We start from the raw sequence: 72,089 nt of genomic DNA, 5'->3' as shown, positions 1-72,089 counted from the left end.
ATAGTTTTGCTGAAGTATTTTTCAAAAAATATCTTCATAATAAAGAATGGCTTTTTGGGAAGAGGAAGGGAACAAAGATATATTGGGAAATGTAAGTGATTTAAAAAAAAGAAAATCTAATGTATCAATAAAAATTTTGTTTTAATATTTTTGTACATTTTATTTTTGGTTTTGTATTTTTTTAACATAGCAAAATAACAAAAATGAAAGTCCAGGCAACAGAAGATAAGATCATTTTTCAATCATTCAACAAACAATTATTACTCATCTGCTATATGCAGCACACTGTGGAAAGCAGAACATTTAGAAAACACAGTCTTTGCTCTCATGTGTCTTACTGAGGGATAGGTACAGGGGTGTGTTGGTAAATATTTAACATCCAACTCTCCCTCCCCCCAAAAAAAGTACACAGGACACACTTTGAACTTTAATCTGCATTGTTAACATTTTCTCTATCATTTTCTTAAGTTTAGACAGTCAACAAAATAGTGCATCAAATCTTAATTTATAGCATTTTCTGATTTCAGAAACGCAAATGTTCACAAAGAAAATTTAACAATCCTCTCATGAGCCAGTTGAAGCTGGCTGCAGCACATCCCTGGATGAGTACCAACATACACAGATAATTATAATAAACACTACATTATTTCATGATAAATGCCTTGGGAGATAAGTGGGGTACAAAGGAAAGTGTACTGGATTAGATGTTGTAACACCAGGATTTGAATCCTGGGTCTTCCACTTACTATATTCCTAATGTTGGACAAGTCACTTAACCCATGTGGGTCTGTTTCCTCATCAGTATAAGGGGAATGGGGGCTGGGTGTGGGTAGGGCTAAATGACATCTTAGATCCCTTCCTTGAATAAATTAATAATCCTCATAAAGGTGCAAAACAAAATACTACATGAAGCCAGAAGGAGACATACATTCTTAAAGAAATCTTTCTGCCCTCTTCTCACAGTGATCACAGCAGTTTGAGAAATATCATTGAAAAAAAAAGAATTGCATTTTCCAAATACAAGACTGAAATGACCTACCTGAGAATCCTGGGGGATGGTAGGAAGCGAAGGTGGGCAGATAGGTGGCCCCAGATCCTGTACGTCCTCAGAGTTGCTCAACTCCCTTCCCATCCAACTGTTGTCTTCAGCCCCCTGGAGATTCTGGGGGGCAGACGTATTGTTTCCAACGTCTGGACTGCCTCCTGGAACCTGCTGGCTCATTTTCAGCTGGTCTGCCTCCACACTGCTTAGCTATGCCCCGCTAGAAATGAGACTAAGCAAGACCTAGGAAATGTCCTGGGCACACAGGACCAAATCTCCAGGACACTACCCTTCCTCAATAATAAAACAGTCGATTACCTTCACGGACGGGCATTTGGGAAGAATAAAAAGACAGCTTCAAGGGAACTTTGCTAGAATAAGAAAGTGACACCACCAAGATTCTTCCTGAAGATAAATCTGATTAATTATTAAAAGAGAAAGAAACCAAAGTCAGACTGAAGGAAAAGAACTAAGCTACAATTTGTATTTTAAATTCCTTTTGCTGCTTATTAACTGAGTGACCTTGAGCAAATCACAACCAATCTGGGCCTCAGTTTCCTCATCAATAAAAGAATCTGAACCTTTTATCCTGGAGAGAAAGTTCTTTTAGCACCTTGAAGGAGGCCAGAGGAAGCTAGACTGAACCTGCCACCACCCCTACTCTAGGTATTCCTTGGTCACACAGTCCTACGGGTTAGAGCTCTATTTCCAGGCCCAGATAATTCAGGACAACTGAAGGCCAGGAGCACTGACAGAAAACATTAGGTCATGTTTCCATCCTGATGCCCACAGAGCTCAGCAGTAGCTGTTCTTCAGTCAGAAGCTATTTTTAAAAAGTATGAAACCCCAGACTCAGGAAACATCATCATGGGATGTGTCAGGAAAGGGAGCCCGCAATACATTAGAAACGTTTGGGCATATTGCAAGGAAACAAGATTATTGGACACAACCATTTCTCTTTAATAACTAAAACTGCATGAATTTAGGCTGTATTTGCCTAGCTGGACACTGACTGATCTTCCTCCCGAAGGCTCGTATTTGGGGCTTCAAATACGTCTTGGGAATAGATAAATGGATGAAAGAAAACGTGTCCTAGTAAATGGAGACGGGTCTCAAAGTCAGTAAGTCCAGGATTCAAATCCTGCCTCTGATGCATACTCGCTGTCTGACTTTGGATAAATCACCTCAGTTGGTCAACAAGTATTTATTAAGCACCTGCTACGATCCAGGCACTGTAGTAGGGGGAATATAAGTACAGCAAAACATTCCCTCCAGGCTAGGTACTTAAACTCTGCCACAGGGATGGCTCCAAGACTAAAAATTGCAGAGAAGAAATTGATCTGCAGTGGTAGAGAAAGTTTTCTCACAGAGATGTCCCTGTACCAATGAAATCACAGGATTGGTGCAAGAAAGGGTTGGGGAAGAGAGGAATAAAATAGCCCTTGTGTTCCGAGCTAAAAAGAAACCAGGCTGGTCTTGAGAGCAAGGGGCCCAAAAGAAACTAAGTAATCAACACCAGTGGTATCCTATTGCCTCCAGGATCAAATATAAAATTCTTTGTTTGGCTTTTAAATCCTTCATAACCTCCAGTCCCTTCCTACCTTTCCAGTCTTTTACACTTTACTCCCCCCCTCCCCTATATTCTCAGAGATCCAGTGATGCTGGCCTCCTTGCAGCTCCTCATACAAACACACCATCTCCCAACTCCAGGCATTTTCACTTGCTGTCCCCCACACCTGGAACACCTCCCTCCTCATCTTTAAGCCCTGACTTCCTTCATATTCTCAGCTGAAGCCCACCTTCTACCACATGCCTTTCCCAATCTCCTTTTTCAATCTATTTTCCCTTTGAGATTATCTCAGACTTACCCAGGATACATCTTATTTCTATCTAGTTGTTTGCATGTCTTCTCCATTAGACTGGAAGATTACTGAGAGCAGGGAGTACCTTTTGCCTTCTTCTGTATCCTTAGTGTTGAGCAGAGTGCCCACTACATAGTAGGAGTTAATGCTTGCTGAGTATGACTTTTCTTTTAAGCCCAGCTTCAGTTGGACTTGTGAAGCTAAATGTAGTCAGTATATTGGGGGCTGTAGGTTTCAAACAATGTGGGTATATCCCAAGGATTAAGTCAGGAAATGTCATTCTGAAAAGAAATTCAATTTAATTCATCAAAATATATTAAGCAAAAAGAGCAAAGGGAACAGAACCAATGGAAAATTGTATACAGTGACAGCAATATTGCTTTAAGAATGACTTAGAGTGGGCAGCTACATAGTGCAGTGAATAGAGCACCAGACCTGGAGTCTGGAGGACCTGAGTTCAAATCCGGCCTTTGACACACAACACTTACTAACTGTGTGACTCTGGGCAAGTCACTTAACCCCCATTGTCTCAGCAAAAAAAAAAAAAAAAAAAAGGAATGACTTTGAGCAACTAAGTCACTTTGACTATTATAAATCCACAAATTAAAAATAAAGGTTATATGAAGAGAGACACTATCTGCATCCAGAGAAAGAACTGATAAATAGAAGTATGTGTAGAATAATTTTACACATATATATCTATATATGTACATATGTAGATAGATATTTGTGTCTAATGGTAGCCATCTCTTGGGCAGGGGATGGGGAGAGGGAAGAAAAAAAGGAAAAAAAATTTACATGATAACTTTATTATATGTAGATTTGCCTTTTCACATGCAATTATCTTTTTTAATTATACTATATTAGGGAAATGCTTGTTTTATTCCATAAATTAAAAATAAAATAATTTAAAAAGCAAGCTATATATATTAAAGATTCATTATTTTCACATATTAAAAAAAAATAAGTGTATTAAGCAGAGTAGTACAGAGGAAAGAGCCCCAGACATGGAGCCAGACAACATGGGCTCCAATACTCCCTCTGCAGTTAATTCTTGCATAACTGTGCAGAAGTCACCAAACATCTTCTGGCCATCAGTTTCCTCATTTGTAAAGTAAGTAGAGTAGGCTATATGGCCATTAAGGACTCTTTCAACTTGAAATCTGTGATCCTAAGCACCTACTATGTTCAAAACATTCTTTGTATAGGTATACGTACATGTATTTGTATATATGTATTTCCACCAATTACATATTAAAACAATTTTTAAACTTTTTTTTAGTTTTTGAGTTCCAAATTCTATCTTTCCCTCCCCCATCCCCGAGACAGTAGGCAATCAGATATAGGTTTTACATATGCAATCATATAAAATATTTCCATATTAGTCAATCTGTATTCAGATAATATCAGCTCTTTCTCTGGAGGAGGATAGTATGCTTCATCATGAATCCTTTGGGATGGGGTGGAGGGAGGGGGGAGGAGTGGGAGGAGGAGAGGCGGGGGTTGGGAGAACACTAAGACCTGCAGTAACTCTATTTGCCACCAGATGGCAGTAATTTGTGAGACATCCACTACTGTGGGTTAGGGCTAATGGACAAACCCCACTTGAAGGGGATTAAATAGAAAGTGTCTGGAAGAGATGGTATTAATATTTTAAGCCAAGTCTAACTGAGTAATGGGACTTACCTGCAGACTGTAACTTACCTTACATTTAGTTTGTGCCAAAGATTAACATCCACTGTTGTTCAGCTGTGTTCAACTCTTCTTGACCCCATTTGTGGTTTTCTTGGCAAAGATACTGAAGTGGTTTGCCATTTCCTTTTCCATCTCCCTTTACAGATGAGGAAACTGAGGCAAATAGGGTTAAGTGACTTGCCCAGGGTCACACAGCTAGTAAGTGTCTGAGGCCAGATTTGAACTCATTGAGGATGAGTCTTCCCTACTCCAAGCCCAGCACTCTGTGCACGACGGCGCCACCTAGCTGCCCTACCATTCACCGTAGTAAAAATAATTTGGACATTGGGAATGTCTTTTGTGCTGTGTGCTTCAATGAAAAGAGAGCAGAGAGGACTGGGAATACCAGGAACAAGGAATTTGAACAGAGGTGTAGCTGGGATTTGTTTTCACCTGAGATGAAAACAGCAGCCATGCAAAGGGCACTCTGGGGGACAGTGGTGGGGGAAAGGGGAGGAAGGGAAATGGCACAGAGGATATTCTGCAGATGGACAGGGTGGCCTGTTCTCATCCACTCCTTCCCCCATCTTCCACTGGCCCAGTCTCTCCTCCTCTCTCTCTCCTGGGTCCCACCTTTCCCTCTAACCTCAGCATGTGAGGGGTGGAGAGTGGACTGTCAGAGAACCTCAGAGTTCAGGAATGGCAGTTTCTGGACCACTATGGGGAAGAACTCATCATCCTCACCCCAGATGTAAGCACCTGGGACAGCACCCTGTTACCTGGCTCGTTACAGCTCTCCCCACTCCCTGGATAGTAGAAGCAGAGATAGAATTGGTTGGTGACGCTTCAAGAAGAGTTTCTTCTCAAAAGGAGGCCTTGGGAAAGTATTCTGAGGTTAATATTTTATCCTCTCTTTTTTTATTTTATTCTTTCCATGAAGAAATTTTTTTCAAACACCAGCATAGAGCTAGAAGGGACCATCAAGGCTACTTTATGGGATCTCTTAGCCGTCAGTTTCTCTGCTTCCCCCTGCCCCCCCACCTTATTTTGTAGATAAGGAAACGGAAGTTTAAAGGGACCAAATGACATGCCCAAGGTATTATAGGTCATGGGAAGGATTTGAACCTAGGTCCTTTAGCTACAAGCCCAGGGCCCTTTCCACTAACCCCTATGAATTCTGACTAAGTCAAGTATTGAGCAAATGGGGGCAAACAGATCCTTTGAACTAATTGTCTCCCATAGAAATGGACAGTCCACCAGTTTTTCCTAAAAATTATCAAGAGCAACAATTGATGCAACAATTTGCTTGGTCCTTCAAGGTCTTCTTAAATTCCAGTCATTCTATTAAAGAACCACTGTGGGGGCAGCTGGATGGCACAGTGGATAGAGTACTGGCTCTGGAGTCAGGAGTACCTGAGTTCAAATCCAGCCTCAGACACATAACACTCACTAGCTGTGTGACTCTGGGCAAGTCACTTAAACCCAATTGCCTCAGCAAAAAAAAAAAAAAGAAAGAAAAAAAAGAACCACTGTGTCATTGCATTTGACTGGTATGTGGAAGGAGCTGACATCTCAGGAAGTGGGTTATAAAAGTCATCCTTTGGAGAATGGCTAAACAAGTTGCAGTATATGAATGTAATGGAATACTACTGTGCTGTAAGAAATGATGAGCAGGCAGACTTCAGAAAAACCTGGAAAGACGTGTATGGACTGATGCTGAGTGAAGTGAGCAGAACCAGGAGAACGTTGTACACAGTAACAGCAACATCGTGTGATGACTAACATTGATAGACTCAGCCTTTCTCAGCAATGCAAGGATCTAAGACATCTCCAAAGGTCTCATGATGGAAAATGCTATCCACGTCCAAAGAAAGAACTATGGAGTTTGAATGCAGATCAAAGCATACTATTTGCTATTTTTTCTTCTGTTTTGTTTTGTTTTCTACTCCTTGTGGTTCCTCCTATTGGCTCTAATTCTTTCTTACAACATCATTAATGTGAAAGTATGTTTAGTAGGAATTTATATATATAGCCTATATCAGATTTCGAGCTGTCTTGGGGAGGAAGGGGGGGAGGGAGGCAGGAAGGGAGGGGGAGAAAAATTTAAAACTCTAAAGCTTATGGAAGTGATTGTTGATAAATCAAAATAAATTAATTAAAAAAATTAAAAAAATAAAAGTCATCCTTGGGGCAGGGTTTGAAAAAGTAGAAAAAAAGATAAACTCCAAGATGGATATGGGCCTGATGGCAAACGGACATTTAGGAGACAAAGTGCAGCCTACCCATGTTACTAAGAACCTCAGCTCCTTCTCTTTTTTCCTCATTTGTCTGCTTCTGACATTGTCTACCTTTGTTTGGTAAAGACTATTTTAGCCCCTTTCCCTGTATACTACCACTGAAATGTTGCCCTATTCACTTTGTGTTCCTACAAGACTTCTAGGATCTAGAGTTTCCTTGAGGGAGCAAAATTATTCCATTCCTCAACAAATTCTCACAAAAATTTGCCATAAGGTCAGGTACAACTCAAAGGGGAGACACTAGAGAAAGATCAAGCTGGGGCCTGGGCTTTTAAAGGACATGCCAGCACAATGAAATCTATATTTATTCTGAGCCAAGTCTAAACACTTAACCATGCCAACACCCCTGATAAGAAGGGAACACCACTACCCTCCCATTTGGAAAGCTGTCTGCTAAGACACAGACATTAAAAACAAACAAGCAAACAAACAAAAAAGCATTGTTGAAGAGACTTCTCCTGCGTTTTTATTTTCATAAATTGAGTTGATTGATTCAGTAATGAATCTGTATGCTATATTTTGAACTCTTGTTTTCTGTAGCTGGGACTAGTCATGTTATATTTGAGGCTCTGCAATAAGAGACAGTGTCCATAATGAATGAAGTGCTGGAGTTGGAGTCAACAAGACCCAAGTTTGAATTATGTTTCAAATACTAGCTGTGGAACCCTGAGCAAGTCATTTCATCTTGCTGAGTCTATTTCTATAAAACGCAGATTCAAGTCAATAAATATTTATTAAGTATCTACTAAGTGCCAGGCACTGTGCTAAGTGCTAGGGATACAAAAAGAGGCAAAAGACAGCCCCTGCCCTCAAAGAGTTCATAATCTAATCAGGGAGACAACATGCAAAAAATATATGCAAATAGGATAAAGAGGAAATAATTAACCAAGGGAAAGCACTGGAATTAGGAGGGGTTGGGGAAGGCTTCCTGCAGCAGATGGGATTTTAGTTGGGGCTTAAAGGAAGCCAGGGATGTTAGTAGTCAAAGCATAAGAAGGAGAGCATTCCAGGCATGGGAATAGACAGCCAAAGAGAATGCCCAGAGCCAAGAGACAAAGTGTCTTACTCATGAAACAGCCAGGAGGCCAGTGTCACCACATGGAAGAGTACGTATAGGGGAGTAAGGTGTAAGAAGACTGAAAAGTTAGGAGGGAGCTAGTTATGAAGGACTTTTGATGAATTATAGACCCTACATTTGAAGTGATCAAATGAGATATTCAATAGAGCAACTGGCAAGCCTATGGAGTTACATATCAGGACCTAAATCTGGTTTTGATTATTCAAGCTTTTCCGACTCTTCATGACCACATTTGAGGTTTTCTTGGCACAGATATACTAGAGTGGTTTGCCATTTTCTTCTCCAGTTCATTTTACAGATGAGGAAACTGAGGCAAACAGGGTTAAGGGACTTGCCCAGGGTCACACAGCTAGTGTCTGAGGCTGGATTTGAACTCATGAAGGTGAGTCTTTCTTTTCTGATTCCTAGCCCAGTGCTCTATCCACTGCACCACCTAACTTCCCCTAAGTCTGGCTCATCAAAAGGCATGGTCAAAAATTACCTGCTGACTCACAGTTTATTTTGCTAAAGAGATCAGTCATCTTGTTCCATTTTGTTGGGTTGGGAGCTTAAGATTCTTGATGTTGACAGCTTCATGTGGGGCATCTTCATTGGCCAAACCCCATGCCTCCTGACCTCCATGGCTTCCTTGGCTTCTTTCAAGTCCCAGCTAAAATCCCACTTTCTACAAGCAGCCTCTCCTGGCCCTTAATTAATGCTAGTGCCTTCCCTCTGAGATTATCTCCAATTTATCCAATGTCTGTATTATTTGTAGATCATCATGCACATGTCTCTGCCATTAGACTGGGAGCTCCTTGAGAACAGGGATTGGTTTTTTTCTTTTCTTTGTATCTCCAGTGTCTAACAAAGTACCTGGCACATAGTAGGAGTTTAACTTAATACATGCTAGTTGATTGACTGATTGACTTCTATTAAATTGGGAGCTCCTTAAGAAAAGAGACTGTTGGTTTTGTTTGTTTGTTTGTTTGTTTGTTTTGCTTTTCTTTGTGCCTCCAGTGTCTAACAAAGTGCCTGGCCCATACCAGGCACTTAACTCAACAGATATTTGTTGACTGACTGAGTGATTCCCATTAGACTGTGAGCTCCTTGAGAGCAAGGACTGTTTTTTGTGTTTCTTTATATTTCCAGCACTTACTACAACACCTGGCACAGAATAGGTCCTTATTAAATGCTTATTAACTGATTGTGACCATTTGGAAAGCCCAGTCATTGTGGGCACTGGGCTGAGTCCAGGTGAATGGCTTAACACATTGTTTGCAGAAGATACAGTTCTGCTAATAAAGCACTATGGGGGTGGGGATATTTTTGGCCTTATCTGTAGTAATTAGTCAGAGGAGGACAAAAAAGGATGTTCCTAATGGTCATGAGCGAGCCCTAGCCAGGATTAGAGCCAGCATTTTGTGGGAATCTCCGATGCCTAAGGAGCGGGACTCAAACATTTACAAAGGCCCTCTGTAGAACGAGTCAGCCTGGGAGCTCAGCCAGTAAGACCATTTTTCTTGCTCTCCTTTGAGGGGTTATTTTGTTGCCCAACCCCTCAGGAGCCGGGGAGCCACAGGTTTCTACCCTCTCTGCTTCTTGAGGCACCAAAGAGATGGGAAACATGGGGCTGAGTAACCACTGGAGTAACCTTGTCGGGGCAAATGGAGCAGAACAGTTTATACAAGGCATTGTGGGACTGAGGAAGTTTTACAGGCACAGCTCAGTCAACACTTTGTGACTTGCGCTCTCTTTCTACACAAGGCAAGGGTTCTTAATCTTGTTTCATGGCACAGATTCCTTTGTGAGTCTGGGGAACTCCATGGGCCCCTTCCCAGAATAATATTTTTAAATTCAAAAAATAAAATATACAGGATTACAAAGGGAACCGATGATGCTGAAATAAAGTTACCAAAACAGTTTTCATCAGTATAGAAAAGTTTTCATAACAAGTTCACAAATCTCAGGTTAGGAGCCCTTGATCTAAGGAGATATGAACAGTTAGGTGGAGATCCACATCTCTACCAGGTTCCACTTGACTCTCAGAAACTTCAGGTGGTTGAAGCAGGTGGCAGTTGTCAATGGAGCATCACTCTGACTCGGCAAAGCAGGAATGAACTGCCCTCTTGCCCTCTCTGGCTTAAACAGTCCCTAAACTCGCTGTGGCTGCCAGAGTACAGGAGGGTTGTTGTTACTGTTATTGTTCAGTCCTCTCAGTCACATTCAACTCTATGTGAGGCCATTTGGGGTTTTCTTGGCAGAGATACTGGAGTGATTTGCCATTTTCTTCTCCAGTTCGTTTTACAGATGAGGAACCTGAGATAAACAGGGTTAAGTGACTTGCCCAGGGTCACACAGCTAGCAAGTATCTGAGGCTGGATTTGAACTCAGGAAGATGAGTCTTCCTGACTTCAGACCTGGTACTCTATGCCAGGTAGCAGCCTGCACAGGAGGGAAGAGGGGGGAAATCCTCTAAGTCATATATCCCCCTGAGCAAGATATAGACCCGGCTTCTGCAATAATTACAGACTCACAGATATGACATTGGAAGGGATCTCAGGAGTCATCTACCCATACCCCATCATTCTACAGACAAGTACACTGAGTCCCAGGAAGGTTAAATAACATCATAGGATCATAGATTGAGCTGGAAGGGACCTTAGAGGCCATTGAGGTCCTCCTCCCCTATCTTACTGATGAGGAAACTGATTCTGAGAAAGGTTAGGTGAGTTGTCCAGGATTACATAGGTAGTGTCTAAAGCAGGAATCAAACTCAGGTTTTCCTGATGTTAACCCCACTGCTCCATTCACTGCACCATCTAGCTGACAAGATTACACCTGGAGTATTAAAAGTGGGATTTGAGGCCAGATCCTCTGACTTTAGGGGTAGCTAGGTGGCGCCATAGTGCACAGAGTGCCAGGCCTCCAGTCAGGAAAACTCATCTTCCTGAGTTCAAATCTAGCCTCAGATATCTACTAACTGTGTGACCCAGAGCAAGTCACTTCACCTTGTTTGCCTCAGTCTCCTCATCTGTAAAATGAGCTGGAAAAGGAAATGACAAACCTCCAATATCTTTGCCAAGAAAACCTCAAATGGGGTCTTGATGAGTCAGACCTGACTGAAAATAACTGAAAACAAACAACCTCTGACTTGGGAACCAATACTCTTTCTGCTCTAAGTTTCAAAACTTCATGGTCAATTTTTGCATCTGGTGCCATGTCCTATGTAGCCTCTGAGTTCTCTTCTAACTCTGAGATTCTGTGAAACCTGTAAAGAATGTATTCTTCTTAGCCCTGGTAAGGAAAGCCAGCATTTGATTAAGCAGAGATACATTAACAGCTGAAGTTTAGTGTGAGGAGGTACTTGCTAAGTGTTTATATTTTCTGGGGTGGAGGAAGGTCTGACCCTCTACTCTGATGTTCATCTTTGGTAAAATTGGGTTCCCTAATATACACTGTCACCATTCAGAATAAAAAGTAGGGGAGGGAGAAATAGAGGGAAGCATTTTTCCTTCTGAGGGTCCCGGCTTCTCCCCACTTCTTGGTAAACCTTATAAGACTATATAAATCTATACTGTTAGTAGGTTGTAAATTCTATGAAAGCAAAGATCATTTCTTTCCTGCGCTTTGGACAGTATTCTTCAACATTCATGTGTTTAACTATCTCAACTTCAAGCATTCCCATGATTTTATTCATAACTTCATTTTCTCTTTCTGTTGGCACCCAGGTGCCTTCATGGCTATGTGCATTAGAGAAAAAAATGAAAGGTGCAATGCATACAAGTTTGTAGAGCGGCTAATATCTTACTAGGATGTATTATTTCAAGCTGGTGCATCCTTCATGATCTCCAGTGCCATCCACCAGCCATGAAGGACAGAATGTCAGAGGAAATGTCAAGTCATGGTGCCTTCTGACAGTAGCAACTAAAGTTCCAGCAACTTCTCCCTTAGCTTTCAGAGGGTGACCAAGGTAGAGAGGTTTACAACAGTATAGTATACAGTACTACACCCTCACACTGCCATCTGACACAGTGGAAGGTCAGATTCAGGTTAAAAAAATTTTAGTTTTAAGACTTTTATTTGCTGTACAGTATTTACAGTATTATAGATTTCATGTTATGAAAAGTGAATATTGTCTGAAATCATTGGGGTTTTTTTTAATCAAGATGTTAGCACAAAAGGTCACAGAATTCTAGGGAATTTCTAGTGAGAAAAATGTTCTGCATGTTACCAATTTTATTTTGTGTACTGCATTTTATGGGTTATTTCATGGTAACTGTGTTAGGAAAAGTGCATATTTTCAGAATTGATATTTTTCTATAAAGAATTATATGCAGAAAAATGTATTTTCAGCAATCTCTAGTGAAACATTATAGTTTTCTGTGGTTGCAAGAACCTAACCATTTCCCATAGGTTCAATGTATCAACATTCACATTTTTTACTTTTGTGCCATTTTCTAGGAATGTTACCCCACACACACAAAAGTTGAGGAATGACTGTATCTCCTCCCAGTACCCAGCACAGTACATAACATGCAGAGAGTGCTGAATAAACTTTTTCAGCTGAACGATGTTTAACTACAATGCTCCCAGGAGGTGCTGAGAGTTGGAAGGGAGTATTTGGAGCTAGAGTTGCTTGAGGAATGTCCCTCATGCAATAATAAGCAGCAAAGCCAGCTGTCTGTCAGAGATAAAGCCAAAAGAAAAACAATATTGCACTGGCACTGTTTCAAGGACGGAAACAAGCAATTAGCAGATGTGTATCTGGATATATTTGGAAATAGGAAACGGCCCTCTCTCTTGCCCTGAGCCATTAACCTCTAGCTGAGGCCAAGGCTAGTGAGCTGATCTAGGTACTTTTAGCTGCTCTCTCAGAGAAAGTTTTTAAATTTAATTTTTTCAAAGAACAAAAATCTATTTTCTTTCCCTCATACCTTTCCCCATCACCCCAGCAGAAAAAAGAAAAACAAAAGCCTTGTAACAAATATGCATAGTCAAGCAAAATAAAGTTCTCCCTTGGCCATGTTCAAAAAATGAAACATAGATTGCCCAATACAAGAATTTGTTCCACTTGTCTCCGCATGTTTATTATAAGACTTTTGGGGTGGGTGGGGGTGGGACAGAGAAAAAAATCAATTTTTCTTCACTGAAAAAAATAATTTCATTTAAAAAAAAAAACGTGTGTCTTTCTGCACCCTGAGTCCTTCAAATGTCTGTCAGGAGATGAGTAGCATGCTTCACCATGGGCCCTAGGGAATCAGGTTTGATCATTTTCTTAATCATAGTGCTGATCACAAGTCAGAGCAAAGTAAGAGATATGCTGTGCCCTTGGGAATATTTTTAAAAATTTGTGAACCAGGAACCTCTGTACACAATGTGGGAATTCTTCTTCGATTTTTGTCATTATTCTTCTATGGGAATTGTCCACTTGACTTTGAGTCCTGAATGCATTGTCTCATTTCTGTTTCTCAAAGGAAACATTGTTTGTCTATATGTACTTGGGGTAAATGGAGGGAACTGGGAAATAGTCAAGTCAAGAGAGGTACCACTGATGAAGATGTGCCCCAGACTAGTTTGGCCTCTTGTTGGAGAGTGTAATCTAAGGTACTCCCTGTCTCCATTCTAACTGCATAATGCCCAAAGAAGTAAGCACTTTCATATAATACATGGCATTACCCTGACACAAGTCATTTGTGTATGGATTTGTGATCAGAGTAGGTGGGTTCCTGGTGAGGAACTCCCCTCCACTAGTGTGGATCTCCAATTTCTAGTCCTAGAGAGTTGCCCAGGGCACTCTGATGCTAAGAGATTTGCCCAAAGTGGTGGAGCCTCTCTGGTGTTCAGGACACAACTGAGTTTTTTTTCTTTCTTTTTGAACTAAACCTGCTTATATTATCATCAGGTGACTTCAGAACTTCCATTTGGTTTATCCTATGAATTGGCAGGGGTCCCTATGATTGTGGAAGATTTGGGTACCTTATGTTTCATAGGGACTCCTAGAGAAATGTTGTGTGACTGTCCATCTGGATGGCGCTTTGTATTGGCAGGGGACCCAGTGGGGCAATGTATGGTTTGTCCTGCATGTTGAAAGAACCCAGAGGAATTTGCACCCACGGTAGTTCAGTTTCTCACCTGAGAATGAAAAGGTGACCTCCAGTCAACCCTAGGGCCCTATTTTTTAGGGAAGACCCGCCTCTTCCCCAAGTGTTCTGAGAGCTCATTTGGGACTAAAGTTTCCTTTTGAGAGAGGAAACTCAGTTTTTTCTTTTTCTTCTCTCTCTCTCTCTCTCAACTTTTGTCAAATTTATTTTATTCTAATTTTATTTATTTTTCTTTTTCTCTATTTGCTTGTGTTAGGACAGGCCCTTCAAAAATACTAAACAGGCAATTGTTTCTGATAAGCTTTGAAAAATATTGTTTGTTGGATTTGCATAACTTTGTATTTGAGGATAATTGAGATCTCCAAGCCCTCCTTGAAGTCTGACAAGTTTGGGATTGCTTAAGGACCGAGCTGAATAGACTGCAGAGAGGCTTTACCTGATGCTTAAAAGATGATTCAGGACTGTGCCACATGATCTCGTTGAAACTCTTTAGCACAAGGAACCTGGGAAGGAGCATTTGGAAAGACAATACTTGAGCCTCCCTGTAATCCCAGAGACCTTTAGAGAGTTGGGGATATGGACAACTATGCCAAGTCACTCCAACTGATTGGATAAGGACAGCAAATATTTAATAGAGGGAAAGAGTATAAATGGGAACCGAATGGGGAATGTGAAAAGTTACCTTTCCTGATTCTAGCTAACCATATATGCATTCCTTAGCTTAGCACTTGAGAGCCTTGGAGATTATTCCAAACTACAAGTGACTCGGGACTTAAAGACTTGCACTTTGAAATGTCATCCTCCTTATTGGCTGCTGAGGACAAATAGCCAAAGATTCGGAAGAGAGTGATTAAAATGAAGTCATCTAAAAAGAGAATTACTCTGCCCTGGCTTACTCTTCCTTCAAGTCCTTCATGCATTAAGGGGCTCTATTTTCCACTAGACTTCCCTTTTCTGGGGGAGGGGTGTGAAGCACTACCCTCTCTCCTTCTGCCCATCCCTAGGCATCATGATGACCGTTCCCATGTGGCAGCTAGAACAGGGGGGACTCAAGTAGATGAGCTCGCACTTGGGCCCCAGGCTGCACCATGTTCCACACATTGTTACTGAGCAGCCTGGGGCAGTGTCCCCTGTAGGAGCCTTTCTGCCCTTATTCCACCTGCCGCTTACTCCTTCATATTTGACCAGACACTAAGGCTGCTTTGACTTTTGCTGTCAACAAAGGTTTTGAGAATCAAAAAAAAAAATTGAAGGAAACGCTTTCCTTTTCTTAGAAAATAACTGAACATCAGACTTGAGACGGTTATGTCCAGACTTGGAGGTGACCTTGCAAGTTCAAGAGGTCCAGAGGTCTTGAATCAATCTGGTGGAGCTAACCGGAGATATGGGAAGTTTCTGCATCAGAGAAAATGACTACTGTCAAGAGAAAGAGCCTGAGTCCTGGCCTGGCTGGCCAGTAGACATGGACTTTGAGAAGAGAGTGTGGAACCGAGGGGAAATGTAACAATGCTAATTCAACCATCTCACACTTTCATGTTCCAATTTTTATAACATAACACTAGCTATAGATTATAAGTTTGTGATTAAGTCTTGTCAATGTGCTCCATGAGTCTTTTGTGTCTTTTAGCATTTCTTTTGTGTGTGGGATATAAATACCTGTCCGATAACTGATTCATATTGTACATTGAGTATGTTTCTACTTCCTTGATTTGGGGAGACCCTCAGAAATGAGGTAAAACCCAAGCTTTAAGCAATTCCTCCACTTCTTCTGGGGATCCAGGGTTCAATGAACCAAAGAATGTGAGGAAAAGAGTCTGTTCTCCCTTCTATGTGGTTAGCTTCTCACAAGAACCCCATGGTGTATGGGATAGAGGGGAAGGAGAGGAGGGGTCCAAAGCACAGGAGCCCTTTATGGAAAAATGAGACGAAATGAATGCCCTAGCTAGCTCTTCAATGTCCAAGAGTAATTCTTATTGCTAGAATAGTCTAGTGTACCTATCCAAAAAAGAAATGAGGTAAATTTGGAACAACTTATTCTAGGACCAAATGCTAGGTCCTAGTGGTCATTGCCTGCATTCCTAAGTGTTCAGAAAGTATACATTTAATAATCTGTTCTAGAATTTTACAAGGAACCAACATTAATGTTTTCATAATACATCCCTTTTTCTTTTTTTTTGTTTAAGAAAAAAAAGAAATTTGTTCATTTCCTTTTACTAGTAACCCTTCTATCTTCCAAGTTTCCTGAAAGATTATAAATAGTAACTCTGAGGTCACACCTGCAAGTTCTGCAAGATACTGCAGGAGCATCTTTCATTTAAGGAAAAACTATTTATTAGGGGCTGTTTAGTTTAAAAGTACAGCACTGAAATTCAGCATGTCCAAAAATGAACTTGTCAGCTTACCTCAGTCCCCCGTGTTGGTTTTCTTTCCCCAGCTATTCCATTCCTATGAATTAAGTACCACCGTTATTCCATTTTCATGGGCTAGGAATCTAGGAGTCTCCCCTAGTGCCTAATACAGTGTTCTGTACACAATAGTCTCTTGGCAAATGTTTTGAATGACTACTGAATAGATCTTTCATTCTTTCTTATTCTTCCCTTATATTTGAACTGTCACCAACTCTTTTCAATTTTCAAATCAAGTTAATCTCTTTACAATCCTCTGTACAGACTGTGCTCATTCCCACCTTTGTGCCTTTGCTCATGCTGTTTTCCCTGCCTAATATGCCCTTTTTCTCCTACCTACACATATATAAATCTAAACTAACTTCCAAACTCAGCTTCCACTACCTACATGAAGCTTTCTCTGATCATTTGAACCTCCACTGATTATCTCCCTTCTCTGAATTCCTAATAGCTTTAAAGTATTTCAAACAATTAAACACTTAGTTGTCCTCTAATTGTTTCATGTGTTTTTGTTCTCTCCTAGCTAGAATAAAAGTTCGTTAGTGTCTTGGACCATGTCTTGTGGCCATCTGACCTTCTTCCCTTGAAATACCCATGGTGTTTATCAGAGTGGCATAGGCAGTCTTCTACATAAGACAAGGTGGGAATTCTGGAATTCTAAGACCTGAGTTCAAAACCCAACTCTGCTACCCACTTCCTCTACGACCTTGGGCGAGTCACTTTCCCTATTGGAGCCTCAGTTTCCTCATCTGTGAAATGAAGAGGCTGCACTAGCTGATCTGTAAAATTCCTTCCAGCTCAAAATCCTACGATAACCAATTAATCAATAATCAATTAATCAATAAATACAAGTACCTAGTATGTGCCAGGACATAATAGATGCTCAATAAATCCTTGATTTATTGATGGACTATCCCTTCAGTTCTGTCCTTGGAAACCCTAGCCTCAAGAGCTGGGCCAGTAGAGTCACCCAGAAAATATGGCACCTGTTCACCCAGACCACCTGCCCACACCACAGAGTAATACTCAGAAGAAGCAGAGAGCCAGATCAGCCTGGCACAGGGGCTTGAACAACCTGCTGGGGCCCCTTCCGTCTCTTCCATAATTACAACTGTTCTGGCCAGCTCTCTGCCCCACAGCTGCAGGAAGTACCTTATGCAATCATCTTCAATCCCCCTTAGGGGAGGGCAGGCTTAGTTAGGGACACAGAATAGCAGTCTTCACACAGAACCAGGCAGGGTTTGCAACATTTCACACCCTTCAGTGTGGCTGGGTGGATCTGGGGTGTTAACAGCCAAGGCAGAGGTAAGAGCCAAGACAAAGAAGCTGGGGGAACTGGGCAGTGAAGAGAAAGCCCAGAAAAAAAAAGACTCTAGGGTCATTACAGGATACCTAAAGACAGAACAGAAAGCACCAGATTCAGCCCAGGAAATTTTCTCTGAAAAGGTCTCTCTCTCCAACAAACACAACCTCTCTGGAAGTCGGTCAACTTTAATCCCAGTCTTGACTCACCTGCCCATGCCCAGAGCCAGCTTTGCCCAGGAGAGGCCTTTAGCCCCAGGCATTGCTCGGAGGGCCCAACCCTGGACTGAGGACAGTCAAGAACTCCCCTCCCTGACAACTATAAAAGCTTGAGATTATAGGTTTTTTCTTCTACTTTTGTGACCTCTAAACTTTACTTTACCTGAAACTCATAATATAGGGCTGGGCAAATAAGAAACACATAATTTATACCTACAGAAAGACAGAGGAATTTAAGATGGGGAGAAGAGAGAGAGATATTAAGAAATAAAAACAAAGGCAAAGAAAAGAGAGACCAAATTTATTTTTTTAAACAGACATAATTGTGATTTATTAACATGAATTAAAATGCCCAACCAATGCTGCAATGTGACAGGATATTTAAAAAAATTTTTAATGGAGAGACCAAATTTGAAAGACGAAACCTAGACCCCTACTAACTCTGAATATGAAAAAATGCCGATAGCTGCTGTCTATCTAACTAGGTTTTTTTCTGGAGGAGAGGAGCCCTGAGAAGTGGTCTGGAGAATAATGAGATCATAAAGGCAGGCTCTTTGCAGAAGGAAGCTCATAGACTCTTAGAATGAGAAGAGAATTTACAGGTCATCTAATCCAACTCCTTAGCACCATATTGGAATCTCTGTCTCTGTCTCTGTCTCTCTGTCTCTGTTTCTTTCTCTTTCTCTCTCTCTGTCTCTCTCTGTCTCTGTCTCTGTCTCTCTCTGTCTCTCTGTCTCTCTCTTTCTCCCCACCCCCTTTCTCCTTCTTCTTCCCTCCTCTCCCTCTGATTCATCCCAAGCTAGGGCCTTCCCTCCCTCACTACCTTGTGTTTATTTATTTTACAAATATTTTGTAGTTTCTAATTTATGTGTCAATTGCTCTCCCCACCCCCAACAGAATGTATGCTCCTTGAGGGCAAGTACTATTGAATTTTTTTTTTTTGGCCTTTGTATCCCCAATCCTTACCATAATGTCTGGCACATTGTAGGCTCTTAATAAATGCTTGGTGTTTGATTGGCTGCAATAATTAAGAAGTTTTTCTTTACATTAAATTGAAATGTGCTTCTTTTTTCTATATACTTCTCATCTCCCCTATTAAAATGTGAGCTCATTTTGGATAGGGATTGTTTTATTCTTTACGCTTATATTCCAAGCACCTAGCCCAGTGACTGGCACGTGGTAGACGGCTAATAAATGCTTTTTATTTGATTGATTAATAGGATCTTCAGTTAAGTCCTGGTGCCTGTCCAACTAGTGCCTGACTCAGAGCCATAATTAGGAATTTATGCAGCTGGGACAAGTATAAACAATGCATAATTACACAAATGTACCCTGTGGGCAAGAAGACCAAAATATACTCACAAGTGACCAGAGGGCCAGTACACTGTCCCATTGTGGGGAGACAAAGACCCCAGAACAACAGCATAAGATGGCTTTGGGGGGGAGTAAGGGTGGAAAAGGAAGAGTTCATACCAGCACGCCTCCTAGTAACTTCCTATTTTAACTAATTAGTCTAACTAGGTGTTAAACTCTAGTTGCTACGCTGCTCTAAATTTAGCACCCTCTAAATTCATTGCCCTGGGGCAAAGCACTGTTCCCCTGGCCCTTCTTACAGGTCTTCTCCAACTCCAGTTTCATAGTTCCCATGTTCAGACCTCAAGTCCAACTTCCCCAACCTATCCATAAAATTTATTCTGCCCAGGGGATGAAAATGATCAGATGGAAAACTGGTCTGGGTTGAGAAAAAAAAAAAAAGAAAGAAAGAAAGTTTTTTGTCAGCTGCCTCACCTGCCAGGTCTGACCATGAAAGAGTGGTTTGGATTGAGGTGGAAACGCCTCTCCCTCCGCTGGGCCAACTGCAGAGCCGATTAGACCACTCCCTGGACCTGGGAGGCTTTGTCAAAGCAAGGCCAGATGGGGGATGGGACTGTGTCCAGCCTACTGGGACTTGAGGGGCAGAGATGGAGTCTGAAGGGCTTTGGGCGCAGAGGGCCAGCCTGGCCTTCTGAGCTTCTGGGGTTGTTCCTTCTTCAGCCCCATCAAGGCTGGCGCTGTTTGCGATGCTTCAGGGCAGCCCTCAGAGCCCTTAGGATCTCGCCCTGGTTGTTCTGCACATTGTAGGCACTGAGGTAGAGCAGTCGGTCAAAATCATCCCCACTGTACGTCATGTTGGCCAGCGAATATGGAGACAGGAAGCCTGCAAGATCGACGTGGCCTCTCTCAAGCTCTTCAGGGCTGCGCCTGACACCTACGCCGTGGGTGAGAGATAGGGAAATGAGGAGCAGGACAGGGGGCTTTCCCAAAGCCCTACCTGCTCCTCTTGGGTACTGCAAAGCTAGTTAGGATAAAATTCCCCAGGAATCCAATCAGGGAAACTATAGAACTAATTGGGATAAGACCCCTGGGCATCCAATCAGGAAAACCCTAAGGAGCAAAGAGAGAAATAGAAGACTTTAGGGACCAGGCCTAATACTGTGGGCATGCTCAGTGAGTCCTTTACATTTTCCCCAATTTCCTTTGTCCAGGAAGTTAATGATTCTATACTGCTGTTAATAGATCACTGTCCCATCAATTTCCCCCTCTGTAGGCTGAATCCATCCTTCATATAGATGTCAAATCTGACCTCATTCCCTTACTCAATAAACCCCCATGGCTCCTGATTACTTGTAGGACCAAATATAATCTGTTTGCCACTGAAAACTCTTCAAAACCCAGACCCAACCTCCTTTTCCAGTCTTACTACTTCAGGCCCTCTTTAACGCGGTCTGGTCTAGGCTGTACCTCATCCATGGCACTGCGTGGCCATCTCCACACCCTTGCCAACTATTCTCATGTCTCTCTCAAGAGCCATCGCTGCCTTCTAGGCTAGCTCTAGTGCCCCCGTCTACATGAAGTCTTTAGCTGCTAGCTGTGTGACCTTAGGTAAGTCATTAATCTCACTGTGCTTCATCTTCTGAAAAGTGAGAGAATTAGCCTCCATGGCCTCCAAGGTCCCTTCCAGATCTAAATCTCTGATCCCATAATCTAGTGTCCCACCTCCCCAAATGATCTCACACTTATTTTGTGGGTATTTCATGTGTGTGTGTGTGTGAGCATAAATACACATCTATGCACGTGTGTATATAAACACATATGCATGCACATGCTTGTATATACACATATTTTATATGTGTGTAAGTATACACAAATGTGTATATGTGCATGGTTTTGTGTATACACATGCACATGTGTGCAAATATACATCATGCACATACATATTTATGTGTGCATACATAAATATACATGTGCGTGCACATATGTGCACACACAGCTAATTTCATCTGTGTGTACAGATAGACAAACATGCATGTGTGTACATGTATGTATTATATATTTTATTTTATATATACATATACACATGTGCATGCACATTATACATACATATACACATTTTATGTGTGCATGCATATACATGCATGCATGCATGCATGCACCAAATTCTTCTGTTCATCCCAGAGAATTCTAGATTTAGAGCTAATAGAGACCTGCTCTGAGCCAACCCTTTCATTTCAGCTGAGGAAGCTGAGACCTAGAGAGCTTAGGTAACTTTCCCAGGTTCACATGGCTGGTAGGGTCGGAGGCGAGATTCTAATCCAGGTCGTCCTGACTCCAGGCCTGCACTCTCCGCTAGGCCAGGCTGCCTCCTCTACTTCACCCTGTGAAAGAGCAGCTTGCTCTGGGATGGGGAGAGATGCCTTCCTGGTTAAGGGTGAGACAAGGCTGGGGGGTGACTGGGACAGGGAGTTTTGGGGCTGGCTCACCAGGGGCTGAGTGCTCTCTGAAGGAAAGGTTGACCAAGGGGAAATGCAGCACAGTGGGGGCTTCAGGGCAGTCAGGGTCGGAGAAGACGTGGCATTCCCTAGGCTGCAGGCGCTCCTCGTGACTCAGCTCCACTCTGGGGAAAGGGATGCCCTGCCCTCGGCAGTACGTCTCCATCTGCTCCAGCGTCTGGAGGAGAGAGCAGTGTTGGAGATAAGAGGGATCTCAGCGATCAACTAGTCCAAACTTATCATTTTACAAGTAAGGAAACCGAGGCCCAGAGAGATGAAGTAACTTGTCCAAGGTAGCACAGGGAGGGTCAGAGCTAGAATTTAAACCCAGGTCCTCTGGTTTCAGAGTCAGTGCTCTTCCCACTATCCCATAGGACATTTAGCCCAATTCCTTCATTTTAAAAATGAGGAAACTGGGGCCCAGAGAGGGGCAGTAGCTTCTCCAAGGTTATAAAAATAAATCATTTATAATAAGTAACTTATTATAATAATAAATAAATACATTTATAATAAATAAATAAAGATAATAAATAAAAGGCAGAACCAGAGTTCAAACCCATATCCTCTGATTCACCTCAGGCACTCTCAGCCCCATTTCAGGTTGGATTTGGCCGCTAACTGACATGCCAGTTTCATTCTAGCTTAACAATTTTAGGAAATGCCTAGGTTTAGATTCCAGCTCAGACTGGGTCACTTGATTCAAAGACAAACAAAAACTCCTTCAGTTTGGTCCAAGTGGTGCAGTAGGAAAGCAGTGTTAGATTTGGACTCAGAAGACCCAGGTTCAAATCCTGCCTCATTTACTAGTTCTTTAGCAGAGAGCATATCATTCACTCTCTCTGAGGCACTAGAGCATCCAGATCTGTAAAATGGACGTAATCATGTGTATTGTCTAATCTGGACACTATGGTGAGGACTAGATGAGATAAAGCTGTTTAACCAGCTTTGTAAACCCTACGTCCCTACTTATGTAAATGCCAGATATCATCATCCAATGTGACCCAATATAAAACAGAACAGTGTTGGGGTCTGGCCCATGGCTCACTCTCTGACAGATCACTTCAGCTTGATTGAGTAGTACAATTTGTTTCCTGTTCTGGTTACTAGGTAAAAATATCTCACATTTTTTTATAGACTTGGAGTTTTGCAAAGAACTTTCCTCATAGCAACCTTGGGAAGGAGGTTTCGTGACTACTATTATCTTTATTTTATCAATGAGGCCTAAAGAAGTTTAAAGACCTGCCTAATGTTACAAAGCTAGTGAGTATGAGAGCCAGGAATCATCCCCATCCTGATTTTAAGTCCAGTGTTGTGGCACCAATACCCACCATCCTCCTCAGGGGAAGGAGAAAGGAGAGGGGGAAAGGAAAGAAACATTTATAAGCTCCTACTGTGTGCCAGGCACTGTACTAAGCACTTTTTACTATTACCGCATTGCATCCTCACAACACCCCTGGGAGGCAGGTGCTATTATTATCCCCATTTATTTTTTATTTTTTTATTTTTTGGGTTGGGCAATGGGGGTTAAGTGACTTGCCCAGGGTCACACAGCTAGTAAGTGTTATGTGTCTGAGGCTGGATTTGAACTCAGGTCCTCCTGAATCCAGGGCCAGTGCTCTATCCACTGCACCACCTAGCTGCCCCCTATTGTCCCCATTTTACAGTGAGGGAAACTGAGGCAGACAGCAATAAAGAGATTTGCCCAGGGTCACACAACTATTAAATGTCTGAATGTGGAGTTGAACAATATTAATGATAATAATTACTAACATTTATATAGTGTTTACTTTGTGCCAGGCACTGTGCTAAATGCTTTACAAATATTATCTCATTTGATCCTTACAACAAATCTGAGAGATAGCCCCCATTTTACAATGGGGAAGACTGAGGCAGACAGTGGTAAAGTGAGTTGCCCAGGGTAACACAACTATTAAAGGTCTGAATCTGGGTTTTAATAATAATAAAAACAGTTAACATTACATAGCACTTACTATGTGCCAGGCACTGTGCTAAGTGCTTTACAAATATTATCTCATTTGGTCCTCACAACAACCCTGAGATGTAGGTGCTATTATTATCCCCACTTTACAGTGGGGGAAACTGAGGCAGGCAAAGACAAAGTGACTTGCCCAGGATAACACAAACTATTAAATGTCTGAGTCTGGATTATAATAATAATAATAATAATAATAATAATAATAATAGTTAACATTATACAACACTTACTATGTGCCAGGCACTGTGCTTTACAAATATTATCTCATTTGATCCTTACAACAACACTGAGAGGTAGAAGCTATGATTATCCCCATTTTACAGTGGAGGAAACTGAGGCAGACAGAGGCAAAGTGACTTGCCTAGGGTCACATAGCTATTAAGTGTCTAAGGTCACATTTGAACTCAGGTCTTCCTGACTTTAGGTCCAGCACTCTATCTACTGTGCCCCCTAGCTGTTGTACCTACTCAGGGTACAACACAGAGTGGGAAGTTAAGTGATTTCCCTCCCCGCCAACTCCAACCCTAAGGCTGACATCAGGGCATAATGATCCCTGAGATCTTTTTCTAGCTTTTTGTCCTGGTCCACCTCAAGACTCTTGGGGAAATTACACTATCATAGAATCATAAGACAATTGATTTAGCATTAAAAGAGATTTTAGATGCCAAGTCCATCCCCTTTATTTCACAGATGAGGAAGGCAAGGTACAAGGAAGTTAAGTGACTTGTCCAAGGTCATACAGCTAGTATCTAAGGTCGGATTTGAACTCTGGTCTTCCAGCCCAGTGTCCTATCTTCTGCACCAGAGGCATCAAACTAGAGATCTGATGGTGGCAAGAGACCTATAAAATTCCCAAGTGTTGGCTCAACCAGATTAAAATGAAATTGGGAAGTGTTTTAACAAAATAAATAAAAATACAAAACAACATAGATAATGTTAATTCATAATTTTCTAAGTCAATATGCAGTCCATAGGAATTGGCTTCTGAGTCTGGCACCACTGTAAAACCCATACTGTGCTGCTTCTCATGCCCTCCATTCCTACATGTCTGAGCACTCACCACCTACCACGTCAGAGGGTCTAAATGCCCCCTCCCTCCTCTTGGGGCATCAAGTGGTCCAGGAGGGCAGGGTAGGTTCTTGGTCAGTGGCTCAGTTGAAACTGGAACTTGAGCTTGGAAGCCTGACATGGGTTGGGGGCCCCAAGAGGGATATTGGGGGGTTGGTCTCTGGGTGGGTGGTAGGGGCTGGGAAGAGGTACCTCAAAGGGAGAGTTGAGGGAATAGCCAAACGAGAGGATGAGGTCTGGGCTCCGGCCTGCCCGCAACAAGAGTGGGCAACTCGTGTTGATGAAGTAGGCAGCATCTACCAGGCAGAGCCGGGGTTGTAGAGGGGTCAGCTGGCTGGGGTCAGAATCTAGCGGGCAGTCTAGGTGGGCGAAGGCAATGAAAATTAGGGACAAAGAACATGACCCAAGCCTGCCCCAGAGACCCATCCCCTGCCCTCTTCATCCTAGCTCATCTTGCCTTGGTCTGAAGCGGGTTCTCCTTGCCTTGAGTATTAACCCCAACGCTCAAAACCCACAAGCAGGAGGCCACATGCCCCCAGAGCTTTCATGACTTGGAAACCCCCAACCCTGACAGGGAGCTTGGACTTTGGCCGCCGCCAGCCTAGCCTGACAGCTTTCCATATGTGGCAGGAGAACAGCCATGCCCTCACCACCCCAGATGCAGAAATTTCTCTGGCCACAGTAATCCTGGTGCAGATGAAGGCCTCTCAGGAAATTATGACATTGGTGATGAAGAGGCCGCCCAGTCAAGAGGCCCCGAAGAGCCTGCGTGAGAGCAGTTTTGGGCTGCAGCCACGACATTTCAATCCAGGAGGTCCTCCGGGAGCCAGGGGATTCCTTTTCTGCAGCCAGAGACACATAGAGAAAGAAAGAGATGTCCCCAACATTTCTGGGACTCTTGGGAGTTCCGAATCCCTAGTTTTGCTTCAGTGAACCTGGCAAATTCCATCCCTTCCCTTGCCCTGCCCCTAACATCCAATACTTATCAGAAGCATGGCCCAAAAGGCTGTTTACCCCATCAGTGTCCACCCAAAGCCCCAGGCTTTTTCTCAAGGTCTCTGTTTCCTACCAATGTTTCTGGTCTTATCCCGGATATGCTGCTTCCAGGTCTCTTCTGAGCTGGTGAGGTCATACCAAGCGTCCATCAAATTCACAGAGAAGATGTTACTCCATAGGCCTGAGGGAAGCCCCAGACCCACCGACCCCCACCCTCGAGTGGGGGAAGGGGAGGGGAAGGAAGGTCAGCTCCAAGCTCCAAGCCCTTCCAGCCAGAGCAAGGGAATGCCATCCCCCCTCCTCTAATCCCAGGTCATTAGGAGTAAGCTCTCAGTAGCCTAATGGGAAATAGGTCCACCATTCTATTTCTCTGCTTTGAGCTTTGCCACTCCTAGGAAATAGTAGACCTCCTGGATATTGACTATTCCTTCTCTGCATAGACTGCTGTCCTTGAGCCCTGGGACCTTTGCTGACCTGAACTAAGAGAGTCATAGGACCATAGGGTCATAGATGTAGGTTCTGGAAGGCCCACTCAGAGGCCATCTAATCCAACCCTCTCATTTTACAGATAAGGAAACTAAGGTCCAGGGAAGGTAAATGACTTGTCCAAGGTCAAGCGTCAGAGGTGATTTGAAATGAGATCATAAGATTTGGAAGGGACTTCAGAAGCCATCTAGCCATACACACACCCATTGTACAGATGAGGAAACTGAGGCCCAAGGAGACTGTGATCACCCCTAGATCACCCAGACAATAAGCATCAAAGGCAGGATTGAACCCAGATTCTCTTGGTTCTGATGGGGATGGGATCTAAACCCCTAAAAAGAAAAGACCATGTCTTTGGGATCTGGACCCCAAAAAGGAAAATTTCTGGACTTTTCCCAAATCTCTGGCATTTGCCTGAGGCTGCAATCCACTCAATTGGCCTTTTGTTGTGGCTATGCCCAATCTCCCAATTCTGTTTGGTTACCTCCTGATTGTGCCTGGCCACTTCCCTCCCTTAATCCTATCTAGACTCCATTCTCCCTTGGCCACATGGTCTAGGTCCCTGGCATACTGTTCACCCCAGCTTAGTGTCCACCCCCATCCAGATCCTCCTTAGACCCCTCCTCCAGTCACCCCAGACTACTTGGCCGCTCCTGGATCCCTCCCACAGTCTTTCTGTACATAAGGTCCCTCTGGCCTCCAATAAGGTACTCAGATTCTTAAGATCTGGCCCACGTGCATTAGCAATACTAATCCTCAGATTCCTTAAGAGTCTAGCCAATACGGCGGGTCTTTAATAAACCTTGTCTTTGGCTGAAAGAAGACTTGGGTCGAATTCATTCGAGCAGGATGCACGTGTCATGATTTTGGGGTCCCAGCACCCCTAAACCTCTAAACCTCAACAGTTCCAGAACTGTACAATCTCAGAGTTGGAAGGAAGCTCAGAGGGCATCTAATCCAACCTGTATTTGACCAAGAAATCTACTCCACATGCCTCATTGCTCTTAATTACTCTAGAACCTTTTCTTTGTTTTCTGTCTGGTTGTGAATTCCTGTGGCACAGTGGATAGAGTGCCAGGCCTGCAGTCAGGAAGATTCATCTGGGCAAGTCACTTAACCCTGTTTGCCTTAGTTTCCTCATCTGTAAAATGAGCTGGAAAAGAAAATGGCAAACCACTCTAGTATCTTTGCCAACCACAAATGGCACCATGAAGAGTCAGACATGAATAAAAAAACAACTGAACAACAACCAAAGTTATCCCTTTGGCTCCAGGCTGTTCTATACATTTCTGGCCATAAGTTGCCCATAGATCTCATGTCTGCCCCTACCATCCCCACTCCCCACCATGGGGAGAAAGAAAGATTTTTCCTATTTGGGTCTGAAAAAGACAGACATCCCCCAGGATGTCTTGGAGAAGGGAGGGTGGCAGGGAGGCAGGGAAAAAAAAATTAGAAAATATAAGTGATACGAACATAAAATATATCAGTAAAATTTAAAATAAAGATTCCCTTGGGCTACGGGATCCGGTGGTTGGTCCTTTCACCCTTTATGAAGGTCTTTATCATCCTATATCCCTGGAAGTCCTTTTTCCCCTCCTAGCCCCTCTTTTTTCTGTCTTGTTTGCTTGTTTGAAGCATATTCCCCAGCTGGTTGTAAAGCCTGGCTCAACTTTTTGATGAAGCTCCATTCTCTCTCCTACTATTATATGCTAGAATCCTAGCTTGGCTGTTATTAATTGTTCCATAGCCATCTCTTGAGTTTTGCAGCATGAGTGTTACTGTCTCCTCCAATCACAAGCAAGGCTTCTCATCTTTTCCTATATCAAAGTCTGTGCTTCCTTTCAGCCCATTCACTAGAACAGGGCTTTTTTGTTGTTCAGTCATTTGAGTTGTATCCAACTCTTTGTGACCCCATTTTGGGATTTTCTTGGCGAAGATTCTGGAATGGTTTGCCATTTCCTTCTCCAGCTCATTTTACAGATGAGGAAACTGAGGCAAACAGGATTAAGCGACTTGCCCCGAGTCACACTGCTAGTAAGTGTTTGAGGCTGGATTTGATCTCAGGAAGATGATGAGTCTTTCTGATTCTAAGCCCAGTGCTCTACCCACTGGGCCACCTAGCTGCCCCAGAATAGTGCTCAGCATAGTACTTTACATATGGTAGAGGCCAGTGGTATGTTGGAGCCAGCTCTTACCAGTTCATGAGAGCCAACTGTTAAATTTTCAGTGTGAGGATTAATTCACACCTCAAAAATCACAACAAGACAAATCAGGGCTTAATTTATTGTTTCATTAATCATTTAGACTTAAGAAAGTGATAGAGAAAATGTGGATAATGCAGATTAAATGTAAAAGTGTATCATGCATACAATTGGGGAAAGGAGGAAGAACCTGTTATTAAACATTTACCAGCATAACCCTGGTAATGGCTTAATAAACATTTATTGAATGAATGAAAGAATTCATTATTGAGGACTTCCTCTGTTTTCTGTCTGGGGAAGAGAAAAGAGGTGCCTTGCTTGTCCTGGGTTTAATGAATGACCAAACCTTTCCTGGCTCAAGATCACCAGCTCTACCCACTTCTCTAGGTTCTCTCTGATGCTGATTCATTGCTGAGGTCGTTTCAGAAGAGGAGTAAAATTATTCCTTTCTTACAGTAAATGATCACTTAAATCCACTGCAAATCTTCATATACATACTTCCCACCAAGATTTAGAGGAAGGTACTGGATAAAATCTGAAATCCTTTAGATTGGCATTAAAGGCCCTTCATAATCTGGTCCCCCATGCCCAACACTATCTCCCACTACTCCCCTACATGTTTGAACTATTTGTCTGTAGGAACCCAGAGTGGTCTGGTCTGTTCTCCATTTCCTGAACATGTCATACAAATTCCCACCTCCATCCCTTTGCTCACAGGACCCACTGCCTGGAATGCCTTCCCCATTCTTAGCTACTTGCCTAAGTCCATTCATGACCCAACTGAAGTCCCCATTCCTTGAGACTTTCCCCAACTACCCCAGGCTGGAGTAATCTCTGCTTCCTTTGAGCTCCTATAACAAACACATGATAAATATTATTCATAGATATCTCAGATTTTTCTGTACATTTGTTCAGTCATTCAACAAAAAGCTTAAAACACTGTCTCTCCCCTCAAATGCTTTGTGCATAGCAAGCGCCTGATAAAGGACCACATCTATATCCTTTCTGTCCCAAGCATCTAATATCTTTTGTATCTCAGTGCCCAGAATATAGTATATTCTGAGATTTAGATTGAGATTTAGATGGAAGGGACATCAGAAGCCATCTAATCCAAGCTCTCATTTTGCAACTGGGGAAACTGAGGCCTGTAGAGGGCAAGTGACTTGCCCAAGATCACACAAGTATTAAGCCTCAAAGGTAGGATTTGAACTCAGAGCCTCTGACTCCCGAGCTCTTTCCATTGTACTATGGAGACAATCAATAAATGTTATCCCCTAAGCTACCTCTTTCAGGAAGCCTGAACTCTCTGACCCATAATGACCTTTCCCTTTAGACTCCACACGTCATCTTGTTTTGTTAATCTTTGATGCACTTAACATGGAATACTGGGTATTTTTGATGTCCTATCGCCCTACTAGATAGGAAGCTTGTGGCTTCCCCACCGTCATAAGCAGTGCTCAGCACACAAGCAGTTTAATAAATATTCATTGTGAGAGGTGGCTAGGTGGTGCAGTGGATAGAGCACCGGCCCTGGAGTCAGGAGGACCTAAATTCAAATCCAACCTCAGACACTTGACACTTCCTAGCTGACCTTGGGCAAGTCACTTAACCCTGATAGCCTCACCAAAAAGAAAATAAATATTCATTGTATAGACAGTGGCAGGGTCATGGCTTGAGAGGCTTCATCTGTGAGCCCCCTTCCACTCTGTCTAGGTCCCTGGTTGGGCTGATGGGAAAGGTGCCCAGCTTTATTTTTGCCTTTTCCTTGGAAAGCCTCCTTCCCTGACCTCCCTATCCTGCCCCAGCCAATCGCTTTGCTCTCCAGAGGCAGTCTTCAAAGTTGTGTTCTAGTTCAAAACCAGTAGTCAACCTTTCCCCCTGATACCTGGAATGAAATCCCTACCTGACTGGTCCTGAATTCAACTTCCAAGCCCCCTCACCTTCTAGGAAGCAGATCCTGGACTCTGGCAGCTTCTTCATCAACCGTCCCATGAAGAACTCAGAACCAAAGAGCTCAGAGGGGATGAAGGCCCCATATTTCAGGAAACCAATCTCATAGGGGGAGAACTCCACCCATTCTGCACAAGGAGAGAAGAACAGATGTGGAAGGGGAGGAGGGGAGGGGGAAGGAGAAAAGAGGGAGGTGCTGTCCAGGGCTGGGCAATGGCAAGGGCTATTGACCCAGCAGGACCCACCCTCCAAAGTCTTCCTCCTTCTCGCAGGGGTTAGGTAGCTGGCATTTGTTCAAAGGATATCGAGGACCCCAGGGTTGACCATTCTATCTATCCCACACATCCCCGTACCCATAGGAAGCTTTATAATCTATTGGCCTACTTTGTAGAACGTATGTGTGTGTTTGTATGTGGATGGGTTATGGTGGGAGGGGAGTGGTTGAGGACAGGGAGGATGTGGGTATGAGTGTGGGTGTGGCCATTACCCTAGTGAACTCTTGAAATAGCCTTCCCATTGGTTTCTCTGCCTCAAGTCTCTCCCATCTCCAATCCATCCTCCACAAAGCTGGCAAAGTGGTTTTCTAAAGCACAGGTCTAACTGTGCTACTCCCCTGCTCAATAAACTCCACTGGCTCTCCACTACCTATAGAATCAATTGTAAACTTCTCTATTTGGCATTTAAAGCTCTTCACAGCCAGGCCTCAATCTGCTTTTACAGCCTTATTATACATTATTCTGTTTCATGTGCTCTTATAGTTTAGCCAAAATGGCCTTCATGCCATTTCTCACCCCCAGAACTCTATCTGTCACCTATATACAGACTATCTTCCATGCCTGGGATGCACTTCCTCCTCACCCCCATATTGTTTCCTTCTCAAGCTTCATGTTAGGTGCCTCCTCCTACCTGAAGCCTTTCCTGATCCCTTTTCTCCCTGTCCCCATCCCCCAGTGCCAAGGCTCCCCTCCCAAAATTAACCTGTATTTACTGTCCAGCTATTCTGTACCTACTAAGTTATATGCATATTGTCTCTCTCAATCGATGTAAAAAGGACAGACTTTCATTTTTTTTGTCTCCCCAGCACCTAGGACAGTGCCCAGTAAACTATAAACATCTGATAGATGCTGGATGACTGACCGACTATTGACTGTGTTCATGTGGGAGTAGAGTTCATACTTGACTCTGAGGAGGATCTCAGGCTCCTTGGACCTGGGGGGAGGAGATGACTTCGATTGGAGGTATTTTACCTTTGAAGTCCAGGGTCCCCAGGTTGTTTTCTTTGACGTTTAGACCAAGGTATAGTGGAAGTGGATTCTGGCCCTGCTCCAATGAAGCCCTCTGCTCTGACAATTTGTGCTCTGTTACCTGAGAATGGGAGAGTAGCTGAGCTGAAGAAATGGCTGGGGAGTCCACCCTACAAGGGAAGAACAAGGCCCTGGACTCATATTTATGATGGGGGCCTTTACTGAATCTCTTCCCAAACTATGGAGGGGACAAGACTGGAGAGTGGGGTCTGGATAGAGGGCCGTCCCTATTGCATTAATCCTTCCTCTCCCCTAGTCTGAAGAGCAGAATTCCTAGGATAGAATGGAGATGATAGATACCTAAAATCCCTCACCCCCAAAATGGACTCTCTTCTCCACCGCCTGGTATTTAGGGAAATGCCTCTAATTTAGAATGCAGGCTCTGTGGGGAGATAGGGTTGCACTCTTTGATTTAAATACATGCCATTCCCCTTATCAAATCCTTTCCATCCTTCAAATTTCACCTCCTCCTGGAAGCCCAGGGATCCTGAAATAGGAAGGCCTTTTTCAGCTCCTACTGACTGCTCTTATTCCTAACATTCCAAGCAACTTGTAGTATGATGGCACCGCTTGAGATACAATCAAAATTTAGACCTAGAAGGGGTTTCAGTAGTCTAGTACAATGCCCTCATTTTACAGACAAGGAACCTGATGCCCAGAGAAGTAAAGGGATTTGCCCAACCAAGTACGTCAAAGAACCAGAGAATCTCAGCTTTGGAAGGGGCCTCAGAGGCCACCAACCTACCCCTAGGCAAAATTCCACTTTCCAATATCCCTGACAAGTGCACTTCCTGTGCCTGAAAATCTTTGGTGGACGAAAGCACATTAGCTCCCAAGATAGACCATTCCACATTTTTGACAGCTGTTGCTGTTAGGAAGCTCCCTGACATCAATCCAAAATTCATCTCTTTATAATTTCCACTCATTGTTATTAGTTTTATCCTCTGGAACAAAGAAGGACAAATATATCTAGTCCTCCATCCATGTGATAAGTCTTCAAATATTTCAAGATAGCTATAATATATTACGTCCCTCAGGAACTTCTCTTCTGTAAGCTAAACACCCTCAATTCTTTTAATCGTCCACGTGGAATGAACTTGTGGCTCCTCACCATTCTGGTTGCCCTCCTCTGGGTGGTCTCCACCTCCAGTGTCCTTGGGAGAGCTGGGACAAAGAGACTCCAATCTAGTCTTGAATTCTAGTTGAGTTCAAGAAATGAACTCAACTCAACTCTAGTCCTTTGAAACCCAGTCCAATAATCTCTTCATTATATCATAACTCAGGAATATACTGTCATTTCATACCCTCATATTGTTCCATAAGTGCTAGTCTCTTGTTGCCAGCTAGACTGTTAGCTCTTTAAAAGTAAAGGTTGTGTCTTGTATTTATTCTGTATCTCTCCTCCCCATACCTAACACAGTGTTAGCCACAAAGCACTATGAACTGAATTTTTTTTAAGATGGACATTGAAATGGATTTAATTTGGTTTTCTTTTTAAAGACCTCCAAATCCAAAACAGCTTAAAGTGTATTTGAACTAAATTACAAATGTTGTGTCAAGCTCCTGATCTCTGGCTCCATTTTCTGTTTTCAATTATTTTGGTACAAGTTCTTTTTTCAGATTCTTCTCATGCCCTTTTAAGGGATCATCTTGCAGTAGCTCAAAAGAAACATGAGATGTACAAATTTGGAGACATCTCCACTTTAAATGTTCACGTGGACTATTTGTGCCTGATCTGTGGTAGAGCATTCCAAGCTCATATTGGTCTGATCAGCCACAGCTGGACACACTGTAAGTTGACTCTAACATAATGATGTCGTTTTGATTCTCATAGAGAACCAAGGACAACCATCATCATCACCACCAAGGGATTTTCCAGCATCACCATTTTCCTATTCTTCATCACTGTCAAATTTTGTTTTCTTTACTTGGACTGTCATCTCAGGTGTACTCTTGGCAGTTTTTTAAACCCCTTCATTTTCCTTTAAATTTGCAACCTTTTGGCTTCAACTTATTTAGTAATTCCTTTGGATCCTCAATGATTTTTTTCAAAGCTTCTTTCTCTGTTTCTCTTAATGCTTTCCATGCAACATTTGTTTCTTAATGTTAAGTTTCCATTATTTGCTTCATTGGCTTTATCCAATTCTTTTGTCTTTCTTTTCTTTTTTTAATTTTAACATTAATTTTTTTTCATTTTCAGTTCCAAATTCTCTCTTTCCTTTCCATCCAAAATATATTTTCATATTAGGCATGTTGGGTGAAAAAGCCAAGAAAAATAAAGCAAAAAATGTACTTCAATCTGCACTCAGAGTTCATCCATTCTCTCTCTCTGGAGGTGGATATCATTTTTCATCATGAGTACTTTGGAACTGCCATGGATCATTCTATTGATCGGAGTTGACAAGTCTTTCACAGTTGATTACTTTTGCAAAATTCACATTGCATCAGTTCATATAAGTCTTCCCAAGTGTCTTTTTTAACTCATCCCCTTCATCATTTCTTGATGAAGTAAAGGGATTTGCCTTTACACAGTAGTATTTCATCACAATCATATACTACAAGTTGTTCAGTCATTCCCCAATTGATGGGCATCCCCTGGATTTCCAATTCTTTGCCACCAAAAAAAGAACTACTCTAAATATTTTTGTACCTATAAGTCCTTTTCCTTTTTCTTTTATCTCTTTGGGATATAGACCTAGTAGTAGTATTATTGGGTCAAAGGGTATGCACAGTTTTATAGCCCTTTTGGCATTTACCTTTTCTCCAAGTCAAATTGTTATCTCTTTTGCTATTCTTATGAAGTCTAAACACTTTATTTCTCCGTGATAAGAGAAAGGTGGATGGAGATCTTCTCTATGGGCTTGATCATCTAAATCACCCAAATTCTCTTTTCATTCAGGGATTTCAGCTTATCATCTTAAGCATGCTTCTGTTTTCCTTCTGTCACGTTTAGCTTTTCCTTTAGCTTCTAGTTTATTTTGCTTCCTTTCTTCATTCTCTAATGCCTTCCCTCCATTAATCATTTCCTATCTATCCTGTATACAGCTTACTTTGTATATATTTGTTTCCCCCATTAGACTATAAGCATTGTCTTTTACCTATTTTTGTAGCCCCAGTGCTTAGCACAATGCCTGGCACATAGTAGGCACTTAATAAATGTTGATGGATTGAACGATTGATTGATTGATTTTTTGCAAAGTAATGTTCCTTAAAAAGCATCAGCAGTTCCATATTTTTGTTATTTTTGTCCAGGGGGTTCTATAAACTCCTTGGCAGATTAAATACTATCAAACATAGCAAATATCAATCCTTCTAATGCTTTTAATGTTCTCCTCATTTGAATATTTTATATTTGACCTTTATCTTCTAACCATTCTTTTATGGAATCAAGGGTTCCATCTGCTGGAAAACCTGTAACAAAAGTGGATCTGTTTTTTACTTCATTTTGAGACTCCCCTGTTACTTCAGGGAAAGCTTTTCTTGGAGGTGTTTTGATTTCTTATTATGGGTATTTATCCTCACTAACTTCCTGGAGTTCTGCCTTTGATTCTTTTAGAACACTTCTTATCACATCAAAATCTTTTGTTAGTTTGCTTAATCTGTTGAATTTGATCATTATCTCCAAAGGTAGGTACCTTCATCTATCTTGATGCGTTCCTTTAAAATTTTGTCTCATATTGTGATAGAATACTATTATGCTTTAAGAAATGATGAGCAGGAGACTTTCAGAAAAGCCTGGAAAGACTTAGATGAATTGAAACTAAGTGAAGTGAGCAGAACCAGGAAAACATTGTACATAGTAACAGTAATATTGTACAATGATCAACTGTGCATGACTTAGCTAATCTCAGTGATATAATGGGGCAGCTAGGGTACAGTGGATAGAGCACCGGCCCTGAAGTCAGGAGGACCTGAGTTCAAATTTGGCCTCAGACCAAACACTTGATACTTACTAGCTGTGTGACCCTGGGCAAGTCACTTAACCCCAATTGCCTAAAAAAAGAAGAAGAAGAAGAAGAAAAAAGAAATCTCAGTAATACAATGATCCAAGACAATTCTGAAGGACTCGTGATGAAAAATACTATCCATCTCCAAAGAAAGAACTGATGGTGCTGAACGAAAATTGAAACATACTATTTTTTTTTTACTTCATTTTTCTTGTTGTTGTTTGAGTTTTGGGTTTTGGGTTTTGTTTGGCTTTTTTTTTTTCTTTTTTTTGCTCTGTGTTTTCTTTCACAACATGATTAATATGGAAATATATGTTGTTTGACTTATACCCCATATCAAATTGCTTGCCTTCTCAATGACAGGGGAGGGTGGGAGAGAATTTGGAACTCAGATTTTTTTTAAAATGAATGTTAAAACATTTTACATGTGATTGAAAAAAAATTTGAAAAGGAAAAAAAAATTGTCTCAAAGAATGTTAGTCACCAGAATAGTGCTATTCTGCCAGCTTCCTTCTGACTCACTCCTCAGTTTGCTCTGACAATGGAGCTGCCTGGCTTTTCCTCTATTTAAAGGCCAAGGTGGCCTCCCCTTGGGGGAGGGGGAGTGATGGTGGAGAAGGGTGCTTCCAATTGAATTTTATGGAAGATATTTAAAGTGTTTTTTTCCCTCACAATCTGGCTCTATGCAATCTACCTTTGCAGGTTTATTACATCGTGTTCTTCTTCATGCTTTCTATGTTCCAAGCAAACTGGCCCACTTGCCGTTCTTCATACACAACTTCCCACCTCCTTGACTTTGCATGGGCGATTGCCATGACTGGAATGCACTCCCTCCTCTGCTCTGCCTTTTAGAATCTCTAACTTTCTTCCACAGCTCAGCTTAACTGCCACAGCTTGCCTGAGGCCTTTCTTGTTCCCCACTGGCTGCTGGTGCCTCCTCCCCCTAAAATTACCTTTATTTTGTTTATATTTTGTATTCCTTCAATATGTTGTTTCCCTATGCACCATAAGGACAGATCTTGTTTTTATTTTTCTCTTTTTATCCCTAGCACCTGGCACAGTACAAATTGGCACATAGTAGGTATTTAAATAAGTGCTTATTGATTGACAGACTGGCCAGTTCATAAGCCAATTCAAGCCCATACATGCTTCTTCCCCTGATAGAGTATAAATGCTATGAGGGCAAGGCTCCTGTTTTCATTCTTGTTTTTGTATCTTCCCCAATACCTAGCACAGTATCTGGCATGTTGAACACATACATACATGCACATCCCAGTGTATGCATGCACATACATAAGCCCACAGCTAGACCTCACCTTGCCATGTAAGAGGAACTCCAGGACTAGGGCCCACAGGTCGACAAAAGAAGGGGGTCGCCCCTCCTCGGCCCGCCGTCTCAGCTCCTGCTGGTACCCTTTCATGCGCCCCAGAGAGAAGGCTCCCAGCTTGCTCTTGGTCATGTGCTCTCGGGCATGGCAGATGGGCTTCTCCAGGTCCTGCTGTGACCAGTCAGGATCTGCGTACAAGCTAGCTAAAGTCCTGAAGGGCAGGGGGAGAGGGCTGCCTTGAAGCCAGGAGGGACTGGGTGGTGTCACTGAACTCCTCCTCTTCATTCCAGACCCCTAAATGAGGCCCCCAGCCTGGGGAGAGCAGCAAAGTGCCGCCACCTGATGGATCTCCTGCATGGTGACCAGACTTCTAATTTCCTCTCTGCTCTTCTGTTTTCTCTCTCCCTACACTGAACGTGACTATCCTGTATTCTATTCTCCCAGAGTCTTACCCTTAGCTAGCTGTCAGGTAATCAGTCTCCTCTTAGGTGTTAACTAACTGTAAGCTTAAGGTTAGATCTCTTAATTTTTGTGTTTTTAACAAGGCACTGAAAATGCTGTAAGAATTCTTTAGGAATACCATTCAAAGGAATGAATCTCTAGCCAAAAAGTTTCAGATCCTGTGATAACAGTGAGAGAGATATTTGGGGGTGGGGATTTGGGGGTTTTTCACCCCCCGTGCCCTTCAGATCACACTATGTGTACCCATTCCATCCCTTCTCCCATAGGCCTCCTATTAATTTCTTCATACCCCATCTTCCCTTCTACATGGGCTCCCCAGCTTCCCTACAGGGACCTCACCAGGTAGATCCTGAAGTGCCACTTATGTAGGTTACACAGTCCAGGAGGTCCAGTTTCTTGAGGGCAGAGAGATGGCCATACAAAGACGTCATTGCCCGAGCCCCTCCACCAATGGCCATGACCCCGACGACTGGAACCTGTGACCACAATTAACAACAGATACCACACAGTAAGAAACTGAGGCTCAGGGAGTCTGGGTGCTTTGCCCTCCGTCATACAGATGGCTAAGTATCAGAGGTGGTATTTGAATTCACACCATGGGATCATAAATGCAGAGCCGGCCTCTTAAAGGCTAACACCCTCATTTTCTATATGAAAAAACTGAGGTGAAAGAAGGTTTAAGTGACTTTGCCCAAGGCCACACAAGTACTAAAACATCAGGCAGGATTTGCTCATAGTCATAGAAAAAGTAAGTGAGGCCCATCAGAAAGTCTATTGGAACGAGTCAGAGAATGTGAGTTCAGATCCCAGCTCTGCTACCTACCCTGTGTGACCTTGAACATGACCTTTAACTTCTCTGGGTCTGTTTCAGCTCATATAAGCGTTCCCAAGTTCTTCTGAAAGGGTTCCTCTCGTCATTTCTTACAACACAATAGTATTACATTCATATACTAGATGCAGAATGAGACATACATTTTTTAAACATGGTCCATGTGGAAATTTGTTTTGCTTGACTATGCATATCTATTTCAAGGGTATGGGGTGTGTGTGTGTGTGTGTGTGTGTGTGTGTGTGTGTGTGTGTGTGTGTTTCTCCCTGTCGAGGTTGGGGGGAGATGGGAGGGAGAAAAAATAAATGCTCATTAATTTTTTTTTAATTTTAATACAAAAATAACTTCTCTGAATCTGTTTTTTCATCTAGCCTCGTACCTCTACCTCAGCTGCTGGTGCTCCATCTGCCAAATTATTTCATATATATTTTGTCTTACTTACATGTATATATTGTTGTTTCCCCTGGTTTTGTGTTTTTTGTTTTTTTTTGTTTTGTTTTACACATACATCCCTAGGGGATGAGGGGCAGTTAGCCCAGAAATAAAGAAACAAACATTCAGGGAGTTCTCATTTTACTTCATAGAAAAGAGACCATGATGTGGAATGGAAAGAGCCAAGATCTGCAGTTAAAACATGACTCTGACACTTATTGGCCATATCAAGTCAATGAGCATTTATAAGGCACTTAACTTTCCTTTGCCTCAATTTCCCTATCTGTCAAATGGAAGTAATATAACATGATATATGTGTATGTATAGGATATATAGTATATATACATATATGTACATATATAATATATAGTGTGTGTATGTGTGTGTATATATATATATACATTTATCTCACAGGCATATTGTAAGAATGAAGTGAGAAAATGAGATAGTATAAAAAGCTGGTAGAATGCAAATCCTTGAGAACAGGCTTTCATTTTTGTCTTGGTGTCGCTAGAAGCTAGCACAATGCCTGGCAGGTAGTAGGCATTTAATGAATGCCTTTTGACTGCTGGATAGATGACCAGATTGATCTATAAAATGAAGGGTTTGGATTAGATGACCTCACATAGACCTTTCCAATTTTCAATCGAGGCTCCCAAGATCCTGAAAGCAGAACCAAAATTTGAGCCCAGATCTTTTTTCCCCTAATGGGCAGAGCTTGGCATAATGGGAGAAAAGCAGGAGCCCGTTACCAAACCCACCCCAGCTCATCCCTCAAACCTCATCCTCCTGCAGCTCATGCTCCAGCTGCAAAACCCGCTTCAGGGCCTTGGCCACCACCTGCTTCCTCTTCCTCAGGAAGGCTTGTTCCTCATCACACAGCCCGAAGCCCAGGCGAACAGCTGGCTCTTCAGAGCTGTGACGGGGATGGAAAGGAGAAGGTAAATCATGGAGACCCTTAGAGATCCAGGGCTCCTCTGAGCCCCTATTGAGGGGAGCCTATGTGTCCATCCTACTGACCATTCTCTCCCATCTGGATCCTCCCAGTGCTCATTCTCTGCTCCCCACAGCCCCTTCCCCTGCCCTCCACAGTTCCAAAGGTAGTCTCTTACCAAGAATTGGCCCTGAGCTTCAACTTCAATGCTGTGGCCTATAAATAAGAGGAAGAATTTTATTCATACATTAAAAACCATCCCATTGGACCACCATTGGTACTGTATGCTCCAAGGATTCTGCTTTTCTTGGAGCTAAAAGTCCTGGATCCATCCCCCTTCCATCCATACCCTCATAGTACCAATCTCTCCATGACCACCCCAGGAACTGGCAGCCAGCCAGAGAATCACATCCAGGAAACTGCTTACATCTGGGGCAGGAACGGCAACTGCCACCTCCTCCCCCAGAGGCAGGTACTTCAGGGGCACAGTGAGATTCTCGGCAGGACTGCCCTCACCCTCTGCACCAACTGCAAGGCTCTGTAAAGCAAAGGGACCTGTCAGTAGCTGTCAAGAGGAGACAAGACCCCATCTGTGCCAGATTTCTAAGGAGGTCTCCTCAGCCCCCATGACCATTCAGGCAGGGCCACCAGGTACCTCCATCACCTTAGTCACTTTTGAGGAGGAAGATAGCTAGCAGGGAGTAGCTGCTACCTGCACCAGCCAGTGGAAAGACATCCTCAGACCAGCCTCAGTGGTGTGAGGGCAAGAGAGATGAGAAAATCGTAGACTTAGAGCAGGAAGGGACCTTGGTCATGGATAGACTTAGAATCAGGAAGGCCTTAGTTTAAATCCTACCTCAGACACTAGCTATGTGATCTTGGCCAGTTCACCTAACCTCTCTATGCCTCAGTTTCGTCATCTATAAAATGGGGATAATAATAGAACCTATCTTTCAGGGTTGTAGTGAAAATCAAATGAGATAACATATGTAAAGCATTTGGTAAAACTTAAGCACTATATACATTTTAGTTATTATTTACAGATGAAAAAACTAAGGCCACGTAGCTAGTATGTGTCCAAGGAAGGATTTAAATTCAGCTTTTCCTGACCACAAGTCCAGTTCTCTCTCCCCTATGCCTCCTAAAGATTAGGTGTTGGGGGCAGGGGAAACATTCCAAGCAACTAAGACCTACCTTCAGGCAACCCCTCATCTCTGTTTCTTGAGCTGTTATATAGTGGAAGAGGAAGGAGTCTACCATACCAGAGCCCAGAGCAGAGATCTGAGTGTCTTCATAGGATCCCTTCAATGTCAGCTCTAGCTCATCCTTCTCTGAGGAAAGAAGGTGGGGAGGTTCAAGATTGGGTCTGCAGCGCTCCTTACTTTAAATAAGCTAACAGAATGCTGTCCCAGTCTTGCACACATAAGATACTTGGGACCATTTTCTCAATCCCAGCTACTCCACGCCAGACAGAGACAGCATGGTGTAAAGCAGCGGTGGGGACCTGTGGCCTCAAGGCCACACGTGGCCTTCTAGGTCCTCGGGGGTGGCCTTTTGACTGAGTCCAAGTTTTACAGAACAAATCCTTTTATTAAGGGGACTTGTTCTGTGAAGTTTGGATTCAGTCAAAGGGCCGCACTTGAGGACCTAGAGGGCCACAAGTGGCCTCGAGGCTGCAGGTTCCCCTGGTATAAAGAAAAAAATAAGCAACTTGGAGTAAGATGAGACCTGGCTTCTGCCATCTGCCAGTTGTCTGACCGTGGGCAAGTCACTTAACATCTCAGAGGCTCAGTATGTCATTTGTAAAATGAGGGCTGGCCATATTTGTAGTGCACACCTCACAAGCCTTTTGTGAAGCTCAAATGACATAATGTATGTAAGTGCTTTGTAAAACCTTAAGGCGCTATATACATGCTATTATTACTATTATCATTAAACTGCTTTATAAAGGTCAGCTAGGTGGTGCAATGGAGAGAGCACAGGGCCTAGAGTCAGAAAGATCTGAATTCAAATCTAACTTCAGATACTGTGTGACCTTGGGCAAATCATTTAACCCCTATTTGGCTCTGTTCCTCATCTGTAAAATGGGGATGCACTGGAGAAAGAAACGGTGAACCACTCCAGTATCTTTGCCAAGAAAAGCCCATGGGGTCTGGGTCAGGATGTCTTGTTCAAATAACACCAAGGAGGGGGCGTCAATGGATCAAAAAATGTGAGTGTGGGGAAAGTGTGAAGTATAAGAGGCCTAAAAAGGGGGAGGGAGAGGGGAAGGGCCCAGAGCGATAACAACCATTGCCTGAACCATTAACTGAACAATAGTACTGTCTCAAGGCCCCTGTTCTCTCCTTCAGAGCCACAGAGACCTCCCTGCCTAGAAAAGCTGTGTTACCATCCCCTTTAATGCTGTGAAAGTTGAGTAAGATTAGGACTAGGAAACCCATCCCAATACAGAGCCTATCATAGATGCCCCTCAGCAATGTTCCTTGTCCCCAGGCCGGGTAGACTCTGCTTCTCCAGGATGACAAACTCACAGAATCTCAGAGTTGGAAGAAGGAACCTCACAAATCAATGATATTCCTAAAGATCTGAGCATCTCACTCTCCTGCTGGAATTACAGTGGCTCACTATTGCCTGAAGGGAAAAATACAAACTCTTCTGGCCATACCTTTACATAGATTGTTCCCTAGTCTTGGAATGGATTCCTACCTCACCTCTGCCTCTTACCATCCCTAGCTTCATTCCAGGCTCAGCTCAACTGCCATCTCCCAACCCCCGCTCCTAGCACCCTCCCCCAAGAAATGACTTGGTATTTATTGCATTGTCAATATATTGATTGTACTATCGTATATTGTATATATAGTATATATAATAATACATAAAATACACAATAACATATATAATAATATTACACATATAAAATATGTAACATATATTGTATATGTACAAAGTACATTATAGATATATTATATACACAAAGTATATTGTATATGCATTTATTGTATTATTGTGCATATAATTTGTATATTGTATTATGGTTATTGTTGTTCAGTTGTTTTAGTCGTGTCTGACTCTTCATGACCCCATGGACTTATCTATGGGTTTTTCTTGGTGAAGATACTGGAGTGGTTTGCCATTTCCTTCTCCAGTGTGTCCCCACACTGCGGGAGTTAGATTAGATTACTTCTAAGGTCCCTTCCAACTCTAAATCTACTACCATTAATACATGTTTGTTGGATGGATGGATGGATGGATGGATGGATGGATGGATGGATGGATAGATGGAGGATGGATGAATGAACAAATGAACTATCTGGTCCAACTTAGATCTGGTCAGGAGCTCTCTCTTCAACATCCCTGACCAGTGATCATGCAACTCTACTCAAAGTCTTCTAAGTGAGGGGCAAGCTACTACCAAGGTAACCCATTCCATACAGGGCAGCTCTAATTATTAGGGAGCTTTTAATAATAGCAAGCCAAGGACTTCCTCTCTGCGCTTTCTGCTCCTAGTTCTTGCCCTCAGGGGCCAAGCAGAAAAAATCATATCCTTTGACAGGACAATCCTTCACATATGTGAAGACATCTATTGTGTCCCCCAAAGAACTCTCTTCTCCAGGCTAAAACATTGCAACCAAACTTTAGGCAATGGTTGTTATCGCCCTGGGCCCTTCCCCTCTCCCTCGCCCTTTTTAGGCCTCTTATACCTCACACTTTCCCCACACACACATTTTTTGATCCATTGACGCCCCCTCCTTGGTGTTATTTGAACAAGACAATCCATCTCCCAACTGTCATTTTCTCTGACTGTCTCTCATGCCCAGAATGCTCTCCCTCTTCACCTCCACCTTCTGGTTTCTCTGGCTTACTTCAAGTCCCAGGTCAAACCCCGCTTTCTACAGGAAGCCTTCCCCAATCCCTCTTACTTCTAGGGCCTTCCAGCTATTGATTGTTTGAACATAGTTGTTTGCATGTTGTCTCCTGCATTAGACTGGGAGCTCCTTGACTGCAGAAGCTGTCGTTTGCCTTTCTTTGTACATCCAGTGCTTAACATAGTGCCTGGCACATAGTAAGCTCTTAACAAATTTTTATTGACTAATTGATTCTGGGTCACTCTCCTCTGGGTACACTTAAGCTTATCAGTGGCCTCTCTAAAATGTGGTGCCCTGACTCGAATTCAACAATCCAAATAAGGAGGACGATGGCGGGAATGTTACTTGCCATGTCCTAGGGTTGGTTCTGGACATGATTTGGGGCTCACCTGTGACGGCTGCTGTGCTCCCCATCTTGTCCACCCGCACAGTCAGACGAGATAGCTCCCGGGTCTAGAACAGATAGTGTAAAGGAAGAGAGGGATGGTGGGGTCCAAGGCCTGGTTTTCCCCATCACCCAACTCTGAGGACCGTGTATCTACCCTCCCTGCCCCAAATCCAGGCTATGAAAATGGATATGGGAAGGAAAGCAAGTCTTGCTGGATAATCTCCTAGTTTTTCCTCAGGACCTGAGGGCTAAAAGACCCAGAAGCTGCCTCCAGATTCCTGCCCTCAGTGTTCTGGAGACCAAGAGAATAAATAGTTTTGTTGAACTCTCCAAGATTCAAGCAGGAGTCTTTTAGAACATCTCATCCCCAGTTCTCAGGCAGGCAGGTCCCAGAGCAGTTGTACATGGAATCATACTCCCACCTGGTGGCCGTGTCTCAGGACTGAACCTTCCCGAGGTCTGTGCTGCTTCATGCCCTAACTCTGAACCAGCATAGAGATGAGTTAGGTCACCCACCCCAAACCGCAAGTTCTTAGAATGGAAGCACAACAAAATTTGGAACTCAAAACTTAAAAAAAAGTTCAAAAATTGTTTTAATGCATAATTGGGGGAAAATAAAATATATTAAATTAAAATCCTTCTAAGAATAAGAAAAAAAAATGGAAGTACAGTAGGTCAGCAAGTCACTGAAACTTCTCTGGGTCTCAGCTGGCTCAACTGTAAGATGGGGGTAAAATATCCTGTGATTCTGTGATGTAATGTTCTTGAAGGAAGAGGACCAAGCCAGATTATTTCTTGACATCCTTTCCCAACCTAATATATATGATCCTAAGCTTAATCAGGAAGTGTAGAGACCTGGAAGCCACTTGGAATTCCCAGCTCCATTTCCTACAGCTCTCACTGGGATGTTCCTAAGTGTCCCAACTTCCTCCCTCCATCCCTGGCCCAGGGGGTAGTGCCAAGCAGGGGTATGCAAAAAAAATTATTTTCACATTTTCATTGTGAGCATCTATACCTCAGAAACTGGCAAAAACAACACGTCAGGACTTGGTGTATTGTTTTGTTGATTCTAAACCTAAGAAAGTGTTAATAATTCAGATTAAATTTAATTTTTTTTTCTCCAGAGAGGTGGTTGTTAAACATTTACCAGCACGCCTCTGATGTCAAATGAACAGGCCTAATCAGGCATTGCCATTTTGAAGCCCTGTCTGGGCCTGAGGGATGGGTGAGATAGAGAACATTTTAGGCACCAGGTTTTTCCAATCTTAAGTACTTGCCCTGACCCTCTAGCCCCCTTATTCTGACATCTCAAACCCCCTGCTCTGATTTTCTCTTCCTAGAGAAAGCCCCCACGATCTGGTTACCACAAGGACTTTGTTGGTGATGAGATTTTCTGGAGAATCCGATCTGTAGAAATCAAAGCATTTAGAATCAGACAGGGAAAAGGGAATGGGAAGCAAAGTAAACCCTCCTTGTCCTGGCCTGCGCCTAAGATTTCTCAGAGACTGAGGGAGCTCAGAATTCCAGCCCTATCTACACACACACACACACACACACACACACACACACACACACACACACGTACATACACACAAAACTTCCCACAGCCAGGAACAGTTGGGATGAGTCTCTGCCCCTCTCAGACTTCCTACCCCAAATTGGGGAATAAATCCAATACAGTCTCACTGAATCTTAGTAAGGGGCTACCCAGGTTGTCAAGGGTTCTAAGCTAGGAAGGCTAAATATTGAGCACATTCTGAGGGAGTTTTATGGGAACTCTAGGTAGTTCTGAAACAATTCTCCTACTCACACCCAAAATAGCTACTAGATTGCACTTCTACAGCACTTTAAGGTTTGTACTTTTTTCACATTATCTCATTCTATCCCAACACCCCTATGAGGTAGGTGCTATTATTATGCTTATTTTAGAGACGAGGAAATGAAGGCTGAGAGAAGCCTAGGTCGCACAGCTAGTAACTGTCTGAGGAAGGATTTAAACCTAGGTCTTCCTGACACCAAATCAATGCTCTATGCACTATACCACCTAATCTCCCCTCCCCCTACCCAGAACAAAAAAAGACCCAAACTTTTTGCCATAGTCAGGGACAACAAGGGAATAAGATCTTTGGGAAAATCCAGATGTCAGCACTGCCTTCTGCTAGACAGACACCCTTGAATGTCCAATAGAAAGCTAGAGACCTGGGACAGGACCTAGAGAACCCCAATCAGAAATAGGCTCTGTCCTCTTCCATTACACACGCATGACTTTCCACTCTACTTGCTTTCCATATGTACTCACATTTCCTCTACCTGGAACTCCACATCCAGCTCCTCCTGTCCCTGAAATCCCAAGAGGAAAGGAACAGATGAAGGAACCCTCCTTATCTCTCCCTGGATGCTCAAGCCTATATCTAGCAATCAATAAACATTCATTAGGTGTCAACTATGTGCCAGGTGCTGGGTGGTATCCCCTGGTGCCAAGCAAAGGACAACGGGGGGGGGGGGCAGCTAGGTTGCACAGTGGATAGAGCACTGGCCCTAGAGTCAGGAGCACCTGAGTTCAAATCTGGCCTCAGATACATAACACTTACTAGCTGTGTGACTCTGGGCAAGTCACTTAACTCCAATTACCTTGCTCAAAAAAAAAAAAAGGACAATGGGAGGGACTCACAGGTATGTACCTTAGGGTGTGCACCTAGGAAATTTATTTTTTTTTTAAATTAAGGTGAATATTTATTAAATGTTCAGTAATAAGGATAGAGACTAGATCTGTTATTTCATTGATATAGGGAACTCCCAGATAAGGAAACTTGTTCTATCAAGGAAGGCAGCATCTTCTCTGTAACTTAGAGTCTTAAAGAGTTTCCTAGAACACTGAGATGTTAAGTGACTTGCCCAGGGTCACATAGCCAGTATGTATCAGAGGAAGGGCTTAAATTCAGTTTTCCCTAGCTCTGAAGTCAGTTCTGTATCCACTATGCCACAACTGCCTCTCACTTCAAACATAAAATGAATTATCTTTATTCACCAAACTAAAAAAAAAAAAACTTAAGACAATTTTTAAAATTAATAACTGAACTTTACTTTAAAAATAAAAACAAAAATGTTTCACATAATACTAAATCCTTTGAAACATTAGGAGGGTCCCTGGGCACCCCAAATATATCCTACACATGCATGTTTTTGGAAAGACCCTGCATGATTCCACAGCTCCCCCTTCCCCAGGGCAGTTTCTTCTACCTTATGACAGATGGGGAAAAGCAGACTATGTTATTGCCTATGCCCCCTGCCCCTCGCCCTGGCAACTCTTTCCCCAAGAATTCCAATGCCTCTTTACCTGAGGATTCAGAGAAAAAGTCTTTCGGATGGGTTTGCCAGGGCTGACTTCGATGGTATCAAAAAAGACAGTGAAGAGGACATCATCTTCTGTGGCTAAGTCTGCATCATAGACTTTCAGTTCTAGGATATTCTGGAGATCCAGGAGCAAATATTTGGGAGATATAGATGATAGATAGAGATAGATAGATGGATAGATATAGAGAGAGAAAGATGGATGGATGGATGGATGGATGGATGGATAGAGAGAGAGATAAATGGATGGATGGATGGATGGATGGACGGATGGATAGATAGATAGATAGATAATTATGCACGGCAATATACATATGTATACAGACACACACAACACATAACTAGCTGAATGACCTCGGCCAAATACAGTGACAAAGACAAGGACAAGGACAAGATTGCAGAATCACGTTTCAGTCATGTCCAGTAGTGGCAACACTTACTTTGAACCCCAAGTTTCTCAACTTAACTGACCGGAGATATAACACTGATACCCTGCTTGTCCAAATAAGGCTGAATCTCTAGACTCAGCTCTGTTCCCTCGAGCTAACAGAGGGAACTCTTTCCTGGCTGGCTAGCTGGATCCTAGAGGGAGGGGCTCCAGATGGGAACTGAGGGAGATTGGCTGGGGAGAGCATTGCGGTAACCATTGAGAATTAGCATAACGTGAAAGGAATGAGCGCTGGCTCTTGAGTCAGAAGTCCAGAGCTCTAACTTTTTTTTTTTTGAGGGGGTGAGGCAATCAGGGTTAAGTGACTTGCCCAGGGTCACACAGCTAGTGAATGTTATGTGTCTGAGGCCAGATTGAACTCAGGTCCTCTTCACTCCAGGGCCGGTGCTCTATCTACTACACCACCTAGCCGCCCCCTAGAGTTCTAACCTTGAGCAGGTCATAACCCTGGCCTTAGTTTCCTTATCTGTAAAAAGAAGGTGATGGACTAGATGTTCTCTGAGGTCCCTTCCAGCTCTTAGATCCCATAAACCATTTTATCTCTTAGGAATGGGGGTTTAGGATTCAGGGGTGGGGAACTTGCAACCTCGAGGCCACGTGTGGCGCTCTAGGTCCTCAAGCGCAGCCCTTTGACTGAATTGAATCCAATTTGGATTCAGCCAAAGGGCTGCACTTGAGGACCTAGAGGGCCACACGTGGCCTCGAGGCCACAGGTTCCCCACCCCTGGTTTAGGTTCAGCAGGGATCTTAGAGGCCACCCTTATATTTTATAGATGAGGAAACTGAGGCACAGGGCAGTTAAATGATTCGACCAGGGTCACACATCTAATAAGTGTGAGGCAAGATTTTAATTTCTGGTTTTCCTGACACTATGTCTAGTAGTCTATAAAAATGAAAGGGTTGGATTTAAGGATCCCTGTGGTTCCTTTAACTACAAAGTCTGTCATTTTATGTGCAAAGGTGGAGACATGCACACAAACATGGACATATACATATAGACATATACATGTGGACCTAGCCTCTCTCAGCTTCAGCTTCCTCATCTGGAAAATGGGACAATAATAACTATAGCAATTATCTCATCTGGTTTTGGTGAGAATCAAATGAGGAAATATATGTAAAACTCTCTGAAAACCTTAAAGTATTATATGATGTTATTAGAGACACAAATGGCAACTATCTCCTTTTTTTTTTTTTTTTAATCGAGTCTCATTTTCTGGCCGAGCTCTGAAGAGAGGTTGTCTCCATCCCTAAGAAGCTTCCACCTCCACCCTAGGTAAGGTAGGCGCGCCCACTTTCTGGAAAAGCCTACAAGCCAAATTCCCTCCTTTGGGGTCTGGTCTTTACCTTGACTTGCTTCTGGATCCGGAAGCTGAAGGTCTCGTTCCAAATGGGGTGATTTGAATTGGAGACAATTTTGGTCTTAAATGTGGTGCCTGATGCTGTTAACAGCTTCAGAACCACATACGGGTCAGCCTCACTTACTGCCACAAAGGGAGAGAAGCAGGATGTCAAGTTTCGCTGTTGTTCAGTCATTTTCAGTCATGTCCAACTCTTTATGACCTCATTTGGGGTTTTCTTGGCAAAGATACTGAAGGAATCCATGAATACAGGAATGGAGTCCATGACTCCATTTGGGGTTTTCTAGGCAAAAATACTGCAATGGTTTTCCGTTTCCTTCTCCAGCTCATTTTACAGATGAGGAAACTAAGGCAAATAGGGTGAAGTGACTCGCCCAGGGTCACACAGCTAGTAAGTATCTGAGGCCGGATTTGAACTCAGGAAGATGAGTCTTCCTGACTCCAGGCCCAGCACTCTGTGCACTCTACCACCTAGCTGTCCCCACCGCACCCATATCCTATTGACCTGAGGGCAGCCCCTCCCCAGGTTCCATTTTAAGACTCCATTACTTATCAGAGTCAGTGACTATTATCTCACTAGACTGGGAACTTCCTTCAATCAGGGACCTCAACTTCGTATCTTCTCTTTCCCTAGCAAAAGGGAGACAATGTTGTAGAGTGGGAAAGTGTGACGGATTTAGGTTCAAAGGATCAGGGTTCAAACTCTGACTATTCTTTAATGACCTGGGACAAGTCTCTGAGTCTCACTTTCCTTATCTGTAAAATGAGGGTGTGGACTAGAGGACCCCAAGGTCCCTTCTGGTTTTGATCCTATGATCCCAACACCTAGCACTTAATAAAATGTTTGTTGGATGAATAAATTAGGATTTTATTGGGATGCCTATTGTTCTTTAGATAGTCTAGTCTTATTGTGAAGCTTCATCATGGCACAGAAATGAGACTGGCTTCCCAAAGGCTGTCTCAGAAGAGAGAAAATGCTGCCAACCATTTGGGAAGGCTTGGAGCATGTGTCCAACAAGAGATTGTGCCTGCCGTCTGACCCCCAGCTTGGGAAAGATCGGAGAAATGCATCGCCAGACTGGCTCAGGAAGAGAAATTTTTTCATTGGCAGTGCCCTACAAAGACTGTCTGCTGAGACAAAGAAGGATCACCACCTGAATCTATGGAGGGAGCATCTATACTGGTGAAATCACAGATCCTTGAAGTACCCTAGAGGCAAGCTTGTCCCTAAAGAGAGAAGTAAATGCATCTCCTTCTTGCCATGGAAGAAGTGGTGGACTATGGGTGTGGAACACTGTATATATTGCCCAATTCAGTTGGTGGGTTGGCTAGTTTGGCTGAACCAGTTTTTTTCCCCTTCTCTTATTCTTAATGGGGGCTCCTTGAAGGCAAGGTGCGTGTTCTGGTCTTTCTTTGTAACCTCCACGCCCACCCCTATACTTAGCACAGGGCCTGGAATATATTGTTGTTGTTTAGTCATGTCTGACTCTTCATGAACCTATTTGGGGTTTTCTTGGCAAAGATACTGGAGTGGTTTGCCATTTCCTTCTCCAGCTCATTTTACAGATGAGGAAACTAAGGAAATGGGGGTTAAGTGACTTGCCCAGGGTCACACAGCTACTAAGTGTCTGAGACTGGATTTGAGCTCTGGTCCTCCTGATTCCAAGCCCAGTGCTCCATTCACTGCACCACCTAGCCACCCCTACACCTAGCATATAGTAAGCCCTTAATAAATGCTTGTTGACTGACAGCCGATGGCTTTCTGGGTAGGGGAGGAAAGAGACATATAGTCAAAAATGAAGGTGATGAACAAAAGATAACAGTAAAAATTAAGGAAAATTAATTGTATCGGAAGGGGGGAAAAAATAACACAGGGTCAACCCAAAGATACCCTGCTAGATCCTTTCCACGAATTGTGGGCAGGTCAGACTAGAGTATGACTATGCCTCGTTGGGATCCAAAAGATGGGCTACTCACATAGGTCCGTCCAGAACAAGTTCCTCGCTTCCAGGACCTTCACAGAGAGCTGGCAGCAGGGAAAGGCTTCACCCTGAAAGAAAACAACGTGAACAAATCTCCCAATCATGACCTTCAAAGCCAAGCCAAGAAAGCAGCAAAGCTCACCAGGAGGCGCTTTGCTCCCTGCCTAGCCCTCATGGGTGCAGAATTGTTGCAGATCTCCTGAGACTTCTATCTCGAGGCCTCAATGGTAGCTTGGTGGATAGAGTGCTGGACCTGAGTCCTACTATGACTTCACACACTTACGAGCAATGTGACCCTAGGCAAGTCACTTAACCTTTGCCTAACTCAGTTTCCTCAACTGTAAAATGAGAGTCCTAAAAACTAGTGGTGATGAGAACTCAAGTCAAGTAGCTAGGGAGAGCATTATAGTAAGCACTGGGAGTTAGCGTGGTGAAGAGGAATGAGCTTTGGCTCTGGAGGCAGAGGCCTTAAGCTCTAACCTTGGCCAGATCATAACCCTGGGCCTCAGTTTCTTCATCTGTAAAATGAGGACTAAATGTCTGTGAGGTCCATTTCATCTCTTAGATATATGATCCCACAAGTCCCTTTGTCTCTTAAGAGCATGGGTTTAGAGATGGAAGGGATAAAAGAAGTGATCGAGTCCCACCCCCTTCCTGAATTTTCTCAGACCTTCTGCCATGCCTGGAATGCTCCCCCTCCTCAACTCCACCTACTGACTTCCCTGGGTACTTTTAAATCTCAGCTAAAATCCTATCTTTTTTACAGAAGGCCTTTCCCAGCCCCTCTTAATTCTGGTGCCTTCCCTCTGTTAATTATTCCTTTATTTACCCTGTATATAGCTTGTTTTCCATATATGTGTTCGCATGTTGTCTCCCCCTCCCCTGATTAGACTGTAAGCTCCTTGAGGGCAAGAACTGTCTTTTGCCTGGTTTTGTATCCCTACCACTTAGCACAGGGCCTGGGCACTTAATAAATGTTTTGGGCAGCTGGATAGAATATTGGGCCTAGAGTCAGGAAGACCTGATTCCAAATCTGGCCTCAGACATTTACTAGCAAGTTACTTAACCCCATTTGCCTCAGTTTCCTGAGCTGGAGAAGGAAATGGCAAGCCACTCCAGTATCTTTGCCAATAAAACCCCATATGGGGTCACGAAGAGTCAGATACAACTGAACGACTGAAAGGAAAGATGTAATGCTTTAAGATTTGTAGAGCATTTTACATGCCACCTGATTTGATCTTCACAGACACCTTTGAGGCAGGTGCAATTATCATCCCCAACTTAGCAATGAGGAAACTGAGGCTGTGAGAAAAGTTGTGGCTTGCCCAGAGTCACACAGCTAGGAAATATCTGAGGTGGGATTGAAATTCTGGTCTGTCAATCTATCCACTATGCCACCTATGCCTAACACACATTCTTATCACTTTCCATCAGCCATCATTGGTCTGTCTACACACAGACACTCAGATCTGCTGAAGTCACCCCGTTGTGTGTTACATCCTCATTAACCTAATTCCAAATGTGTCAGCCTTTCTCCTCACCTACCACTGCCCTCCTCCCCCCTCAGAGAACCATGCCCAGACAAGACTGTCATTGTCCCAGCACAAGCCATACACCCTGCAGCTACTGCTGTCTCCACCCTCCTCTACCCATGTTACACTTCCTATTGCAAGTACAGCAGAATACACTCCCAGTGTGGCTCATGGATCAATATCCAGGAGAGCCTCTGGTTGGTGACAGCAGGAACATGTGGCCCTGGGAGTGTCCCTACCAGCTTCCTGCTCCATTAGGGTGGTCACGAGAACACACTAATTAGGTAGGTTCCTTCCTCAATTTGTGGTGATTAATGATCCAAAAAGACACTGAGCAACATTTCTCATTAATGAGCCCTCAACCAAAGGTGGTAACTGACCCAGCTTTCTTGGTTTCAAAAAATACTCAATTCGATCCCCTCTCAGCCTCGAAGATTCTCAAGGCCAAGCTGATCAGGAAGAAGCCGATTCCAAGAGCTCACAAGAGCCTATGGGAATACAAACTCACTAAGGAAAATGAGGTCAAAACCCTGCCCCAGTGTATAACTTGGTCAGAGGTGTTGACCACACTTAGAGGTGCCAGCCTTGGGCAGGAGGACGGGAACAGAGACGCTCGATCCCTTTTAGAGAAGAGACAATGTGGCAAGAAGATGGATAAGGTCAGGAGTACCCAGGTACACTTGGGGAGAAGGGACATAGAAAAGCCCAACCCCATTCAGAGAGCTGCTCCTCAGTCAGAGATAGTCTGACCTGACAGCCCCCTACTCCTGCTGTATAAGGTTCTGCAGCTCCCTCTCTTGCTGGGTGGCCAATTGCCCCTCTAGGAATGCTGGGACAATATGGCGTCCCCTCTTGGTGCCATTTCCTAACCCACCAATCTCTACATTGCAGGTTGGGGCTGCTTGGCTCTGATAGGCTCTCTTGGTTCTCCATTTCTGCTCTGCCTCAGAAGGCTGTCATTTCCTTGGAAAGATTTTTTTTTTAAGTGAAATCCCAGTTTTCCAAATTTAGCATCAGACACTTGGTCTTCCCAGAACTCCCCCAGCCCTAGGGATTTAACAACCAGACCAGGACTTTGCCTCTGTAACAACTCCTTCTTCTTCCGTTTCTGTTGTTCAGTTGTTTCAGATTCCTTGTGGCCCCATTTGGGGTTTTCTTGGAAAAGATAATGGAGTGGTTTGCTATTTCCTTCTCTGGCTCATAACACAGATGAGGAAATTGAGGCAAACAGGGTTAAATGACTTGCCCAAGGTCACACAGCTAGTAAGTATCTGAGGCCAGATTTGAATTTAGGCGTTACTGACTGCAGGCCTGTCACTCTATCCACTGTATCACCTAGCTGCCCACCTATTATTTTTTCGTCTCTGGGGTTCTAATAAATAGCTATGAGCCAAACTACTTTATTTCCACAGCCTAGTCCCCTCAATTGCGATGATCCTCACTTAACTAAACTGTTGGGTCAGTCAATGGTGGACCATTGATACTGACTTCCATGAGGCTTTCCTATGGAAAGTCCACTGACTCAGCTTTCTCCCTTGGTAATAAGAGCTAACATTTACGTAGACTTGAAGGTTTGCAAAACACTTTAATACATTACCTCATTAGATCCTTTATCCCCATTTTACAAATGGGTTTGAAAAAGGTTAAGTGCCTTAGGTGGCACAGTGGATAGAGTACTGAGCCTGGAGTCAGGAGCACACATCTTCCTGAGTTCAAATCCAGCCTCAGCCACTTACTAGCTGTGTGATCCTAGGCAAGTCATTTAACCCTATTTGCTCCATTTCTCATCCATAAAAATAAGCTGGAGAAAGAAATGACAAACCACTCCAGTGTCTTTGCCAAGAAAGCCCCAAATGGGCTCATGAAGAGTCAGATACGATTGAATAACAACAAAGTGGCTTGCCTCAGGTTGTATCATATCTGAGTTAAGATTTTAACTTGGGCCATTCTGTCTAGACTAGCAATCTTCTCCACTATGCCACCTATAACTCACAGAGAGAGAGAGCCGTACTACCCAGAATCCTGGTACACTTCACAATCTTGGGTTCTGTGAGAGTCTGGGACAGACAACTCAAAGGTTGACCCTTTTGTTCTCAGGTAGGTCTAAGAGACACTAAAGGCAAGGAAAGCCTGAATCTAAGCACAGAGAGAGGTCTGAAAGTCAGTGGGGTGGGAACCCTGGGGCCCATGATAATAATGACTGACGTTTACTTCATGTTAAGGTTTGCAAAAGGTTTCCTCCCAAAATACTAAGCTCAGGTGCCACCTCTTACATAAAGTCTTTCCTCTTCCCCTCACTGATGTCCTCCCTCCCCACGCCCACCCCCATGATATTTGTAAAGCCCTTAGGACAGTGCTTGGCCCATGGTAGGCATTTCATAAATGCTTGTTCCCCATTCTGCCCCCCTCCCCAATTTTGCACTTATTTATATGTGCAAATGTTGTTTCCTCTTTTTTCATCTTTATGCCCCCAGAGCCTAGTACACTGCCTGGCACAAATAGTAGGTGTTTAATAAAATGCTTGTTGATTGACCAACTACGTCCATTATTTAGCATCCCACAATCACAGATTTAGGGCTGGAATACAAAGGTGGTTCCTCTGATCTCTTTCCACTATAACAGGCTGCTTCCCCTTCATTAAATCCTTATAACCACCCTGGTGAAGTAGGGACTACTGACATTATAATCCCTATTTCACAAAAAAGGAAACTGAGGCTCGGAGAGACTAACTAGTCATCCAGCTAATAAGTGTTAGAGATGAGTTTTGAACTCAGATCTTCATGATTGCAGGTCCAGTATTCTGTCTACTTTACCCCACTGCCTCTTCCCAGCAAGGGGCTGAAACCCAGCTATATCTCTGCCTGAACCTTCCATGACTACCACACTACCCTGCCTGGTCTCTCTAATCATATTTGGGTATTTGGGGAGGAGAGATCATAGATAGAACTGTTGGTAATCCATACCCTAATGAACTGGGAAAGAAGAGATTGAACCCACTTTCTGGCCAAGTTGGGCAGAGCAGATATTCTGTAAAATCCACCTCAGAGACAGTTCTGGGCTTCCTCCCTGACTTTCCAGCTGTTCTTCTAGCTCCTGGGGCAGGATTCTAATATCCCATCCCAGCAGGAAGGAGCTAGATGAAATCACCCAGACACCTCAACTCACAGCAGCAACCAGTCTAGGGGCTAGGAAATGTCTAAAGGAATTCATCATGTAATTTCCCATAAATGCAATGTTATATATGACAGGCAGGTTAGTTCATTTAACTGAAAATATATACCTTAGTAATAATAACAACGTAGAACCCAGCCGAAACCTTCAAGAAGTCTTACAGGTCTGAAAATGTTTCCCTTGGTAGCCACTGGAATGTCAATGGATCTGGGCTTTCTGGCTCTGCAACTCCCTTTACATCTTGGTTCTTAATCTTGCCCAACACACAAGCTTTCCTTGAAAATCTAGTTGTAGAGTCCAATGCAAGACTGTGTTGGAATCATAAGACCTGGATTCAAAACCTGTCTCAGATACTTACTAACCATGTGACCCTGGGCAAGTCACTTCACCTCCATCTGCCTCAGTTTCTTCAATGGTAAAATGGAGATAATATTACACCAACCTACCAGGGTTGTTGTGAGGATCAAATGAGATAAATTTGTAAAGTGCTCAGACCAGTGTCTGGTGCACAGGAGGCATGATATAAATGCTTGCTCCATTCCCTTTATCATGAAGAAAGTACTTGGAAATCTTAAGACACTAGAAATGTGAATATATGCTATCTTTATTTTTGACTAGACCTGGGATTTTGTTGAAAAGTCTACGGAATGAGCTCTCTCTATCAATGCAGAAGACACCGCTCTGTAATTTATACTTATAAGGTTCCCTAGGGCACTGAGTAGGGCAGCTAGGTGGCCCAGTGGATAGTGTACCAGGCCTGGAATCAGGAAGACTCCTCTTCAAATCTGGCCTCAGATACTTCCTAGCTGTGTGACCTTGTTTGCCTCAGTTTCCTCATCTGTAAAATGAGTTGGAGAAGGAAAATGGCAAACCACTCCAGTATCTCTGCAAGAAAACTCCCAATGGGGTCACGAAGAGTTGAACATTACCGAAAAACAACTGAACAACCAGAATAAAGAGTATTGAGTGATTTATCAGCTTGCCTAGGGTCTTGCCCACCATTATGTATCAAAGACAGGACTTGAACCAAGTTTTCCGGGTTCCAAGACCAGCTCACTACAATTCTAGCATGGCTGCCTTTAATCCTAAGGCTGGTATAGGTGGAGAGCAGCATGGCACCAGAGAAAGAAGGCTCACTTTATGGTCCCAGGTTCTGGGTTCAAACCCCAGTTCTGCCATTTACTACCTGTTTTATGTCAGACAATTCATTTAATTTCTCCGGGCCTCCGTTTCCTTACATCTAAAATGAGGGCTGGGGGAGAGAGAATTGAACTAAAATAATAGTATATATGACTACAGACACATATATCCTATATAGTGTATACTATATAGTATATATACTGCTATTATATATAATACATGCTATATATATATATGTACTATTTAGTATATGTACTACCAACTATATATAATATATAGCATATAGTATATATATTTGCCATATATTCTATATAGTATATATTAGTAGTATACACACTTAGTAGTATATATACTATGCAGTATTACATAATATATATTATATATACTATATAACAATATTTATCTTTAAAGTGGGCAAAGCATTTTATCATTTGATCCTCACAACAACCTGGGTAGGTAGTAGGTCCTATTATTATCCTCATTTTACAGATGAGAAAACTGAGGCTGAGAGAAAGTGACTTGTCCAGGGTCACACAGTTAGGAAACGCCTCAGGCAGGATTCAAACTCAAATTGTCCTGACTTGGCCTCCAACGACCCTTCCTGCTCCAAACCTGTGATCCTAAGAGAGGCCAGCTTCATTAAGAAACAATTGGTCAAACAAACGTCTATCGAGCAACTGCGATAGGCAGTCACTTTTGCTAACTGCTGTGTGAACAGGAAGTAGGAGACGTGATCCTGGCTTTCAAGAAGCTCATACTCTGGGCTGAGCCTCATGCTCCAATAACAAGAGAAGCAGATCCAAGAACAGGCAGGGAAAGGAAATGAGGAATGGAGGCCTGTTGTTCCAAGACCATGGTGCCTGGCAGGTAAGAAGCAGCCAAGAGGGACTGGGTAGGGCAGTGGATAGAGCCCTGAAGCTGGAGGTAGAAAGACCTGAGTTCAAATTTCCCCTCAGATACTTACTAGCTATATGACCCTGGGCAAGTCCCTTGACCTTTACCTACCTCAGTTTCCTCAGCTATAAAATGGGGATAATAATAATGTTGTATAGTCATGTCTGACTCTTTGTGGACCATAGTACGCCAATACTGTCCATGGGGTTTTCTTGGCAAAGATACTGGATTGTTTTTTTTTTCCTTCTCCAGTTGATCAAGGCAAACAGAGGTTAAGTCATTTGTCCAGGGTCACAAAGCTGGGAAGTGTCTTGGACCAGATGTGAACCCAGATGTTCTTGACTCCAGGCCCAGCACTCTATTCACTGAGCTACCTAGATGCTAACATTTATATAGCACTTACTATGTGCTAGGAGCTTTACCCTGGGAGATAGGTGCCATTATAATCCCCACTTTGTTATTGTTATTCAGTCATGTCCGTGATCCCACTTGGGGTTTTCTTGGCAAAGATGCTGGAATGGTTTGCCACTTCCTTCTCTGGCTTGTGTTGAAGATAAAGAAACTGAGGCGAACAGGGTTAAGTGACTTGTCCAGGGTTACACAGCTAGTAAGTGTCTGAGGCTAGATATGAAGTCACAAGTCCTGAGTTCAAATCCTTTATTTGCCTCTGTGATCACAGGCAATCCACTTAACTTCCCCAGGCCTCAGTTTCCCCTCCTATAAAATATGAGGGTTCAACCAGATGTCTGAAGTTCTTTCCAGCTCTAACTCTGTGATTTCTCTTCTGAGAGAGAAAGGTCACACATCACAATAAGAGATCCCCACCCACCTCCCTTTAGGGAATGTCCCTAGGATCCCCACTCTTCTCCTACCCAGGCAACCAAAACCTTTAGTGGCTCTAGAACAGAGCAATTTGTCTGTAATCAGTTCAGTTCCAGATCCAGACCCCTGGAACACAGTCTTCATGTCTCCAAAGGCTCCAGAAACAGCCCAGAATTGAGGGATGAGACAGAATACACCATTATCAGTGACTTCACATAGAGGGTCATAGATCTTGAACTCTGAGGCTATCCAATGCAACACCCTCATTTTACAGATAAGGAAATTAAGACCCAGGATAGTTAGTGACTTACCCAAGGTCATACAGGTAATAAGTAAACATCAGAGACAAGACTTGGACCCAAGTCCTCTGCCCCCTGAAGTCAGTGCCGTTTCCCCCCGTACAATGCCGCCTAAGCTGACATTTGATTCTGATTGCCTGCCACCCTGGTCAGGGTTTGGTCCAGGGAGATGGCAGGGTTTTCCAATGAGGGAGTCAGACCAGACGTAAGCACCATGGAGAGTTATAAAGTCTTCTCCCTCCCTGATACTCCAGCTTCAGTTTCATTAATTATAGTGATAACTGACATTTACAATATGCTTCAAAGTTTGCAAAATGCCTTACACACATTTTCTTATTGAAGCCTCACAATGCCCTTGTAAGGTAGGTATGACAGGTAGTATTACTATTATCCCTGTTTCACAAATAAGGAAAAAAATCTCAGGTCGGTTGAGTGACTTGTCCATAATTACCTTCCTGCTAAGTATGAGAGATGGGATTTCAACCCAGGTCTCCCTGACTCCAAGGCTAGCCCTCTGTCCACTCTCTATGCTAGGGTGATTAGTATTGAATGTCACATAGAATCCTATGGCTCCTTGAGAGGCACAGAGGCACCCATGAGCTACTGGCCTGTTCCCTGCTGTACTCCAGTGGGAGAGGTTGACCTCCCATCCTGAGGCAAATCCTCCTGAATTTCTCCAGCACGTAGGAGATATCTCAACATGAATATGACTGTCAAGCAAACTACAATGAAGAAGAAAGGCTCCTGGGTAACTAATACCTAATATCTCTCCATCTCTGATTCTCTCATTTCAGTTTCTCTGGACATAATACCTCCAGCAACTGAGACTGTATCCAAACCTGGTCAGAGAACAGTGGGTTCCACATCCCACATCTCCCCTCAGCCCAGACAAAGACACATGGTCTGCTTTCTTCAGACAGCTAGAAATTCTCCCCAGGCTAAGCTGAGCCCAGACTTCCACAACCCACCCTGGTTCTGTCCATGAGCTCACTAGGCACTGTTACCTGGTGAGGATGGCAGGACGGTTTCTCAGACACCAGGCACTCCATGGCATAATAATCCCTCTGGCTGAAAATACTCTTCAATCAGCTCCTGACAAGGACAGCTGCTCCCCAGGTGAGTGGCTTGCTGTGACAGTCCTAGCAGGGATGGTACCTTTAATCTGACTGCCTCAGTGGAGCAAGAGTCCTATAAACAAATTTGAGGCTCCAACCCTCTGGGTGACTCCCACATTTGAGAGCCTTTCCCCTTGCTTCACTACAAAGTACTATTCATTTGCCTCTACTTCAAGGTACCACCCTAGGGCTCCAGGGTGGGGCAAGAGCTGACAAGATAAATATATACAACCGGAAAACTGTCCACCTTAGGCACCCTAGACGGAGATGAGAAAAACCACAAGCTAGGGTGAGCTGGAAGGCAAAGATCACTCTGGTACCAACCTCTGAAGCAACCTTCTAAACTGAGGCCCTTGATGTGAGCCACTCTGGGCATCTCTGTGCTGTAGATCTCAGTGGAAAGATCTGAAATCATGATAGCCCTCAGACCAGCTGAGAAGAGAGAGACATTGGCTCTTTTATCCAACTAATGACCCAGTGGCTAGTTAGCCCTTGTCCTGAGTTTGGTGAGCCAAAGGTAGAGTAATTCTTTATCATATTTATCATTCTAACTCTACTGTTCTCTTGGGTTTGATCCCACTGGGACCAATCTATCTTGGAACTTACGCAGGTGAACAGTTCCCATCAACTGTGGTCCAAAGGGTCTGAGCCAATCCTAAATAAATCCAGAGTTCTCAGGAGTCCTGATGAATAGTGACCCAATAGTTCCCAATAGGAACTATTGTCGTTCTGGCACTGCCAAAGGAAGTAACTATCTGAAAAAATGCTCTAAATCATTATTGGTTAGAGAAATACAAATTAAAATAACTCTGAGGTACCATCTCACACCTATCAGATTGGCCAATATGACGGAAAATGAAAATGACAAATGTTGGTGGGGATGCAGAAAAATTGGGACACTAATGCACTGCTGGTAGAGTTGTGGACTAATCCAATTATTCTGGAGAACAGTTTGGAACTCTGCCCAAAGGGCTATAAAACCCTGAGGGTATATGCATACCCTTTGACCCAGCAATACCACTACTAGGTATAAATCCCAAAGAGATTAAAAAATATGTACAAAAATATTTATGGCAGTACTTTTCACGGTGGCAAAGAATTGGAAATTGAGGGGATGTCCATCAATTGGAGAACAGCTAAAAAAAGTTGTGGTATATGATTGTGATGAAATACTATTGTGTTATAAAAAATGACAAGCAGGATGCTTTTAGAAAAACCTGGAAAGACTTATACGAACTGATGCAAAGTGAAATGAGCAGAACCAGAACAGTGTACACAGTAACAGCAATATTGTACTATGATAACTGGGAATGACTTAGCTATTCTCAGCAATACAATGATACAAGACAATTCTGAAGGACTTGGGATAAAAAATGCTATCCACCCCCAGAGAAAGAATTGATGGAGTCTGAACACATATCAAAGCATACTTGTTTTTAAACTTTATTTTTGTTGATTATTTTTTTTTTGGTCTGTGTTTTCTTTCACAACATGACTAATACGGAAATATGTTTTGCATGACTGCACATGTATAACCTGTATCAAATTGCTTGCCTTCTCAAGGAGAAGGGAAGAGGGGAAGGAAGAGAGAAAATTTGGAATTCAAAATTTTAAAAAACAAATGTTAAAAATTGTTTTTACATGTAATTGGAAAAATAAAATATTTAAATTGAAAAAAATAAAAACAAACAACACATGTAAAAAATTGTTTTTAAAAGGAAGTAACTATCTGCTTCACTCCAAAATTTCTTTATAAAGAAATGGCTTTCTTAGACCTTGTTTATTATGTTTGTATGATAATGGTCAGTCAAAATATTTATTTTTTTTTATAACACTTCTTTCTTTCTTTTTTTTTTTTAGGCAATTGGGGTTCAGTGACTTGTCCAGTGTCACACAGCTAGTAAGCATCAAGTGTTTGGTCTGAGGTCGGATTTGAACTCAAGTCCTCCTGACTTCAGGGCCAATGCTCTATCCACTGCGCCACCTAGCTGCCCCCAAAATATTTATTAAGCACGGCCTATGTACTAAGCACTGTGCTAAGTGCTGGGGATCCAAAGAAAGGCGAAAGTGGTTTCCTGCTCTAAAGAAGTTCACGAGAGGCAGCTAGGTGGCGCAGTGGGTGTCGCACCAGCCCTGGACTCAGGAGGACCTGAGTTCAGATTTGACCTCAGACACAAAACACTCACTAGCTGTGTGACCCTGGCCACACATTAACCCCATTGCCTAGCCCCCCAAAAAAATTTTTTAAAAAAATAAAAAAAAAAGAAGTTCACAGTGTAATAGAGGTGACAACTTGCAAACAGCCATGTACAAACAAGATAAATTTAGGATAAATTGGAGACAATGTGAAAGGGAAGGCACTAAAATTAGGGAAGACTGGGAAAGGCTTCTTGCAAAAGGCAAGACTTGAGCTGAGATTTGAAGGAAGCCAGGGAACCTGAGAAGAAGAGATGAAGAAGGAAACCATTCCATGCATGGCGTACAGAGGATGAAAATGCTCAGTCAGGAGATAGAGTCATATTTGAGAAACAAGAAGGCTGGTGTTACAGAACCACAGACTAAAAAGGGGATGTAAGGTGTAAGAACACTGGAAAGGTAGGAAGGGGCCAGGTTATGAAGGGTTTGAAGAGCTAAACAAAGGGTTTTATATTTGGAACTGAAGGTGACAGAAACAATAATCTGTCTAATTTTTCTCTTGCCCTAGATGACTGAGAACCTGGCTCTATTAATATGGAGAAAAAATGAGATCAAAACTTAGCAATCTGTACCTACCCTCACACATGGAAAAGTGCTCTAATATGTGGACATTCAATGTTTTGGCAGTTGTCTTGGGGGCCCCACTTTTGTTGAATGCAAATATTTAGCTTGAAAAGGATAAGTCTGTGATCAGTCCAGTACTCTGTGCCACACACCGCCTTCATTACTCTCACATTCTATCAGTCTCTTCTCCTTACAAAGACATAGTCTAGTAAATGCCAATGTTTGCTGTGAGAGTGCATCCACAAAGTTTTATTCCATTTAGGTAAACAGAGGATACTGTTGGCTATGAGAAGGTCATGAGTTGCACAAGTCTTCAGTATTAAGTGACCATTGCTATTGCTGTTTCCAACTCCATTCCTCCCAAGGACTCCTTGCCATGTCTGACAATCTGCACCTCCTCTGGTGTTAAACACAAACTTGTTCTCTTTTGGCACATTGATGATGAGGGTCTCCAGGTCTTCATAAAATTTTTTTTTGACTTCATCAGGGTTCATCATAGTGGGAGCATATGCACTGATGATGGTGGTATGACATTTTTCCTGACAGTGGCAATCACAGTGTCGTGAGCCTGTCATTTATTCCTTTTGAAAGGTGTCCAAGCTTGTTGCCTAGATTGTTTTGATTGTGAAGCCGATGCCAGCTTCACAGTGTTCCCCATCACTTTGGCCACTCCAGAAAAACACGTATCCAGCTCTGACTTCAATAAGCTGGCCTTTGTTTGCCAGCCTTGTTTCACTCAGAGCTGCTATTTGGATGTGATACCAGCTGAGTTCTCTCATAACAAGAGCGATTCATCTTTCCGGTCTACTGGATTTCTTATTATCCATACATATGCACACATTCCATGGACCAATGGAGAGTGGAATCATCTTCACAAAAGTTTTTCTATTTTTTTTTATATGTTTCAACGGCAGGGCAGGATCCCCATCTGCTTCAGTAGACAGGCCAGTAAGCAGACTATTTTCGGGGCACCTTTTCGAGCCCCTTCCTCTTGCCAGGAGGCAAGCAATGCAGTCCTTTAAAAAGGCGGCTCAGACACCAAGGGGGCTGCTGAATCCCACTGCTGCTTCAGTTCAGTGAGAAGGCAACCCTATGACCTGGGCTGCCTGTGTGCAGGGTTGTGACTGCAGCTCCCATGGTGCTCACACCTGCTGCTTTGTCACTTGCCTGTCACTACAGGACTTTGAGGTAGGTAAAAATGATAAAATGGCATGGGTGATGTCTTTTAACCCACGCATAAATTGGGTTTAAGTGAGGCAGAATTGCATGAAGTCATCAGCTTTATTCTCTCTTCCAGAGTCATCAAAGTCCAATGGCAAGACAAAAGTCAAGATGACTGGCAATGACCTGGATTGTAGTAGATCACCTTGGCATCTTCCATGTCTGACCAAGTACAAAGCCTGCTTCAGCCACCTTCGTGACCTTTGGAATAAATTGTTCACATCCACCCATCCGGCCAGGGTAAGTCTTCCTGTGTTTGGTGTTAACACCCCAGTAATTCGCTGACAGATTTGTGGGCCATGGGGTAACCTCAACCTGATTTAGGCCATCTGCTGAGATGGTTTTGCCAGCGTATGGCTGCTACAAATGCTATGGCTTCTTGGAGCCACAGGTGAGAGTTGAGTGCCAGGTGGACACCAAAGGCGAATAAGCAGCCCTGCAAAGGGTTCAACAAGCCCTCACACCAAAGGTTCTAGGTCTAGTTCTAGTTCTACACTCCAGGAGCCATGTACCAAAGCTACTAATATCTTGCTTTGCTACATTTATTTTATTTTTGTTTCTGTTCTGGGTGTGCTTAAGAGACTAGCAAAAATTCCTTTCAACAAGCATTCATTAAGCAACTATTAGGTACAGAAAACTGTGTCAGGTAATTAGGTAAGATGGATGCCTGCCCTCAAGAAGCTTACAGCTTACATTAATGTAGAGAAGGGTTTGTGGAAGAGGTGCCATCTGAGTTGGACTTTAAAAGGTAGATAGAAATTCCATAAGCAAAGAAGAGGGAAAAGATTCCAGGCATGGGACACAAGCTGAGCAAAGGCCCAACCTATATTTAGGGGCAGAAAATTGTCTAATTTGGTAGGAATACATAGTGCACTTTGTTGTTTTTCAGGTGTTTCAGCGATGTCTGACTCTTTGTGACCTCATTTGAGGTTTTCTTGGCAAAGTCACTGAAGTGTTTTGCCATTTCCTTCTCCAGCTCATTTGACAGATGAGGAAATGAAGGCAAATGGGTTAAGTGACTTGCCCATAGTCGCACAGCTAGTTAAGTGTCTGAAGCCAGATTTTAACATAGGAAGACGAATCTTCCTGACTCCAGACCCAGTACCCAGCACTGCACCACTTAACTGCCCCACATAGTGTCTAGGGGAGTAATGTGAGATAAAGCTTGAAGGCAAGGTGAAGGTGGTTCCAGGTGGTAGAGGGTCTTGAATGCATGGTGAAAAGGTTTGGTCTCAGAAAGTAGTAGGGAACCACTACAGGAATGACATAAATAGATCAATGTATAAGAAAGATTCTTCTGGCATTGGAATGAAGGATAGAATGGAAAAGAGAAAAGAAAGGAGATGGGAAGTGGCCTTTGACACCAATATGTTATTGCCTTGAGAAAGAAAAATTGAGATGCTTCTTCTGTGCCCGAGGACGGAACCACTGGAGGTAGAACCTTGCAACACGGAATCCCAGGCAACCCCTTCTAACAAATGCCCACTAAGTGGGCAAGTCAGGGCTGGACTGGTGGCAATGTTCCGGGATCTACTGTTTTAAACCTGTGCCAGGAAGGAAGCCCTGACCAAATCAGTCCCAGACCAAAAGAATGGGGAGATAGAGTAATGTAATGAGGAGAGCCCTGGAGTAGAAATCCTTAAACTTGGGTTCTAGTTTCCTCTGCTACTAAGTAACTATGACTTTGGGTGACTCAGTCTCTCTTAGCCCCCATGTCCTCATTTGTAAAAGGAGAGAATTGGAATGGAAGATCATTAAGGTGATCTGACTAAAATTCTGGTTTTTGTTCAGTGAGAACGGTCTCTAACACATACCAAGGTCAACAGATCTCCAAACCTCTTGGATGTCTACGCTGATCCAAAATGAAGGGTACTTCATTTCAAAGAAATGATAAAAAAAGAACTCCTCAAAAGCTGCAGGTTGGAAAATAGGATCTATTTAAATATCCATTTATCATTTTGCTGTTTGAGGCAGCTGCCATCTGCAATTTACCTTTGCTTCAAATATATGAAGCAATGTGGGAATAGTTCCCCAGGGAAGAGAACCCAAGCACTCAGCCCAGGGCTTTGGGTCCAGATACTAACATTCATTTCCTAAGACTAAACTGAGATGTGGGCAGGACTCATCAACTGCACAGTGTTCATCCCTTTGGCCAAGACCTATAAAGCCAAACAGTCTGCAAGGTGACACCCAATTTCAGCTCTATGAAACCAGAATGTTCTGATGGATCAGCTTGGTTAGAAGTCAGGATTTCTGGGTTCTAGTCTTCACTCTATCCCTCAACTGTCTGGGAGGATTATCTGGTTTCCTTAGTGATCAGATGAACTAGGAGGGGCCGAGGTTAAAAAATATGAAAGCACCAAGAAAAATCCTAATGGGAAACTTAGCCATTCATGCCACAAGATCTTGTGGGATAATATCTGGGTTTCCCTGTGGCTTCTAATCTGACCTGTGCAAAACTGTCGGACTTACTATTCAACTTACCTATTCCTTTGGAAGCTTTTTCTAGTTAAAATATATGTATGTATTATACACATAGCTTGGACCTCAGCTGGGATGTACACGAGTGACATATGGAGGAACAGAAAGATTATAGGATTTAGAATTTAGGGATCATCTGTCCAACTCCCTTACTTAACAGATAAGGAAACCAAGACCCACAAAGGTCAAGCAATATTCCCAAGGTCATAAAGGTAGTAAATGGCAATGACCAAGGTTCAAAACTTTTTTTGTTGTTTGGCTTTTTTTGGTGAGGCAATTGGGGTTAAGTGACTTGCCCAGGGTCACACAGCTAGTAAGTGTCAAGTGTTTGGTCTGAGACCGGATTTGAACTCAGGTCCTCCTGACTCCAGTGCTCTATCCACTGGTCCACCTAGCTGCCCTGGTTCAAAACTTCTGACTTCAAATCCAGCTAACTTCCCACTCCAAAATGCTGCCTTACAAAGAGAAATCCTGAAATTATTACTCCCACTGTCAAGTTGGAACTTAAATTAGTCAGGGACTCCCAATGGGTTGGAGTCAGTCATTAAAAATCTCCCCTGTGACAGTTTAAAGAGCAGAGCTGAGAAGAAGGAGAGGGGAGCCCATAAAGCTGAGATTCTTAACCTGGGGTCTGTAAACTATTTCAATATAATTGTTGGGGTTTTTTTGTAATTCTATGTATTTTATTTTATACATTAAAAACATTATTCTTGGGGCAGCTAGGTGGCGCAGTGGATAAGCACTGGCTCTGGAGTCAGGAGTACCTAAGTTCAAATCCAGCCTCAGACACATAATACTCACTAACTGTGTGACTCTGGGCAAGTCACTTAACCCCAATTGCCTCACCTGAAAAAAAAAATTATTCTGAGGAGTCCATCAGCTTTATCAAATCGCCAAAGGAGTCTGTGGCATAGAAATGGTTAACTTCTGCCATAGAGAGAGACCTAGATTCAGTTCCTGTCTCTGATAGCTGTATGACCCTGGGCAAGTCGCTTAACTTTTCAGTGCCTCAGTTTCTTCATCTATAAAATAGGGGGAGTGGGAGGGTGGGCCTGATGACCTCTAAGGTCCTTTTCAATTCTAAAGCATAATCCTAGGATCTGAAGGCAGCAGTGGTCTGTGATATTTTGAATATGATCAAGCCAGGAAGGTAAGGAAGTCAGTTCAGAGATGCTGTGATTGGTATAGAAGGAAGAACAAACTCAGCCTAACAAAAGTCCCTAACCCTGTCACGGGGAGGCTGCCACCTGCAGCCTCCAACAACATAGAGAAGAAGTGGTTGAGAAAAGAACAACTCCTCATCTCTGTAACATTTTAAATTTTACAAACTCTTTTCCCTACAACCACCCCTGGGGAAATGAGGCAAATATTTTACCTCCATTTGCCAGATAGGGAAACTGAGGTTCTGCCCCAAGCACCAGTGGATCAGAAAGGGGTTACCTGTTCAGGAGGTACTTTCCCACCTCTTGCTCTCTCTTCTTTCACCTGCAATCTGGACTTTACCATCCCCTCAGACCAGTCCTCCTCACCCCCACCCTACACACTAGAACTTCTCTCTCAAAGGTCACCCATGTCCTCTGGATGACTCCTTCCCCCAATTTTGTGTGGCTCCTTGAGCCACGCAACCATTACTGACCAATGCTGTCCTTTTGGATATTCTTTGCCTTACCTGATCCTCCCCATGTATAATGACATTTTCTGCCTCAGACCTCCCAGGGCACTTAGTTTTGTGCTTTTCTACTAACAATAGCTAACATTTCTATTGCAACTTAAGGTTGGCCTGAGTCTTTTACAGATATTATTTCATTTGATCCTCACAACAACCTGAGAAGGTAGGTGTATTATTATCCCCATTTTACAGATGAGGAAATTGAGGCTCAGAGAGATGAAGTGACTTGCCCAGTGTCACATAACTAGTGATCACCTAGGGCAGGACTTGAAGGCAGATATCCCTGACTCCATGTTTAGCACTCTATCCACTGTACCAAGTAGCTTGTCATAGTTAGCTCTGTACTTGTTTTATTTCAATACTAAACTGCAGGACAGAGAATATGCCTTATTGAAATTTTCTCTCTCTGCAAAGTGAAAGGGGCAGAAGCAGGAGAACATTGTACACAGTAACAGCAATATTGTACGATGATCAACTGTGAGCGACTTAGCTCTTCTCAGCAATACGATGATCCAAGACAATTCCAAAAGACTCATGACGGAAAACGCTAACCACATCCAGAGAAAGAACTGGTGGAGTCTGAACACAGATCGAAGCGTACTTTTTTTACTTTATTTTTCTTGGGATTTTTTGAGTGGGTCGATTTTCTTTTACAACCTAATGTGGAAATATGTTTTGTATGACTACACATGTATAACCTGTATCAAAATGCTTGCCTTCTCAGTGAGAGGAGGGAAAGAACTTGGAACTCAAAATTTTAAAAAATGAATGTTAAAAATTGTTTTCACATGTAATTGGGGAAAAATAAAAGACTAAATATAATTTAAAAAAAAAAGAAATTTTATCTCTCCTGCAGTGTCTGACAAGCTCTTGGTTCCTTTATTCAATAGAGTGGGACAACAACCCCCATGACCCTCTCCCTAAGGGGGCTATTAGCACAGCAGGACAGACAAGGGTTCCCCAGTTTGAGGAGAAGAAGAATTCTCTCTCCCAATTCTGAAGGTGTGAAATTTCCATTCTTCTCTGACCCACCTGCTTCCCAGGAAAGATGCGAGAGTCCTGGGTAACATAATACTATATTAATGATACGGTGAGAAGAACACTGACTCTGGAGTCAGAGCATTCTGGTTTGAATCTTGTCCTTGACACTTAATAATAACCAGTGTGATCTTGAGCCAGTCATTTAACCTCTGTTGGCCTCAGTTTCCTCATCTGTAAAATAAGGGGTGTGGACTACATGACTTCTAAGGATCCTCGTAGCTCTAAATCAATGTTGCTATGACCCATTAGAATTATAACAGAGAGTATTCTGGGAAGTCTATCAGGAGTTGAGAGGTCACAACTCTTCATGGCCCCATTTGGGGTTTTCTTGGCAGGTAATGGAGTGGTTTACCATTTCCTTCTCCAGCTCGTTTCAAAGATGAAGAAACTGAGACAAATAGGGTTAAATGACTAGGCTAACCCAAGGTCACACAGTTAGGAAGTGTCTGAGGCAGGATTTGAACTCAGTAAGATGAGTCTTCCTGACTCCAGGCCCAATACTCTATCCACTGTGCCACCTAGCTGCCCTCAACAAATTCCATCAAGAGGTTATTACTAACTTGAGGTAGAGGGAAGGCTTCCTCATAGAAGAGGTGGTATCTGAGCTGGATTTTAATGAATGAATCAGGGAAAGCATCCGTTAACCATTTACTATGTGCCAGACACTGTGTTAAGGATGTATTTTATTTTTTTGTTTTGTTTTGTTTTGTATTTTTAGGCAATTGGGGTTAAGTGACTTGTCCAAGGTCACACAGCTAGTAAGTGTCAAGTGTTTGGTCAGAGGCCAGATTTGAACTCAGGTCTTCCTGACTTCAGGGCCAGTGCTCTATCCACTGTGCCACCTAGCTGCCCCTAAGGATGTATTTTAAAGGATGGATAAAAATTCCATAAATGAAGAGAGGGAGGGAGGGAAAACATTTTGGGCATAAGGCATGGAAGGGAGAGGTATGTATATGGCATATCCAGAGAGCAAAGACTGGTTAGAGCACAGAGAGGTAAGATGTCATATTGTGGACGGCATTGAATGCCAGATAAAGATATTTTAACTTTACTCAGGAGGCAACAGGTTTAATGCTAGGTCCTGATCCACGTGAATAAAGAATCCTGTGAAGTGATCACATAATTCAAATTTTCAATGCATAATTCTACTGGACTGGAACCAATATCATATTTTACATACAATTATAATTTCAAATAGTATGAATCTGACCAGTTCATGGAATTCATTATTCAAGACTTAGTTGTATAAAATTAGCATAAAAAGATAACATTTAATGTTGACAAGGGCTTTGAGGAGACTGACATACTGCTATATTGTTGGTAGAACTGTAAATTGGTGCAGTCTTTTTTTTTTTTTGGAGGCAATTAGGGTTAAGTGACTTGCCCAGGTCACACAGCTAGTAAGTGTCTGAGGCCAGATTTGAACTCAGGAAGAAGAGTCTTTCTGAATGTAGTCTTTCTGAAGAACGATACGGCAATAAATCCTAAGGGTTATAAAATGGATCATACCTTTTGAGTGATTCCACTAGTAAAACTCTATTCCCAAGAATGGTATTGCCCAGGAAAAGAACCACCCGTACAAAAATATTCATAACTGCTCGATTTGTAATAGTGAAAAACTGGAAACAATCCTTACGCCCAGTGACTGAGTCATGACTCAATAAATTGTAGTAAATCAGTGTAATAAGATACTAGGCCCATAGGATTTAGAGCTGCAAGGGGGCTTGCAGACCATTTCATTTCATTGCATTTTACAGAAGAAATATAGTTCTCTAAAGAGAATTATACTGAGGCCCAGAGAAAATAAATGACTTCCCCAAAATCCTACTGGGCAAAAGCTGAGATTTGAACCCGAACATCCTGATTCTAAATCTGGTGTTGCTTTATCTAGAGTCTCTAAAGTAAGAAGCCTTTTAGCCAAGTGGTGCAGCGGACACAATGTTATACTTGGAGTCAGGAAGACCTCCAGCCTCAGACACGTACTGGCTCTGGGACCCTGGCCAAGTCATTTAACCTCTATCTGCCTCAGTTTTCTTATCTATAAAATGGGGAATAATAGCACCTACCTCCCAAGGTTATTGTAAGGATAAAATGAGGTAATGTTTCTAATGTGCTCTGCAAACCTTAAAATACTATGTAAGGGCTAGCTATTATTTATTATTAAGGGTATTAAGTATTTAAAAGGGTATTAAATAAATAATTTTAAAAACAGTAAAAAAGTATAAAAGGTATTAAATAAGGCTATTAAAATGACAAACATGAGGAATATTAAAATATAGACTTATACAAAAAGATTCAGAGAGGAAAGAGCAGAATTAGAACAATATGCACACAAAACCAACAGATTATCAGTAATAAGGCAGAAAAGAGATCAGAAGAGGACATAGTACCTAAGTTGTTATTAATACAATTTGGAGTTTAGTCTTTGCATTGGTGAGATGGTTATATGTGTAAGAAAATGTTATTTGAAAATAAATAAATAAATATTGGGTTAGCAGAAACCTTCTGGGCAGGTAGGAAACAGGTGGTCAGATTTATGGTGTGAGCCTTAGGGGGAAAAAATAGAACACCTCAGTAGTTATTGCCAACTACTTCATTAGTATCAAGGAAAAGATGTGCTGGATAGCAATCTGCCCTCATACTGCCAACCAGAGGAAAAAGACCAGTCACTGCCCAACTCTCTGAGCAAGTCAGAGAAGCAATCTGTCCTCTGACCTTGAGCTGATTTTTGATGTGTTTTTTTAAAGATGCTGGACCTATGAAGGAGGATGCTATCCACCTCCAGAGAAAGAACTGACAAATAGAAACGTACATAGTATGGTTTTACATATATGTATATGTGTGTAT

The 72,089-nt window shown here is 42.9% G+C and overlaps 1 protein-coding gene and 1 pseudogene across 2 annotated transcripts; both read right to left on the bottom strand.

Annotated features, from left to right (window-relative positions):
• Positions 1–18,943: 18,943 nt before the first annotated feature.
• On the bottom strand, positions 18,944–60,158 carry PLA2G4D (phospholipase A2 group IVD). 2 transcript variants are annotated; one of them, XM_027870216.1, is made up of 20 exons: positions 59,960–60,156; positions 51,093–51,165; positions 49,102–49,238; positions 47,293–47,424; positions 46,255–46,295; positions 45,320–45,362; positions 43,957–44,020; positions 40,896–41,032; positions 40,129–40,239; positions 39,880–39,917; positions 39,548–39,683; positions 37,846–37,982; positions 37,033–37,255; positions 31,713–31,830; positions 30,456–30,593; positions 25,902–26,009; positions 25,483–25,674; positions 25,025–25,191; positions 21,760–21,946; positions 18,944–20,207 (listed from the first exon to the last, which is right to left on the bottom strand). In XM_027870216.1, exons 1-20 carry the CDS (start codon positions 60,002–60,004, stop codon positions 19,999–20,001), a joined length of 2,436 nt encoding a protein of 811 aa, XP_027726017.1. In that variant the 5' UTR covers positions 60,005–60,156; the 3' UTR covers positions 18,944–19,998. The 2 variants fall into 2 exon arrangements, with proteins under 2 accessions (XP_027726017.1, XP_027726018.1); XM_027870217.1 differs by lacking the exon at positions 25,483–25,674 and having other exon boundaries at positions 59,960–60,158.
• LOC114048976 lies at positions 33,662–36,518 on the bottom strand (annotated as a pseudogene).
• Positions 60,159–72,089: the final 11,931 nt, after the last annotated feature.

This window comes from Vombatus ursinus, unplaced genomic scaffold, assembly GCF_900497805.2.
Source record: "Vombatus ursinus unplaced genomic scaffold, bare-nosed wombat genome assembly UNPS02014794.1, whole genome shotgun sequence".
Lineage (NCBI taxonomy): Eukaryota > Metazoa > Chordata > Mammalia > Diprotodontia > Vombatidae > Vombatus > Vombatus ursinus.
Note: the sequence above shows the minus strand (reverse complement) of the source record. Positions and strands in the feature narration are given on the sequence as shown.

Excerpts from the sequence above, each read along its gene's own strand:
- PLA2G4D (XM_027870216.1), bottom strand. The coding sequence starts at position 60,004 with ATGGAGTGCCTGGTGTCTGAGAAACCGTCCTGCCATCCTCACCAG. Across the intron at positions 37,983-39,547 it reads ATGAGCTGCAGGAGGATGAG|GTTCCAGTCGTCGGGGTCAT; the intron begins GTTTGAGGGATG and ends TTGTGGTCACAG. Across the intron at positions 25,675-25,901 it reads GGATAAGACCAGAAACATTG|AAAAGGAATCCCCTGGCTCC; the intron begins GTAGGAAACAGA and ends CTCTGGCTGCAG.